This window comes from Solanum dulcamara, chromosome 2, assembly GCF_947179165.1.
Source record: "Solanum dulcamara chromosome 2, daSolDulc1.2, whole genome shotgun sequence".
In the NCBI taxonomy this organism is placed as follows: Eukaryota; Viridiplantae; Streptophyta; class Magnoliopsida; order Solanales; family Solanaceae; genus Solanum; species Solanum dulcamara.
Genome location: NC_077238.1, coordinates 73,403,891 through 73,475,979, shown reverse-complemented (window position 1 = coordinate 73,475,979; position 72,089 = coordinate 73,403,891). Strand labels below are relative to the sequence as shown.

At 36.1% G+C, this 72,089-nt stretch overlaps 1 protein-coding gene and 1 pseudogene across 1 annotated transcript; both read left to right on the top strand.

Annotated features, from left to right (window-relative positions):
- Positions 1-17,526: 17,526 nt before the first annotated feature.
- Positions 17,527-32,774, top strand: LOC129880710 (centromere/kinetochore protein zw10 homolog). Its single transcript, XM_055954880.1, has 14 exons — positions 17,527-18,212; positions 19,069-19,206; positions 19,326-19,496; positions 20,054-20,215; positions 20,977-21,210; positions 21,282-21,431; positions 29,372-29,464; positions 29,726-29,821; positions 31,049-31,177; positions 31,271-31,348; positions 31,440-31,598; positions 31,760-31,910; positions 31,997-32,079; positions 32,405-32,774. The coding sequence occupies exons 1-14, from the start codon at positions 17,664-17,666 to the stop codon at positions 32,504-32,506; spliced, it is 2,295 nt and encodes a 764-aa protein (XP_055810855.1). The 5' UTR covers positions 17,527-17,663; the 3' UTR covers positions 32,507-32,774.
- A 3,049-nt stretch (positions 32,775-35,823) lies between these two features.
- LOC129872900 (DEAD-box ATP-dependent RNA helicase 5-like) lies at positions 35,824-37,739 on the top strand (annotated as a pseudogene).
- Positions 37,740-72,089: the final 34,350 nt, after the last annotated feature.

Here is a 72,089-nt window from a genome sequence, read left to right as displayed (position 1 = left end):
CAAGTCAAGTTCAGCACACACAGAGCAATATGGGGGTAAACACAAATTCACAAATATCAGAAAGGTGCAATGCAGTGCAATGAAATGATGCATGCCTGTCCTATCGGTACACATCCGCTGAATCATAGTCTGAAACCCATGGGGGACATTTTTGTCCATATAACCTACCACGGAGCGTGTGGCCCATCCCCTCAATATATATATCCTGCCACGGAGCGTGTGGCCCGACCCCTTTGTTTTATAATACCTGCCACAAAGCGTGTGGCCCGACCCCTTTTGTTTCATATCATTTTCAGTCTCAACATAATATGTCAGAACCAATGCAATCAATTCATGTTCATATAATTCACGACAATAACATGACAATAACAATAATTTTTCCTATCTCACATCAACATAGTCATTTCACATGTCCAAAATCACAACATATCAATTCCACCAATACATATCACTAGATCACCATTTTATACCCCTCATCTCCATTTTTAAGGTCAATCATACAGTCAATAATCCAGTCCAATTCTCATTACTCCCTAGTATATATGACATGGAAATACAAGCATCTATAAGCTTAAACTGAGGTTTAAAAATTCACTTGCCTTAATTAATCAAGCAATTACTCTGGTACTTGAGCCTTTCATTTTCATTGGGCCTCCAAATAAGTATAATCTAATCAAATAAATAACCACAATAAGATTTTGAGACTAACAACACCCATATTATTATATGTCTAGCCTAAACCCAAAATGTACCCAAATCTATAATCAAATTCCTAATGTTGATGTCAAATAACATGTCAACTCTCATATTTCCAAATTTTAAGCCTAGGGTTAGGTTCTAATGTCCCAAATATCATAAATTTGATAGAATTCAAAAAATATAATATACATAATATTTAATTATCTATCTCAATATATTAAAATTTAGAAACTAACTCATTCTATATCCTTGAAGTCAAATCTGAAATTTTCTTTCCGATTATGTTCGCTCATGATAAAATAAACTCACATATCAAATTTTAGCTAAAATGGATCGTTATTCGACCCCCAAATCAAGATTTTATGTAAAGAACCCTAGGGTCATATTTTCTTATCTTAGCATTATTTCTCCACCAATATACCCTAAAAATATGTTTATAATCGCATAAAAACTTAATGGAAAGGATGAGAATAATTATCTTGATGCTTTAGAATGAAAATCCCTATTTTTCTCTTCTCCTTTATTTTTCTTTTCCCCTTTCTTTTCTTTCTTCCTCCGTTTTTTTTTCCAATTTTTTTTTCTTTTCGTCGGCGTTCTTGTTTTTCTTCTCGTTACATCTGATGGCATTAGGCCATCAGATTATATATATATATATATATAATTCTTTTTTATCTTTTCTTTTCTTTTCTTATTTATTTTATTTTATTTTTTTCCTTTTCCAAACTAATTATGTATTAAAATTTACAAACCCTACTAACCTATTTTAATAAATATAAGAAAAGTGGTATAGGGTATTAAATAAGTTAACACTTTAGCCCATCAATTAAATTAATTATCTAAAATTATCCCTCAACTAATTAACCAAAGTTATCGAATAGTCCAAAATTCTCTATTCAAATATACGAAAAGGGTCTTTTATGGAAAAGGAAGGGATCATTTTTGAAATTACCTAACGGGTCGTTATAGAAAGAGAAGTTTAAAGAAAGGACTAGAGAGACTAACAGGGCAAGGACCAATAGTGGTGACTTTTCACATTTGTTCGGTAATGGTGGTCATTATTTGTTTCTACTAAAATGCTCAGGCCCAACTTCATCTAGTATTCCAACTCAGAAGTTAAACAAAGATAGGGTATCTAACCCTAAGCCTCGAGGAGAAGCTTCTAGTGGTCAGACTGTCCCCTCATGTAGGAAGTGTGGGAAGAACCATTGAGCAGAATGTTTAGCCAGCTTTGATGCATGTTTTGTTTGTGGTAAGATAGGTCATAAGATGAGAGATTGCCCTTCGCTTGCTAGCAAGGATGGAGACAGTCAACATACAATTTAGACTACTTTTATAGATTACCCATTTCAACGGGGTACTTCATTTGATTCTGGTGGTGGTCAGACTTGACAGGATCAAGAGAATTCCCCTGATGTGGTCACTAGTATATTATGAGTCTTTCAATTTGATGTTTATGCTTTGTTAGACCCTGGAGCGAATTTTTCTTTCATGACTCTTTATTTTGCTATGAAATTTGGTGTTAGTACCGAGATCTCATTAGAACCTTTCTTAGTCTATACTCCTATTGGTGATCTATTTTTAGCTAAATGTATTTTCAGAATTTTCCCGATCTCAATTTTTCAGAAGGTCACCTCGGTTGATCTTGTAGCTTTAGATATGACTTACTTTGATGTTATTCTTGGTATAGATTGGCTTTATGCTTGTTATGCCTCTATCGACTATAAAATCCAAGTGGTTAAGTTTCAGTTTCCTGATGAACCAGTCATAAAGTGGAAGGGTAGTAATTCAGCATTTAAGGGCCAGTTAATCTCATTTTTAAAGATCGAAAGATGATTCCAAAAGGTTGTATCTATCATCTAGTATGGATTAGGGATATAAATTTTAAAACCCCTACCTTGAATTAACCCCTATTGTGAATAAATTTCTGGAAGTATTTCCCAATGATCTTCTTGGTATTTCTCTTGAAAAGAAAATCGACTTTGGCATAGAACTTCTTCTGAATACTACCCTATCTTTATTCCTCCTTATATAATGGCTCCAGCGGAACTTAAGAAGTTGAAAAAAATAGTTAAATGTCCTTTTAGGTAAGGGTTTCATTAGATCAAGTATGTCTCCATAAGGTGCTCCAGTTCTCTTTTTTCGAAAGAAAGACGGTTCTGTCCATATGTGCATTGATTATCTTCAGTTGAACAAGGTCACAATTAAAAATAAGTATTCCATTCCAAGGATTGATGACCTGTTTGATCATCTTTAAGGTGCTAGTTACTTTTTAAATATTGATCTTCGATTAGGTTACCATCAACTCAGAGTGAGAGAATGTGACATTCTGAAGAAGGCTTTCAGAACTCGTATGGTCACTATGAAGTTTTGATTATGCCTTTTGGAATAAAGAATGCTCCCATAGCTTTTATGGATTTGATGAATAGGGTATTTAAGCAATATTTAGATATGTTCTTCATTGTGTTTATCGATTATATTTTGATCTACTCTCGGAGTGAGGATGAGCATGCCGATCATTTGAGTATTGTCTTGCAAGTTCTCAAGGATCATCAGTTACTTTCTAAATTTAGCAAGTGTTAGTTTTCGTTGAGGTCGCTTGTGTTTCTTGGCCATATTATTTTCGCTGATGGTATTAAAGTTGATCCTTCGAAGATCGAGGTTAAGAATTGTCCTAGACCTCTTTCTCCCTTAGATATTTAGAGTTTCTTAGGTTTAGCCAGTTACTATAGACGGTTTATGGAAGGATTTTCCTCTATTGCGATGCCATGTCTACTTTGACTCAAGAAGGTAAAATTTCAATAGTTCAAAGCATCTGAGAAGAGTTACAAGAGTTGAAAGATCAACTTACTTTTGCCTTAGTTTTGAGTTTACCGAAAGGGTTTGATGGTTATGTTGTGTATAGTGATGCCTTGAGGATTGGTCTAGTTGTGTATTGATGTAAAATAATAAAGTGATAGCCTATGCTTCTAAGCAACTTAAGATTCATGAAAAGAATTACCCAACTCATGATTTGGAATTAGCGGCAATGGTATTTGTTTTAAAGATATGGAGACACTATCTATATGATATTCATGTGGATGTGTTTACTAATCATAAAAGTTTGCAATATGTGTTTAAGCAAAAGAGTTTGAACCTTCTCCAAAGAAGGTGGCTTGAATTGTTGAAAGATTATGACATGAGTGTTCTTTACCATCTGGAAAAGGCAAGTATGGTTGCCGACGCACATAGTAGATTGTCTATGGATTATGTTACCCATGTTGAGAATAAGAAAAAGAAGTTGGTTTATATTATTTAGACTTTTGAGGATATGTTGAGAGCTTATGTGATTGACTTTAAGGGAAATTGAGATGACAATTTTCCCTTGATTGAGTTTTCCTATAACAATAGGTATAATTCGAGTATTCAAATAGCTTCGTTCGAAGTTCTCTATAGTAGGACGTGTAGTTCTCCTACTAGATGGTTAAGGTCACTTTGATAGTGCCTGAATCTATTCATGAGGTCATGGAGAAAGTTTGAATCATTAGTGAGAGGTCAAAGACTATCCAGAGAAGATAGAAATCTTATGCAGATGTGAGGAGAAAAGAGCTTAAATTTGAAACTAATGATTGGGTTTACTTGAAAATCTCAACTATGAAGGGTGTGATGCGTTTTAGTAAGAAAGGAAAGCTTAGTCTCTATTATGTAGGCCCATATTAGATTTTGAGGCATTTAGATTAGGTATCCTACGAGTTAGATTTGCCTTCAGAATTGACATCTGTGGATCCGGTGTTTCATGTTTCTTTGTTGAAAAATTGTAATGGTAATCCTACTTCGATTGTGCCATTGGAGAGTGTTGGTGTAAAAGAAAGTCTCTCCTATGAAGAAGTTTTGATTGAGATTCTTGATCGCCAAGTTCGAAAGTTGAGGAATAAAGAAGTTGTTTTCGTTAAAGTCCTTTGGAGGAATCAATTAGTTAAGGGTACTAATTGGGAGGCCGAAGCCAATATGATGTCTCGGTATCCTCATCTCTTTCCCTCCGCGCAGTTTCAACTTTAGTTATTAGTTCCTTATGTTTACTCTTTTGAATTTATGCATTTTAGCTATTTTCATGTTTCCATATGCATACATGTTCATGAAATCGGTTTTTAAACTCATGTTTTAGCTTGGGGTTGATTACTCCTTGGTTTTATACATTTTGATGTTTCTTGAATTCATGTTGGGTTGTTAGATCTCTTTTCCTACTCTATTTATACTAGCTTAAGTCTTGTTCGAGGATGAATATTCCCAAGGGGAGAGATATTGTAAAACTTGGAAGTTGGAAAGTTTGGTATTACAAGGAAGTCCAAAAGTTATTGGTGCAACTAGTTCTACGTCCCCTTTGAACGGATCGTATGAGGTTATATGGGCCATAGGAACCAGTCATGGAAATAGGGTTTAAGACTTGGGGAAAATTTAAGCACTGATGTTTTATACAAGCTTACTATCCTACGGTCCGTAGAAGGCCATCATAGAAGGGACCCTGAGTTTGGAAAATTACTAAGTTTCAAAAGTTCATAGACGTGGCTACCTACGAACTGTATAAGGTCATATGGTCTATAGGATTGCCCGTAGAAGGAGATTCAGAGAAGTTGAGTTAGAGAGTTTTGCAGGACGAGAGGGTATATGGTCCATAGATTGTTTTACCTTAAGTTCGTAAAGTTAGTTTCCAAGGGGTGTATCTATGACATAGTCAGAGTTAGATACTTTACTATTAAGACACCACCCCTTCAGTCAGTTCAAGTTGTTAATGAGTTTCCAGATGTCTTTTTCGATAATCTTCCTAGAGTCCCTCCCGATAGAGAGATACTTTGGGATTGATGTCCTTCCCGATACTTAACCCATTTCTATTCCTCCATATAAAATGGCTCTAGCCAAGTTGAAAGAGTTACAAAAGTAGTTGAAAGATCTTCTTGATAAGGGTTTCGTCAGAACGAGCATCTCGCCTTGGGGTGCTCCTGTCCTTTTCATGCGAAAAAAAGATGGTTCCATCAAAATGTGTATCGACTATTGCTAGTTGAATAAAATCACCATAAAGAATAAGTATCCTTTTCTAGAATTGATGACTTGTTAAGACAAACTTGAGTTACTACTTATGTAGCACAATGTGCTAAAGCTTCCCTAATTGCAATGGCTGTGGCATATAAGTTAGTGAGCTCTTGTATCTCTTCCCCTTGTGCGTAGACCAGATCTCCCTTGGGATTTCTCGAACAAAAATCATAAGTACCCCTACATGGGTTGTCCCTTTATGCATCATCTGTGTTACATTTGAGACATCCTTGTGAAGGTTTCCAACATATTGGTAGGTAGTATAATTTTGATCTATACTTCTCTAGAAATGTCATTATATTGGACCAAGTTGTTGGAAAATCTTGCGTCTTTGGGTAAACAAGTCTGCCCAACTCCCACAGGTTTGAGTGTAAAAACTAAACTGCTGAAATATGTTGTCTTGTCATGTTTTAAGGTTGTTTCTTCTCTTTCAAAGGTTCCAAATAATGATTGATGGTGTTGTACTCATGAGTGGCTTTAAAATTGGACAGCATTCCCATGTCTACCATTTGATAACAATTTGTGAAAGTTGTAAGCCTTCTATTTGAATAGTTGTAAACCTTCTATTTGAATACCTGTAAAAATAACAAACAATCTCCACAACTTTGCAGCTGAATAGGAGGTTAGAAAAAGATGAGACAAAGTCTCTGATGTAGGTTGAGTACAGCACCAACATTGGAAAAAGTCATAAATTTCCCTCTAAAATTATACCGAAAAGTCAATTACACACTTAAACTATCATGGCGACCTATTATACACCTAAACTACCTAAAAGTAAAACTATTACACACCTGAACGCATAACACCACTTTCATAGTATGTAGTGTATTACACTCGTTGTCACGTGGCGCCACGTCAGAAATTATAATTTTTTATATTCTTTTCTTTTCTTTTCTTTATTAATTAACTTTTCGTTTATTAACTATATTTTATACTAATTAACTCCTAATTAATTATTAATTATCCATTCGATTTTTTATATTCTTTTCTTTTCTTTTCTTTATTAATTAACTTTTCTTTTATTAATTATATTTTATACTAATTAGCTCCTAATTAATTACTAACCACCCATTCAATTTTTATATTTCTTTTCTTTTCTTTTCTTTATTAATTAACTTTTCTTTTATTAACTATATTTTACACTAATTAAATCCTGATTAATTATTAACTACCCATCAATTATTAACCACCCATCTGATTTTTTATATACCTTTTTTTCCTTTTCTTTATTAATTAACTTTTTTTATTAATTTTATTTTATATTAATTAACTCTTAATTAATTATTAACTATTCATCCGATTTTTTATATTTTTTTCTTTTCTTTTCTCTATTAATTAACTTTTCTTTTATTAACTATATTTTATAATAATTAACTCCTAATTAATTATTAACCACCCATCCGACCCCCCCTCCCAAACCCCAATCGTCTTCGCCACCAAAATAGGGAGAATAATTCTTCTTCTTCTTAATGGATTTTGAAAGGAAAAAATCAAGATTCAAAATGGGGAGTAAATAGGGGTGGATGTAAAGAAAAAGAGGGTAGGTGGGTGTGAAGAAGAAAGGATGTGGGGTGGGGTGATTTTATTTTTAAATTTTTTTTACTTTAATGGGTTTTGAAAGAAAAATATCAATATTCAAAATGGGAGTAAATGGAGGTGGGTGTGAAGAAGAAATGATGTGGAGGTGGGTGATTTTGTTTTTTTATTTTTTTTGTTTACTTTACAGAATCTGACGCGCTCTTTTTTTTGTCACGTCAGTTGTAGGGGGGTAATAGTTTCATTTTTAGGTAGTTTAGGTATGTAATAAATCGCCATGATAGTTTAAGTGTGTAACTGACTTTTCGGTACAACTTCAGGGAGGAATTTATGCCTTTTCCCCACTAACATTTAGAAACAATATTTATCCCCATGTGCTGCAGTGTACCTTATCAGACCCCACTTCACCTAACTACAACTCTACTTAAATAAAAAAAATGGACATAATAGTAGTCATTTCATGAATTTTTTTACAATATTCTAATGATATAATCTTTCAAGTGATTTTAATAGTAAATTTTTTTCTTTTAAATGCATTGTGTAAGATTATCTATTTTAATAGTAATTTATTAAAAATTCATATTCCATGCAAATACTCACATATGTGTCCATAAAAAAGGTAACAAGGTAGAATTAATTTTGATTTCACATTTATTTAATTAATGTACAAAATAACTACTATATTATGTCAAAATAATAAAAAATATACTAATAAATATTGAATAAGTATTCATCTATTCAATACAAATAAACGATTTCAAATTTCAAAATTTCTTATTCTAAAGATAATTTGAAAACAATGATTAAAGTGGTGAATTTTGTTCATATTGTATTAAGAGGTTGTAATTTATATGCTTAATCAATGTAAAATTTTAATTTAAGTAATATAAATTACTAATATAAAAAATAAGGCATATAAAGAGAGTTACAAATAAATTCTTACACAAAAATTATAATCTTAAAAATAAAATACATTACATGTTATAATAAATAATTGTGACTTGATAATGTAAAATTCTTTTACCCTAATAATATATGTTTCAAAAACCCATTTAATATTTATGATTTATATTCTATTATTTTATGAATAATTTTTAATTATCAATGAATTTTCTTAAATTTTGTCTTTGTAATTTTATATTTTTTCATCATGAAATTAAAATATGAGGTATTATACAAATAAAAATAATAGAATGATCAAGGACAAATAGTCATTTCATTAGAATATTTTCAAATTTCAATAATAATCATTCACATGGACCCCACATTCCCTAACTACAACTCTAGTTAAATAAAAAAATAAAAAAATTATGTTATAAAATAAATTAACTTAGCAAAATAAGAAGAAAAGGAGAATAAGAGAAAGAAGGGGGAGTAGAGGAGTGAAAACGTATATGCATCATCTTTCATTTAAGATGTGCTTTTTTATAGACAAAATAAAATACAAGTTGTGGACAACTTGTCTACTACAACTTGTCTAGTGGGTCCAATAAATAGACATCTACTATACCACATTTCATAACACTCCCCCTTGGATGTCCACATGTAAGGTGTCTCATTAAAAAAAACTTTACAAGAAACAATATACATAATTATTCTGAACATCTATAGATGTTGTTCTTCATTTAAACCTTACTAAAAAAAATCACTGGAAAAAAGCCTAGTGAAGAAAAAAGAGTACACACATCTGATAATACGCCTTGAGTGATACCTCATTAAAAACCTTTACTAGAAAAAAATCCAGTGGGACAAAATCTTGATTAAGAGAAAAAGAGTACAGCGCGTATTTTACTCTCCGTGATGAAAACTTCATTTGATATTTTAGAGACGACGCATTCCAATCTTATATCTTAGCTTCTCAAAAGTTGATGCTGGTAATGCCTTTGTGAATAAATCTGCAAGATTATCACTTGAATGAACTTGTTGTACATCAATATCACAATTCTTCTAGAGATCATGTATGAAGAATAATTTTGGTAAAATATATTTCGTTTTGTCTCCTTTTATGAAGCCACCTTTCAATTGAGCTATGCACGCGACATTGTCTTTGAATATAACTGTGGATACTTTAACATCATTTTTTAGGCCGCATCTTTCTTTAATGAACTATATCATCGATTTCAACCGCACACATTCTCTACTTGCTTCATGAATTGCTATTATTTCATCATTTGAAGAAGTAGCAACAATAGACTGCTTTGTAGATCGCCATGATATAGCAGTTCCTTTGTGTGTAAATAGATAGCCTGTCTGAGATCGAGCTTTATGTGGGTCTAATAAATAACCTGCATCTGCATAACCAATAAGTTCTGCACAACCTTTGTTAGTATAAAATAAACTCATATCAATAGTAACTTTTAGGTATCGCAAGATATGTTTGATACTGTTTCAATGCCTTCACATTGGGGATAAACTATACCTTGTCAGTAAATTAACAAAAAATATTATATCAGGTCTGGTTGCATTAGAAAGATACATAAGTTCACCAATTGAACTGAGATATAGTACTTCAGGACCAAGAAGTTCTTCATCCTCTTCTGGAGGCCGAAATTGATCTTTTTCCACTTCAAGTGATCGAACAACCATTGGAGTACTTAATGGATGTGCTTTGTCCATGTAAAATCATTTTAAGATTTTCTTAGTGTAGGCAAATTAATAGACAAAGACCCCGTCTGCTAAATATTCAATTTGCAGACCCAGAAATTTTTCTATCTTTCTAAGATCTGTCATCTCAAATTCTTTCTTTAGATATTCAATCGCCTTTTGGACCTCTTTAGGGATTCCAATGAGATTTATGTCATTAACATAAACGGCGAGTATAACAAACTTTGATTCCATTTTCTTAATAAAAACATATGGACAAATGACATCATTTATATAGCCTTCATTTATTAAGTACTCACTAAGGCGAATATACCACATACGCCCTGATTGTTTCAGAACATATAATAATCTTTGCAATTTTATTGAGTACATTTTCCGAGACTTATTACATGCTTCAGGCAATTTTAATCCTTCTGGATTTTCATATAAATTTCATTATCAAGTGAACCATAAAGGTAAGCTGTAACTACATCCATTAGATGTATTTTAAGATTTCTATGTACAGCTAGACTAATGAGATATCGAAATGTTATTTCATCCATAACAGGCGAATATGTTTCTTCATAGTTGACCCCAGGTCTTTGAGAGAATCCTTGTGCAACAAGGCGTGCCTTGTATCTTACAATTTCATTTCTCTCATTTCGTTTTTACACAAAAATCCATTTATATCCAACTGGTTTTACACCTTCAGAGATTTGAACTATAGGTCCAAAAATCTCACGTTTAGCAAGTGATCTAATTCTGATTGAATTTTCTTTTGATATTCTGGCCAATCACATCTACGTCGACATTCTTCGATGGATTTAGGCTCAAGAATTTATCTTGCATGAGGTTAAGTGCAACATTATATACAAAAATATTATCCATCATAATTTTTGATCGATCTAAATTTATCTCATCACTGCTAGAACTTATTGAAAGTTCTTCATTCACTTGAGTCTCGGGCTCACTAATTTCTTCAGAAATATCAGGATTACTCAAATCTTGACCTTTTTCAGGAGGTTCTTGTATAGTATCATCTTTATTATTTCTCACGCTTCTCTTTCTAGAATTTTTATCCTTTGAACCTAATGGTCTACCACGCTTTAGGCGTGTTTGGGATTCAGAAGCTACGATACTAGTAGATGGTCCTTTGGGGACATCAATTTGGATAGGCACATTCTTTGCAGGGATATGTGATTTAGTTATCCGTTTCATATCAATAAATGAATCTGGCATTTAATTTGTTATTTTCTATAAATGAATGATATTCTGGACCTCCTACTCACATGTGCGGTTATGTGAAACAAAATAAGATAGTGATGAAATTTTCTACGCAATTTCTCTTGCAGGTTCTTTTTCTCTCTTCCTCTAATGGCGGGAAAGTTGTTTCATCAAACCGACAATCTGCAAATCAAGCAATGAATAAGCCTCCAGTCAATGGTTCAAGGTATTGAATTATGGAGGGTGAGTCAAACCCAACATAGATGCCCAACCATCGTTGAGGACCCATTTTTGGACGTTGTGGTGGTGGTATAGGCACACATACTGCACAACCAAAAATTCATAGATGAGCTGTATTTGGCTCATAACCAAATACTAATTATGACAGAGAGTATTTATTATAATGTGTCGGTCTAAGACGTACAAGTGCTGCTGCATATAAGATAGCATAACCCCAAACAATAATTGACAATTTTGTTTTCATTAGTAGAGGTCTTGCTATCAATTGTAGGTGCTTAATAAATGAATCTGCAAGGCCATTTTGAGTATGAACATGAGCAATGGATGTTCAATTTTTATCCCAATTGATAAGCAATAATCATAAAAAGCTTGGGATGTAAATTCTCCAGCATTATTAAGACAAATGACCTTAATTGGATAATCTGGGAATTGCGCCCTTAATCTTATTATTTGTGCTAACAACTTCGCAAACGCCAGGTTGCGAGATGATAAGAGGCACACATGAGACTATCTAGACAATGTATCTATTAGGACTATAAAATATCTAAATAATTCACTAGATGAATGAATAGGTCCACATATATCTCCATTTATACGTTCTAATAAGGCAGGAGATTCGATGCCAACCTTCAGGGTCGATGGTCTGGCAATTAATTTGCCTTGATAACAAGCAGCACAAAAAAATTCATCATTCGTAAGAATCTTCTGGTTCTTTAACGGATGTCCAGTTGAATTTTCAAGGATTTGTCTCATCATTATTGATCCAGAATGACCTATTCGATCATGCTATAACACAAATATATTTAGATCAGTAAATTGTTGGTTTACGATCAAATGTGCTTCACTTACACTAATTTTTGCATAACATAGGTCAGACGACAAAGTTAATAATTTCTTCAAAATATATTTCTGGCCTGAGACACCCTTGGTTATACCAAGATATTCAGTATTCATTTCATTTAATGTCTTAACATGATATCCATTTCTGCGGATATCTTTAAAACTTAACAAGTTTCTTGGGGATTTAGAAGAGAATAGTGCATCTTCTATAACAATTTTTGTCCCCTTAGGCAGAAATATAGTAGCTCTTTCGAAGCCTTCTATCATTTTAGAATTACGAGAAATTGTAGTAACATTTACTTTTCTTCTAAGCAAGATGGAAATATGTTTCTCGTCTTTAAAAATGGCATGAGTTATTCCACTATCAATCATACAAATATCCTCCTGATTGATCATTGATCCAAACAAAATTTGAGGCATATCCATACTTTTCTTTAAAAAGAAATAAAGTAAATATTATAATTAAAACATGGTCCATTATACAAATTTTATTTATTTACATGGATACAAAAAATACAAATATATTATTTAGTACAAGCAAATAAAAAAGAAATTATTTAAATATTATTAGGCTTATCAATATTCATATTGTCTTTTGGAAAATTAAAAAAATCAGCTACATCTAGATGCATCAGCTCAATATTATCTTCAGAGATAAAGTTTATCTCTCAATTATTTTCTTCCCTCTTCAAGGATGCCTGATATAGCTAAACCGGACATTTTAATGACCGGCATGTCCATGACCAGTGCCCATACCTCCACATCTATGACATATACTTTCTGAATTTTTTTTGGTAAAGCTTTTGGCTTTTTACTCTTTTTTTTATACTGCTGATGATTTCTCAGTATCAGCCGAGCATCATGATTATAATTTCTTCTTCGACCATGACCATGATCACGACCACGATTGGAGCCATGACCTCTTTTTCGTTGGTTATAATTTATCTGATTCACTTCAGAGAGTGGCAAAGAACCAACGAGCCGACTATCATGATTTTCCATTAATATTTTATTATGACGTTCAACAATCAGAGGTTGAGAAAATAATTCAATTTTTTTTTAAAACTCTTTTTGTAATATTGTTGCTGCAGGAGCATATTCACGGGTGGAAATATGGAGTATGTTTTTTTAAGTTTATCTTGCTCTGTGATTTCTTCTGTGCATAAATTTAACTGAGCTATAATTCTAAACAAGGCAGAATTATATTTAGTTATATTTTTAAAATCCATTAATCTCAAATTTAGCCAATCATGACGTGTTTGTGGAAGGATAACCAACTTCGGGTGGTCATATCTTTCTTTTAGATTTTTTCACAATTTAAGGGGGTCTTTTAATGTAAGATATTCTAATTTTAGTTCCTCGTCAAGATGGTGGCGGAGAAATATCATGGTTTTGGCACGGTCTTGACTAGATGTCGTATTGTCATCTTTGATAGTGTCTGTCAGACCCATCAATTCTAGATGTATTTTGGCATCTAGTGCCCATGATGAGTAGCCCTTTCCAGAAATATCAAGAGCAACAAATTCAAGTTTGGAGATATTAGACATTCTAAGAAACTAAAATTCTTATCCTTTTTTGTTACCTTCCTAAAAATAGCTCAAAGTGATAGACTCGTGCTAATAACGTGTTATAAAATAAACTCACTTAGCAAAATAAGAAGGAAAAGAGAATAAGAGAAAGCAGGAGGAGTAGAGGAGTGAAAACGTATATGCGTCATCTTTCATTTAAGATGTGCTCTTTTATAGACAAAATAAAATACAAGTTATGGACAACTTGTCTACTACAACTTGTCCAGTGGGTCCAATAAATGGACATCCACTATACCACCTTTCATAACAAATTGGACATATTGATCATTTCGTGAAAATCTATATAATATTTTAATATGATCTTTCATGTGGACCTCATATTTTCCAACAACTCTATTTAATCGTAAAAAAATTTGAGTAAAATGTTAAAACACATTTTAACTATCTCTTATTTTTAATTTCATATCTAAATTATTGAGAAGTGTAAGTGTCAAACTTAAATTATCACTCACTAGTTTATAAAACATAGATGCATTGGTGTGTGAATTACACTCTCTTTTATTTAAAAAATTTTGCCACGTGATATTTTACATAGACAAAAATTCCACCTTTACAAACATTTAGCAAATGATAACTTCAAATTAATCTCATATCATGTGCTTACCATTTAAACTCTCTTCTTTCTTCTTCTTCTTTTTTCTTTTCTTTTTTCGAATTTTTCTGTTTTGAAAATTTTCATTTTTGTTACATTTGGTGTGCAAGTAAAAAATATTTTTTTTTGTATATATCTAACCTAAAATTAAAAAAAAATGTAAAATTCTTTTGAGGGGTGGAATAGAATTATTTTTTAAAAAATAAATTGAATCTTTAACTTTTAACAATTACTAATAATATATTTAATTTTTGTCATTGTAAAATATGTTATCCATTTGGCAAGATTTTTTTAAAATAAAAGAGAATGTAGATCAAGAGAGCGCAGTAAATAAGAGATGTGCGTTTCTCAAACTAATGAGCGATAATTTATGTATGAACTTCATACCTAAGGTGATAGTTTATGTATACAACTCATACTCTCAATAGCTTAGATATGAAACTCAAATAAAGGAGATAATTTAGGTGTGTTTTTGACCTTTTTCTCTTAATTTTTTCTTTTAAATATTGTGTTAGATTATCTGTTTTTATAGTGATTTACAGAGAAACGTCATTATGTGCAAATACTCACATATATGTCCATAAAAAAGATAACAATGTACAATTAATTTTAATTGCACATTTAATCAATGTACAAAATAACTACTATACTATAGTAAAATGACCAAAAAAAAGACTAATAAATATTGAATAAGCATTCATCTATTCAACACAATAAACAATTTCAAATTTAAAAACCTTCATATTCTAAAGATAATTTTAAAACATTGTTTAGTTAATTTAAGTGGTGAGTTTTGTTCATATTGTATTAAGAGATTGTAATTTATATGCTTAATCAATGTAAATTTTTTATTTAAGTAATATATTTTACTAGTAGAAAAAATAAGTCATATAAAGAGAGTTACAGATAAATCCTTACAAAAAATTATAATCTTCATGTTATAATAAATAATTGTGACTTGATAATGTAAAATTCTTTTTCTCTAATAATGTCTATTATACAAACTCATTTAATATGTGTGATTTGTATTCCATTATTCCATTGAATAATTTTTAATTATTAATGAATTTTTTTAAAAAAATTATCTTTGTAATTTTTGTATTATTTAACCATGAAATTAATATATAATGTATTATATAGACAAAATTTTATTTTATCTTCATATACATTAATTTATTTAATAACTTTTGAGAAAAACAACTCCACAATTGGGCAATAAAGTAAAATATGCAAACATTTTTAAGGAAATGAAAAAGATAATTAGGGTAACATAGTCTAATCAATTAAGACTCAAATAACATTACACAAATACGACTTATTACTTTACTATTATATAGAGAGTTCTAACTGAGAATATTTATGTAATTTTCTTATAATTTAAAATATTTAAATTTTAAAGATATATAAAATTCTATTGATTTTCGAAATTTTATCGGTGCAACATAAATTGGAATAAAGAGATAAGTATCAAAAACACATCTGAACTATCACATTTTTTTGAGTTTCATACCTAAATTATTAGGAGTGTAACTTTCATACCTAAATTATCACTCATCATGGTGTGAACTACATTCTCTCTTTTATTTTAAAAAATCATCACACCACACTATATATGGACAAAACATTCCAGACAAAAATAAACAAATTATTAGTATTAGTTAAAGTTAAATATTAAAGTATTACTATCCCAATTTTTTTTATTATAAAATAAAATATAAAATATTTTTCTTACCCACTCTACCACTTCCTCTCACCGTACCCCCACCCACCCCACCCAGCTAAATTTTTAGTTTATCTTTTAATCTTTGTAAAAAAAATAAAGAAATTCTTACTTTGTCCCCCCACCCCCCACCCCCACCCCTCTCCCACACCCATCCACCATATAATGATTTAGATATTGTTTTAATTTTTTAAAAGAAATAATTATATCCCTCCCACTTAATACTCCACTTTTATTTTTTTCTCATTTTGTTATATATATCTTTTATTTGCCGTAAGACTTTTTTTAAAATAAAATTTTTATTTTTATTATATTTGATATGTAAGTAGAAAAAAATAGTTTCCTAAAAATATATGTACATATTTAACACAAAACGAGAAAAATATAAAAAAATAAAAATAAAATAAATTAGGAGCGGAGGATTAGACAGAGAGGGTAGATTGTTTTTTTTAAAATAATAATAATATCATTTTTTTAAGAAGGACTGGGGAGGAGGTGAAGTCAGATTTTTTCAAAAATATTTTATAAAAGAAATTAAAAAAATATAAGGGCGAGGGATTGTCGGAGTGGGGGGACAGGGTGGGTGGGGTAGGAGGAGGTGATAGAGTTGGGTGAGAAAAATATTTTAAATTTTACTTTTAAAAAAGTTATTATTTTGTTAAAAAATAATTTCTTCTTTTAGATAGTAATACTTTGATCTTTAATTTTTAACTAATATTAAAATCTTATTTTATTTTGTCAAGATGAAATATTTTATTCATGTGCAATGCCATGTGACAATGTTTTTTTTAAATAAAAGAGAGAGTGTATTACACACACTGATGTGTGTTTTTCAACCTAATAAGTGATAGTTTATATATGAAACCTATACTTCCAATATATTATTTAGAAATGACATTAAAAACACTATAAATTACAATAATTAACAATTTAAAATATTTGAAAACATATACAAATTTGGTTGATTTTTGAAATTCTATTTGCGCCACGTAAATTGAGACATAAAGAGTAATATATATTATTTGAAAATTATGTGAAAATTACTATATACCATAATAATTAACAACTTTGAATATTTAAAAATTATATATTTTTTGAATAATTCTTTAAATTCCAACTATATCACATAAGTTGAAACAGAAAAAGTAACATATACTCCCTCCGTCCTATATTAGTTGATCATTATACTAAAAATAGTTATTTCATATTAGTTGTCCATCTTACTAAATTAAAAAAAATTAATTATTTTTTTTCTATATTATTCTTGTTAATAGTGTTAAAATTTATTTGTAAAGTTCTCAAAATTTTTATAAAAGTGAATTGATAAAATTATTTTTTATTTATAATTTTTTAAATATCATGTAAAATACAACGTAATCAATTAATATAGAATGGAGGACGGTAGAGAAAGTCACGTAACGAATGTAGATGGGCTCCGTCAACTGCACTTTGGAAAGGTGCCCCGTAATGCAAAGAGGACAAATCAGTCTTTTTACACAGACACTGGAAAACACGTATATCCAAAAACCAGAGCGAGCAGCGAGGGAGAGAAAGGGAGGTTTACCGGCGAGACAATATGGATGTACTGTTCAATTCAATTGACGTTCGAGATCTACTCTCATCGCCGAACATCGACGATGTAAACTCGCCGTTATCCGCCCCAGATCTCCGTCTTCTCATCCACCGTCTACAAATTCGTTCCGTCGATATAAAATCCAAAGTCCGCCAATACATTCTCTCACATCACTCCGACTTCTCCACACTCTTTTCTCAGTGCTCCGACGTCGTTTCAAGATCTGAAAATCTATCTTCTCAAGTATCCAACTTGATTCAACTCATATGGGATCATCCAGTTGAAGCTCAAACCAAAGCCGTAATTGATGAAATTCTGATAAAAAATAGAGAGTTGAAGGAAAAGAGGGAATTGTTAGGGTTACTTGATGTGATTTTGGAATTGAGTGATAGACTCAGTTTTGTGAAGGAGGAGATTAAGGTTGGGAGAGTTGAACAAGCGGCCGAAGCGTTAAGGGAGTTAAAGGCAGTGTTGGTAACGAGTAATGATGAGGAGAAGCAGCCTTTGGTTTACGCATTATTGAAGGATGAGTGGACTGAGTGTTTTGAGGAGGTAACATTTTGATACTGTTTTCGTGTATGATTGTTTAATTGCTAAGATGATTATAGGAAATGAATTCGCTTTGAACATCTACTGTAGAAATTGAGGCTTATTTGTGAGTTGTTATTGTTTTTGTTGTAGCCTTTTTGGTGAATATGTGGGCTTTTGTTGAAAATTGTTGAGATAGATAATTATTATGTAAGTCTGTTTAGTAATTAAAGTAAGCCTTTTTTGGTGAGTTGTTATTATTTTTTTAAAATAATAATCCACTTATAGGATTTCACTGAGTGTGTTATTGTTGTATTGTCGTAGTAGAGCCTCAAAATCAAGTGTGGTGCAGTTTTATTCTCTGTTGTTTTTAACTTCTAGCTGTGGCAGGCCGGCAGCAAGGGAACCTCTTTAAATGTTCCGGTTTCCCAATCAGTCTTGCCACTACCTTTTTTCTTCCCTTTTGCAATGAATTTGCTAATGAGTTGCTGAAGAATTTTTTTGTTGTGGATCACCAATCAAAAGAAAAAAAAATATTGTGATGTCTATGTCTTGGAGCAATGGTAGAAGTTGCCTCCATGTGACCGGACGGTTACGGGTTTAAGCCATAGAAATAACCTCTTGTAAAAATGCAAGGTAAGCTGCGTATGTAAAACCCAATGTGGTCTGGCCCTTCTCCGGAATTTGCGCTATAGCTTTATGAATCGGGCTGCTCCTTTATTGTAATGTCTGTGTCTATGTATTTTTCTGTGCTTATTTGCAAGGTTAAGTGCTCTGGGAGTGGGGTTGGGTTGGTGGGGTGTTAACAGAGATGATATAATGGTGATCTTTATTTAGTTTCTGTGATTCTTGTTTAGAGGAATTGGATTTGGCTGTGTAGATGCAAGAGATGCTTTTGCAATGTATGGACAAGGCAGTGTGGTTTGAGCAAGAAAACAATACAGTTCACCTGAAGTATCAGTTGGGCATCAGAGGTGTTGATGGGATTGAGCTCCACACAATTTTGAAAGCGATGAATGTGAGTTTGAATGCCTCTCCATTTTCACTTTATCTGAGGGTCTCTGATATATATTGATATTTCTGGTAAACTTAGAGCAAAGTGATTTAACTTTTATTCATGTTATTTTTCGTTTTTAGGCAGTTGGTATTATGGATTATGGGCTGGCAAAAGTAGCAGATTTGATGATTAAACATGTAATCACGCCAGTGGTGAGTTTTAGGTCAATTATTGTGGTGGAATGGATTAATCAGGAGTCCGGAAATGGTGTCGAGGCAAATCTGAAGATACTTCCATCTGCTGATCCAAATGTAAATGTTTATTGCTGACATTGCAGTTTTTATTGTTGGCTATTTATACAAATTCATTTATTAATAAGCATCACTTTAATTTGAATCCAAACATGTTCTATATTGAGAGCTATGTTGCATGGACTCTCCAAAAATTTTGCCGCACCTGTGATGGATCCTACAAAAATGCACTACGTTAGAAGAATCTGACCTGCAGCCGACAACATTTTTGAGGAGTCTGAGCAACATAAATTGGAGGCTTGACTTCCTTGACATTCTGCATAGTTTACTAGAGAAGATGATAATTTTTCCAAAAATTAAATGATTTTTGTTTGGATAACATAATCCACTCACCTGGACATGGTTGGAGTGGTTTCTTTGAACTTTTTTCTAACCTGCTTTGTGTTTTTTACCTTATATTTGATTCTGGAAGCTGCATGATCCAACCATTTTGTTTTACCTATATAATGAGAAAAGAAAAATCAAATCTATCCCTTTATGCTTTGAAAGAAAAGAGGACTCTAATTGCTACTAAGGTTTTAATATCCATAAAAACGAAATTGTGCTTCAACATGCAGGTTGACAGTATTGATGGTGGAAGTATGTACTCTGTTCTTGTTGATGTTGTCAAGTTTATTAGCAAGTCTTTGTGCTTTGAGAATAGTACGTGGATGCTGTGCTTTGGAAAATTAACATGGCCAAGGATGTCAGATTTGATAGTAGCCAACTTCCTGTCCAAGGTCCAATTCAATACCCTTACACCTTAATAAGGGGTTTCTCTTTGTAGTCTGAATTATTACAAGTCATCTTTCCTCTGTGCCAACTATGAATGCTTTGATAGTGTTGAGATCCTTCACAGTGGATTATTTACGACGGACTGTTAGCTTTTTACTGTATCCCTGCAAGAGTTCTTTTTTCTAAATTTTAAAAATATCAGTTGATGTGTATTTTTGGAAAACTCACACTTCCATGTACAACCAAGATAGCTCTATGTATTGGATGAAGGATAGGTAATTGTTAGCAATTTTTGGGTGTCATTTGATTGCCTGACTTTTCAAAAGTGTTTCTGAGACAAAATTTCAAACATATATATTGTTAAATGCTATCTTTTATTAGATGATTTAGATAAATTAGCAGGGAGTTACTCTGAAGAAAGCTCGGAAATATGAGTCAATGTATCTGGTTCAACTTCGGTTAATTTGCTGAAGTGGGCCTTGTTTTGTCTGAAGTGATGTAAATTCTGTTTTTCATTGAAGAATCAAGTGTTTTAGTGGCATGCTTGCGTGGGTGATTCTCTTTTCCATAGGATATCATATATCTTAGGAGTTAGGAATTTTGCTAAGACCTGCATTATCAAACTACTGAAGCATCAAATATTTACTGATTTTTATTCTTTTGGGTAGCACTTGATAAAGAAAACAACTGATTAGCATGCATAATTCTCATTGTTCGCTAGGTTTTATTATATGTTAAATTCACTATTTTGATTTTGTTGTTTCAGAATGTGCCTGATGATGCTTCCAAACTGACAGACTTTCAGAAAATTGTGAAGTGCACATCTAACTTTGAGGCATGTTTGAAGGAGTTAATGTTCATTGCTTCCTCTGATGGCAAGGATGAAAGATTGAGCAAATTTGCAGATAATGTGGAGGTTCATTTTGCATCGAGGAAAAAGGTTGAGATTTTGGCCAAGGCAAGAAATCAACTTTTACAGTCTGACTTCTGCCTTCCTGAGGTAAGTACTAACTGTTGTACTTTTGCATTTTAAAACTGTCAATGTCTTAGGTTTTGAATGTGCTGTTGCAGGATGGCACTAGGAGAAACTCTAAAGTTAAGGATGATGATGATGCTGAAAGTTCATCTGACCTTGTTGTCAATTTGCTTTTTACATCTGAGAGATGTGAGGTGTCTGAAGCAGCGTCACGACTAATGAAGTTAGTTCATGGAATACTCAAGGTCAGTTTACTGAAGCTTAAAGAATCACACAGATTTTTGTTTACTTGTGGGCAACCAAATTGTTCTACTTTCACCTCTCTCCCTCTGCCTCCTTTGCTTTCCCTTTTAATCTAAATCAAAGGACCATTGCTTACTTTGTTTAGCTCTATTTGCTTGTCTTTACTATTAATGCCCGTCCTTTAGTATCAAGAAGTGTCTTTGATATTGAAGAGCTCTGAATTGACTTTTCAAGTCAAGGCGTTTTATTTAGCTTCTTTTCCAGCATTGCTGAATGAGATGTAGGAGGGGTGAAATTTTAAAGCAAGAGGTTAAATTGGAATAGCATCGATAACTAAGGTTTTTGTATCCAACCCCTAGAGCTTTCGTCTAGTGGTAAGAGCACAACACCTAATGTGTGTGTTATAGGCACATGTCACGGGTTTGAACCCTGCTGCATACAATAGCCTGTTATTCAAGTGGAGAAGCATAAGGGTCGGTCAGGCCTATTCTCCACCTAGTTTCGAACATGAGCCGCTATCACTTGGGGTTTCTCGGTTATCCAAAAAAGGAGATTACATTGTCTAGTATTTAGTCAGGGCAGCCCGGTGCACTAAAGCTCCCGCTATGCGCGGGGTCCGGGGAAGTCAAATTGTTAATCTCTATTCAAGTGGAGAAGCATAAGGGTCAGGCCTATTCTCCACCTAGTTTCGAACATGAGCCGCTATCACTTGGGGTTTCTCAGTTATCCAAAAAAGGAGATTACATTGTCTAGTATTTAGTCAATGAAGTCCAATTGTTAATCTCTATTTGATCCCACTTGTTTTGTGACTCGCTTACTTGCATGAGCTCGCAGTGTTCATTGTTTTGTTTTCTTTCCACCTTGTCTGTATGAGCTGAACAAGAGAAAAGAAACCTCGAAAAATTCCCTCTTCTTTTACTAGATAGCTTGTCACAGTTGTGCACCATCCGCTATCTTGTGGAGATAAAAACATTTCCATTGCCAAGGCAGATTGATCATTCTTGCTGTCTTTTTAAGTTAATATAAGCTTTCAGTGGTTGCTAAAGCAATGTCATTAACTAGAGGCTTTCTATTACTGTTTTTCTGAATTTGCTCTAGGGAGTATGTATTATTCCAGAAATCTGTTTGGCTGAAGTCATGATCACTTTTTAGGGAGTGCAGAGGAAATGGTGACAAATTGGGGCAATTAACCTCAATTACAGCGATGGTTAAAAATTGAAGGAAAACAAAACCAAAAGTATACTGACTTAGTTATTTTGGTGGGAAGAGTTACCCGGTACCTGTACTAGGGGAGGCATCCGATACCCGGTGGAATTAGTTGAGATTTATGCAAGCTAGCCTGGATACCACCGTCATAATAAAAAAGAGTATGCTAACTCAGTTTATAATGTTTTCATATTTCAATTGTTTGTGATGTGCAATTCCTTTGTTTAATGTGTGGAGGCACTGTGTCACGACCCGAATCCGGGTGTGATGGCACCTGTCCTTTCCCACCGGACAAGTCAGCCTAAAGCCCAACATGTACGGAAAATTTAAGCGAAAACAATTTAAGTAGGTACATAATAAACAAAAGCGAAAGTCTATCAAACTTAAATACCCCCAAGATTGGTTGTCATATGTACAAGCCACTAAAACAGAACTGAAATATAAATACAAGTCTCGAGTATGTCTTTGGCTCTCAAATAGAGCAAAGCATAAAATACAAGAATAAGAGAGTCCACCGGATATCAATAACTACCTCTCTCAATCTCCTGGAACAGATAGTTAGAAAAGTGAATACTCACAATCCTAGCTCAGAACCTACACAAGTGTAGAAGCAAGGAGTGAGTACCAAGCAACATGGTACTCACCAAGCAAACAGAGAAAACTAGATAAATCAAGCGGATACTAGAACCTTCTTCCATCCTAATCGAACCTCCTCAAACTACAATCTACACAAAAAATCAGCCCAACCCATGCTACACAATTCATATCACAATATAGCTCATCAATACTCATCATCCTTATTGAATAAGTCATATCAGCCTCAAATAAATCAATCTCAGGAAACAGGGGTATATACACAATTTCATGATGACAGATAAGATGCGATGCAATGTGATGTCATGAATAATGAATGATGCATAACTGTTCTAATGATACGCATCTGTTGTATAACAGACCGGACCCATGGGGGCCTCACAAGGATCATGTTTCTAATTCCATCTTTCTCACAATAATTCCCTCCATAGACGTGTGGCTCGTTCCCTATTTCCTCTCAATATATATGATTCCGCCACGGACATTCCCTATTTCCTCTCAATATATATGATTTCGATCAACACCACATCACTCATAATTCTTTTATTACCCCGATCTTTTATTAGGCACAATTCACATGATTATAATTTCAACCTTATTCCCAGTTCACCCTAACACATATATGAAAGTAAGTTCAAGTAATCTACAAGATTTACGGGGTTTTAGAAATTCACTTGTCTCGATATCGCACCCCACTACTCCGAAACTTGAATCTTTTCCTTCTTTCGACTCTCCGATTCGTAAGAATCTAATCAATATGAAGTCTCAATCAAATTACGGAGCTAACGACACCAAAATCGCATTTTTCGGAGGCAGACCCAAAATTGGGTCAAAAACAGGATTGTGGGGCCTGCGATGGAAATCCCCAAATCAACTCTCTCAAAAGGTTCTAAACGCATTATTGAGCTTGTATTCCAAAATGGGGCACAAATTGATGCTCAAAACGAGAGAAATCAGCCCAAGAAATTAAATCACCATTAAAGCTTGAAACTAAGCTAGGGCAACAACTATTTTATGAATTTTACCTCAAACAAAGGTTTCCCAGCACTTTTCGATTACACCATTGTGTTCCCATGGAAAAACCACATAATTTAGAGCTTTGAATCATTCAAAACGGACCTAAAATGATCAAGAACCAATTTTCCAAAATTCACCACAATTCCATTCCGAAAATGGCAAGAGACAGCAGATAAAGTCGCGAATTTACCTCACACAAAGCTTTTAATCAAGATTCCAAGTTCACCAATGGACTCCCCATGAAATTCTCTTGAAGATAGCCTCCTGTATCGCCAAATTTGGACTTGAAAAGCTCAAGAAATCATCTCCCAAAGTTTAACAAAAATTGAATTCGAAAATGGTTGAGGCATCAGCTAAAACATCAATCTTACCTCCAATGAAGCTTCCAAATCAGTTTTTAAACTCACCAACGCATCCTCCTTGAAAAACCACATAAAATAGCCTATTGAATCACCCAATTTGGAGCTCTATAGCTCAAGATATGGGGTTTTGAAGTTGGAGAAAAGACTCAAAAAGGGGATTTTAAGTTTTGCACCAGATTTCAGCTTTTGCTATATTTTAAAGTCTCCGAACAGACCCTCGAAATTCGTTCATAACCCGATAAAAATAAACCTGTTATAGTATCCCACTAAATTCGACGTTTCGAACTCAACGACGCATTCAAAATTTCCATACGAGGTTATTTTAGTGAAAAGTGAGTTCTACACCCAAGTGCCATTTTAAGCCACATTCCACAACGGGCTTCGAAATTAGATTGGAATCCTCAAAAAGCGAACAAAGAATTGTTCTAGACCAAACTCAACATTCCAGAACTAATCCCGCTGTCAAAATTTTCATCCGAGCGCGTTTTTTAAATATATTGACCAAAGTCAACCGTAGGCTAACTTTCAAAGTCAAAAGCGCCAAATGGCCCTAAACTCGTATCGATTGCCTCAATACTCGTGCCGACAATGCTAATAGCCTAATTTTACCATTCTAAAGCTGATGGAATCATCAGAATTTGAATTCGAGGTCTCCTTGATCCGGAATCCAACCAAACACTGCAGAGTCAAGAACTCAGTATCACATTATTTAAAATCAATCAGGAAATATGTTAAGAAAATCTTTCAGAACAACACATTTTGCTATTATGCAACAATAGCCCTTTCTCACAGGGTTCCCAATAATCCTGACTGTCCTGAAATCAGAGTTTCCCTATAGTCATAAATTATTCTTTTCCCTTACCATCTTTACCAACGGTAAGTCCATGCACCATTAAGAGTTATATTCCCTCACTTGTATATATCGTTTAACATGTTAGAAATTCTTTCATTAATCACCTTGCGGTTTATCATTAGACCATTGCACCTAATCAAATTATGACTCTCTTTCTGACCACAAGTTTACAGAAACCCAAGCAATCATATCTTACATAATTTCAAGCATTCAGGCAAGTACACTTCACCCACTGGCAGATATTTCAGGCAACACTAATCACATAATCACATCATATCATTCAGGGAAATACACTTCACACCTTGGCAGTTATTCAGGCAACACTCTGCATATAATCACAATTCAAGGCTACATTACACAAGCAAGTCACTTTATTTAATTAGTTCGCTTCATGGATGACCTTCAATTGGTCATCTATGCACTTATACAACCTGTAAGGCCAGATACCAATTGGAACCTTCTCTGTTCCAATTTCTCTTGCTTGTGTCCCTTCAGCCGTAACAACGGCATCAAGTTTACTTTGTTGAGATACCAATTGGAATTCGCAGATACCAATTAGATTCAACCTATACCACAAGCGACAAATTGCACAAAAGGAGAGAAGAAATGAAACGACTTCATAGAATGCTTCATAACTTCCTGAAGATTAGATGTGGACATCAACACACCAATCCGCAAGAGTCTATTCCATATTTGCTCTTGTACTCGGAGACCGGTAACCTGGACTCTGATACCAACTTGTCACGACCCAACCCACCGAGCCGTGCGGACACCTACTCTAACACCTAGATAGGAGAACCCTTACATAAATAACATGTGGAAGTTTAACAATTGCCAAATACCAACCTAAAAAGCCAGGAATAAGTTTTATTACTAGAAACATACTAACACCCCAAATGATACTAGTCTAAACAGGCACAAGAGTTTCTAAAGATACAGAGTATAAATAAAGTAATGATACAACTCCCACCATAAGGAAGGAAGAGTAGAAGCTGTTGGAGAATCATCTTCGTCTTCACCTAAGAAACATCATTGACCCTGCAACCAGACTATGCCAAGTGGCATAGCAAGAGTAGTATCAATACAAACAACACGTACTAGTAGGCATCATCGGTCAATCCGATACTCACCGTATAATATAAAGAAAACAACGAGAAGAAACCATGCTCTTAAGAAATACACCGCCAAACCTTTATGCGCAACTCTTACTATTCTCGATAACTTCATTAAATTCGTTCAAACCTAACTCTCATCCCTTCTAGTTGGTCCGCTGCCAACTCTAATACGAATCAAGGCCTAACCCTTCTATCACATAGAGGAGTTTCCAAACTACGGGCCACTACTAACTCTATCTAACAAGTCTATTACCTTTAGCTTTCACACAAACACCTAGCCGTAGAATGATTAACATCTCACTTGGAAAAGGTAAACATTTAAGTGAACTAAAACTTATCTCATAACCATACTGGCCCACTGTGGCGAGACCTATTCCGCTCTAGTGGCCTCACCACAGCGGGATTCCTTTCGCCAAAGCGGCCCGGCCGGAGACAATAACTATGACTTTTCCTCCAATCCCCGTTTTTCACATATACCAATATCTGACTCTAAGTCACTAATCTTATTAAACCACTCATCAACTGCTCTCCGCTCGTTTACCACGGCCTCACACCTACGATACAGATGCATCTAGCAACCATAACATAATCTGAACATTCATATATATAGAAGCACATTACTAATTTACCATTTTAAGAGCAATATATAGTTTCACCGTGTAAATCTCAATTACAACTGTTAACATGGTAACACTTGGACCTTCGGTCCTTTTATATCAATTATTACACAAAATAGGCATACTCAATTATCATCAAGTCAGTTTCTCTATCATCACACATATAGTCAAGATCAATTTACAGATAATAACCACACAATGGTTCTCTCATGGAACCCATACCAAAACTATTAGTGTGTCGACGTGACACCCGGTCCAGTATTTAGTATGTGTCAGAATGTGACACCCGATCTAACAAACGTGTCGGAAAGAGACACCTCATCCAATATATGTGTCGGAACGTGACACCCAATCCAATATATGTGTCGGAACGTGACACCCGATCCAATATATGTGTCGGAACGCGACACCCGATCCAATATCACAATCAAAATGCATAATCGCAGTCCACAATGAATAGTTCACATACTTGCACAATCAAGTAATTAGGCTCATTGCATGTAATTGTTCACAAATAGTCATTTCATTAGTTTTATTTCATCTTATTGCATGAATGCGCATTACTCAACCATTTCACATGGAACTGTCACTACGAACACACACACACATATATGGATCAATAGCCCCATACTGGACCTCCCCCTTGATTATCACAAGTCTCGGAATCTCCGTAACCTAGCAATTTCTTTACACATTAACTTTACAAGGACCATCAACCATATCATCAAGAAGTATTAAGGTTAACAATCAAGAACTAGACTATCATCACTAGTCACAGCATAATCATAACCCACATAGTGCATTCCTACCATAAGCAGCAATAACAACACATTCAGCCATCTAGACTCCGTGCCCAAAGGCTTAAACATGAAATCTCCCCGTCAATCTAAGATACATTATGCAATGGGAACAAATTTATAACTACTCAATTGAGAAACCTAGCCTTCCTGGGTGCCAAACAACTTGCTATAGAAGTTTGATTGCAAACCTTGACTCCTTTAGTGAAACTTAACTTGTTTTTGGTCTAAGATAATAGCATAATACAAAATCAATCACAAATGGCCTATATACTTCCAAATTGTATGCAAATCTCAAATCCCAGGCTAGTCCCATGATTTTTCCACCCAGACTAGGGTTTTCCTACCATTAGTTTCAAGCCAAAACCCTCCATCAATGATCACCCACTAACAATTGTGGGTTCTAGGAATCGAATTACAAGTTTAGGGAGTAAATTACTTATTTTTAGCACAAATTGGTGTGGAAACTAGTAGAAAATCGCCCTCGCTTCTGGTCTTTTAAGAACAAAGTGAATGAAATAAACCATTCTGTTTTTTTTCCGACTTTAAATTCTGTCTGTCCCACCACATCGGGACCATCCCGCTCTGGCGGTCTTGCCACAACGGCCTAAATCCCGCCTTAGCGGCTTCAACACATACAGTGCTTAGTAAAAATGGCATAACTTTTTACTCCGAACTCCAAATGAGGTAAATTCAGTGGCATTGGAAAGAAGACTCATACACCTTTAATTTGATAGGTCATGATCCACCTAATTCATTATAGGCTGAGAGATATGGTCGTTTGAAGTTGATCCTAGTTTGAATTCAAGTCCAAAACTAAATCGGAAAGACACTTTCAACTCAACTTTGAGATAGGAGCATAGTACGACCTTAATTCACAACTAATGTACTCGCATATCAAGGAATTGATCCTAGTCTTATGACGGAAGAGATTTGTATACCTTTACCGCAAATATTTTTAGTAACGACGGGCTAGATCTTTACAATTCTTATGCGACCACCTACCTTGTTTCAGACAGGGTTTGGAGTATGATTCTCTGTATATGTTCATGGCGTTTTTTCACTTTCGTAAATGTTGGGTTTTCGGCTGACTTGTCCGGTGGGAAAGGATAAATGCCATCACAACCGGATTCGGGTCATGACACACAGTGAGTTTTTAAGCTGCAGATTCTGTTGTAACCAGTGGAATATGCTAAGATTTTTTGCATATTTATGACTTTGATTGCCAGTTTCCTTTTTTCTTGTCAGGACTGATGTTGAAGAATTTTACTGGTCTTGTTTTTCTGTCTCTTCTGCCAATTTTGCTTGTTTACTTTACCTTGTACTTTTTCCTACATCCTTTCCTCTAATGACCCCTGCAGAAAATGGTTCCAATATGCAGGATGTTTGCTTGTCATCTTCTAGAGTGGGGTTGGAATTCTATCACGCTGCTAGGGATTCTCTACTTCTTTATGAAGCTATCATACCTGTCAAGGTTAGTGTAAAAGAGAGCTGCATCATAAACCCATGCAGAACATGCTTGTTTTGTTCTATCCATCTTTTCTCCATCTCATACACATGCGAATTCATTTATCAAAAAGTTTCTTATTCTTTCTTCGTCATAACCCTCTGAGTTTTCACGGCAAGGGCAGTTTGGTGTCAGTTTTTGGTAGCATTTCATGATCATAATTCCTATGTCATTAATGCCTATTCTTTTCTTCTTTTTCTGGTTTTCCTCCATGTTTGACTTGGAAAGTTCGAAAGGCAGCTTGATTCCATTAACCATTCTGCCGTTCTTATTCACAATGATTGCCACTATCTATCTCAGGAGATTCTTGGACTTGCCTTTGAGGTAAGCATGGATGGAATTTTTTCTTCATTTCTGTTTTGGTTGCTTTGATTTGCTCTGCCTTCGCATGTCGTACTGCAACAAAAACTGCTCCGATAATCCCAAATAGGTCAAAAGTTTGATTTAATGTGATTATTAGGAGAATTAAATGGGGGAACTGGGGGCAACCACTCATCTTTTAAATTTTCAAAAAGAATTTTAAAAGCTGGATTTTGTTAAGAGTGCCTTGTCCTACTTTTCGTGTAATATAATACGGTAGAACTTTCATTTTAAGAAATAGAAGTAGTTTTTGGGGAAGACCAAATACAAGAAGACTAAATTTAAATTTAGGATAGGAGCAATAAAGCAACAAAGTATATTTACATGATTTGCCAAGGTTATGGTGTTCCTTCCAGCACGAACTTCTATTTTAACCCAGCATTTTGGCTTTTTCATGAGTTCATGAGAGCACCAGAGGTCCCTTTTTTTTAGTAGATAAAGAGAATCCCAGGGGAATATTTGGTCTTTCAAATACTAGGGTCAGAACTAGAAGGCTTACGTACGGGTTTGACCGAACCCAAACCCAAAAATGTGCCCTAGTGGTCGATGAAGTGGATTGAGAACCATGAGGTTTGAGAAAACATTAGGTGATTTCTTCCTATTTGTCCTAGCCTTGGTGAACTGAGTTACCTGGTACCTGTTGCTAGTGGGAGGTGGCAAGTATTCTGTGGAATTAGTCGAGGTGTGCGCAAGGAGGTGGCCCGAACACTAAGGTTATAAAAAATAAATAATAACCCATAAAGTTCAAATCTTGGCTTCAACTCTGCTGCTACTATATGATACAAGTGTGCTGTGTGATCTAATAGTTGTTGCATAGATCTATGCCAAACGTTCGTTGTATTCATTACTCTGGATGTATAATCGAATACTATGACATAATTAAGAAGTGAACCTTGCCCAAGTTTACCATATTTAGCTTGGCTGAGTTATAGTACCTAAGCCTTTTCTTTTGAATAATAATTGAATATATATGCACACCAACCATGGGGTTTTAAATGCTAATTAACTTTTGCACCATGTATGATCTGTATACGACACGAGCAACAACGGAGTTACTGAAGAAAATTGCAAGGCATTAGGTCTCAAGCTTCCATGTCTTTCTTGATTGTACTACTTGTGTTTTTTTGCACTTGTGATTCCATCTGCACTTCCTTTACATTATTGGTTAAAGCTGACAGTTAATTGTTTCAGTACCGCTCAGACCTTCCAGCTTCAATGAAGGAACTTGTTGTATTTGCGGATTTGGCTCCAAGATTCCAGATGCTTGCGGAAGAAGTTTTACAAAGACAAATCAAACTTGTCATTTATAACCTAAAACAGGTAACTTTCTTCCGAGAGCTTACACAAGCCCATATTAGTTGTTACAGGTTTACATCTCAATGATTATATTTGCTGGCAATCATGTGATCCTAGGCTATTGATGGAGCTGATGGATTTCAAAATACTCACCAAATGAAGCAATATGAATCTGCTAAGTTGAGCATTGATCAGGTACAATTTAGGGATTTGTGCTTCCCTGCTGGGAATGTTTTTTCCTTCAAATATTCAATCATAACAATAGGTCCTAGTCATTTCTCTGCAGGTGATTTTCATACTTGAGAAAGTATATATTATATGGCACCGCTTACTCCTCCCTTCTGCCTACAAGAGAAGTATGAGCATGGTGCTGGAGGAGGTCTTTTCAAGAATAGCAAATGATATCCTCCTCCTAGATGATATTGCTGCAGAAGAAACATTGCAGGTGAGGACCAAAACCTTTTTCTGTTACTTGACCAGACAGAGAGCTTCAGACTCTGCATGTATTAAGCCACCGTATTGTGAGCAAGAATGATTTACCAGATTGAAGTTGCAAATACTTTCTTACAGTTCCTTGACCTTATAGGCTGATTTTTTTGTTTACAGCTCCAAAGGCTGATTCATCTGCTATTCGAGAACCTGTCTTCTTTGTTGGACTCTGTATTGGCTATTAACCAGACAGGAAAGTTGCAGGAATCGCCTGCACAAACTCTTGATGATCTTATGCCATCCCTCCGGAAATTACGCAAGCTAGCAGGTATTCTTATCTTAGGAAGTGCTTATTCCAGAATGAAATGATTCTCAACCTTCTTTTTTTTCCTTCCTCCTGGTCATTATCAATAGATCTCCTGGATATGCCATTGAAATCTATTACTGCAGCTTGGGAGACTGATGAACTTGTCAACCATGGTTTTAAGCAATCAGAGGTATGTATAAAGAAAAATCAAACATAAATTAAGCTAGTTCCAGGATCTCATAATTGGTTGGGTTGGAATGTGCCGTGTTTCACGTATAGAATGAGGATCTATAACAGAACATCCTAAAAAAGAAGAATTTTTTAGTAATGCAGCCTGTAATTTATTAGCAAACTGACTTAAAAAAGTTTCTCGTTTGAAGCATCATCGGTTTCTGGTCGCTGGCAACCAGTGCGGACAACCATTTATTTTCCATTGGAATGCTTTACCTTGATGAAATCTCCTTCTCTTGGGCTTGAATTATCATGCCATATTTATCAGCTATCTGGTTTTTCAGGTTGAAGACTTCATCAGAGCCATATTTGCAGATTCACCTCTGAGGAAAGAGTGCTTACAAAGAATAGAAAGTAGATATTACCAAGCTTTCAGTTACAGTTAGCTCATTGGTTGCTACAGTTTGAAGTTTTACTTGTGTTGGATCTCTCTCAACCTCGATAATTTGCTTGCGATCATTTTTTTTTTTTGCTTCAGGAGCCTTGTATAGGCCATTTATTGTAAGTTTTAAAATCAATGAATTGCTATCTATATGTATTTAGTGGAGTTTGGCAGTTCGAACCGTAGAATCTACTTGATAGGCTTCTTCATGTGAAATGTAAAACGGTTCATTCTACTACATTTATGAGAATAACATAAACTGACAGACATGACACATTTTAGATTCTTTGAGTTGATGGGTATTAAAGTTGATCTGCATTTTCTCAATTTAGCAATTGTAAGGTGAAAAGATGTTCGCATTGACCGCTGTTTCTTTTGGGCTGTTATATTTAAGTCAGTTGTCCAGTTACTTGTAAATTCTTTCATTTTTGAAAGCATAATATTTGTTTAGCGTTCTGAATAGGGCTGGCAAAATGGGTAGCAAATGTGGTTATCCATTTTAAATGGGTTGGATAGATGATATTTTTAAAATGGATCAAATATGATTGAACTTATATTATCCATTTAAAATATGGGTACTTTAATGGGTAAAAGAGGCCTATTCACTGAAAGAAAGAAAAGAGGCCAGTGAAGGCTCCTGAAACCTTACATGCAGACTGCAGGCTCTGTCTCTGTCTCTCTTTTTTTCTTTCTGTTTTCGTAATTGTTGCAGCGGTCCGGTTAATCTGCCCTGCTGCATTGGGGTTTTCTACTTTACTGCGGTGGGGGTACTCAGAATGATAAGTTACACTGGCTGCTGAAACCTTACATGCAGACTGCAGGCTCTGTCTCTGTCTCTATCTATTTTTTCTTTCTGTTTTCGTTGTTGTTGCAGCGGCCGAGTTAATCTGCCCTGTTGCAGTGGGGTTTTCTACTTTACTGCGGTGGGGGTACTCAGAATGATAAGTTTTCTTTTAAAAGTAAATTCTTGGTGACCCCAAATCAACAAGAGAAAACAGAGTGCAGTGATATGGAAATTCCTGCATATGTTTTGACAGTGGCATTACTAGTCATGACAATATCCTTGGTCATGAGAAGGAATAAGAGAAAGACACTGAATTATCCTCCTGGAAGTTGCGGATGGCCAATTCTGGATAAAATGTAAGTCTAAAGTCTTCAAGACTTCGTTAATGAGGGAGACTATGGTGGTATTGGGTGGTGCCGGGAATAAGTTCTTGTTTAGCAATGAAAACAAACAAGTCACTATTTGGTGGCCTGTAACTATTTTGTTAAGATCCCTTACTATAATATGGGTATCCTTATTTACCCATATTATCCATTGGGTAACTCATTTTTATCCGTTTAAAATATAGATCGAGTCTAATATTTTATCCTTTTTTGTTTATTCTATTTTCAATCGGCTCATATTCGGCTCGATCCGCTCATTTGCCACTCTTACTTATACTATTCATACTTATCTCCCTAGTTTCTACTCCGTTTTGATTCAAATCTTTTAATAGGGAGTAAAACTTCGGCGGGGCGAAATATTTGTCTACTTTGGAATTTGTTTCCACACCCAATTTCAAGAACAATTTCTTCTGGCTTTGTCTCGCGGAAACAGCACTTTGATTGTATGGATATGGATACGCATATTGATGTTCACCATTTTCGTGTTCCGGATATTTACCACTATTTCCATTTTCTGTAGCTGCAGGATTTTTTATGGCCCCATTAATTGGATTGATGAGGTTGCTCTCAATTTCCTACTTCTTCAAGCTTCTCTCATGGGTAATGCTCCATTTCGTCTTTTTCTATGTACTAAAAACAGCATCCTTGTTGAATGTACTGCTCCATAGTGAATCTTGAATGTACTGCTCCATAGAGAATCTTGATTTACAACTTTTGGAGAACTGCTCTCGTGTTACAGAGCCCCTAGATGTTTTTTTTGTTAAGGTACTATTTCTCTCCACCTTGACAAGGTACAGGTACTTCTGCTTACATTCTACCCTCTCAGCCCCAACTTATGGGATTTTATTAGATATGGTAGTGGTGTTCTTAAGGTACAATTTCTTAGTATTAGAAAGAAATAATAGAGAGGAACTAGTATAGTGAATTCATAAAGCGAATTCCAACTTGTTTTGAATTGAGACATGACAAGTATTTCTTCATCCTTAATCAGAATGGGGTCGCCTTTGTTACGGAGTGCTTTGTCACTGAATGTGGAACTTGCTGGCACGAATTTAGATTTACTCGAAACCCAATGTGGGCCGAAACCGAAAAAAGGACATATTTGAGTGATTTGACCCACAATGAATAGATTGAGTTCATGGCTAGGGCTTGAGGAAACTTGGTTCTAAATTCTGGTGGGAGTAGCTTGCATGGAATAGTTAAAAGGATGGTTGATAAAGATAAGTATTATTGGGGTATTATTTGATAGAAGGAAAGGTAAGTTCTATAGAACAATTATAAGACCAACAACGTGATATGAGAGTGAATGTTGGGCTACTAAAATGTCCAACACATCCATAAAATGACTACAGAAATATGAGTTTGGTGAGACAAAAAAATGACCACATTATCCCAAAGGGTGAAGTAGAACATATTGACGAGAAAATAAGAGAAGGTCGTTTGAGATGGTTTGAATATGTCTTGTGTTGACCTCAAGACCTTTAGATGCACGAGTTTGTGGGTGTGAAAACATGGTACGTGGAGATGTTAAAATCACATGAAATGAAGCTGTCTCGAAAGACCTACAAATTCTTGGAATTGATGCAAATTTAGGAAAATATGAGGTCCAATGGAAGAAAAAGATTTATATAAATAATACCAATTAGTTGAGAAAACTAATTTAGTCATTTTAGTACATTTACATCAGGTCCGGTGCTTTCTATGATTCGTTTATCCCTATCAGAGATTTTTATGCTAGTAGGAAATATAGGAAACTTATTGTCCTTTTCATTTTTACTATATAATTTGGCCTGAAATGAATATAAATGAAGAAATATGGTTTCAAGCATCAACGATTGATAGGTTCTCGATATCAGCTGAATGAGATGAGACCTTTAAAAGATATCAAACAATCTATTACGTCAAAATGCGTTCCGTTTAAACCAGTGATGCTAGAATGGGTAAAAACCACTTCTTACTTCAAATTCAAGAACATGTGTATCAAGTTGAAGGTTACATGGAGAAATTAAAGTAGTGGTGGGAGAACTATGATGTCACGGGCAGTCCTTATCAGGTACTATGGAGATGGTAAAAAGCTTAAGAGGAGAAATAAAGTATGGAATTAGGAGGATTTTGGAAGGTTAGATAAGAGAGAAAAGGAGATGTTAGCAAAACTCGAGACCTGAATCAGAATGCTGATTGCAGGCAGCTTAGCCAAGGATATTAGGACCAACACAATACATCTAGCAGACCAGCAGCTTTACAATGACTTGCAGTGCCTCCTTTATTGCTGTAGTTCCTAAGAGTAAGGGTGCCAACGATCTAAAAGATTTTAGGCCCATTAATCTGATAGAAAGTGTGTATAAAATTATCTCTAAGTTGCTGGAAGAAAGTTTGAGAAAGGTTTAGGACAATTTGGTTTCTGGCAATCAACCTCATAGATTGAACAGCCATGGTAGCAAAGCAGTTAGATGGCGAACCACAAACCCTCACCAATTCAACAAACTATGAATCCAAATCCCATAAGAAACTGAAGAGAAAGTTCGAAGACCCTGAGCCTGAAGAAGTTGTAGAGTCCAAAAAAGAGAAAAAGAAGAAGAAGCAGAAAAAAAACAAAAACACGAAGGGTCTAACGTGAACACATAAACTCTTAGTGGGTCTATAGGAAACACTGAAATATTTGATGGGTCAGGTGACTTATCTGTCAAGAAGAAGTCGAAGAAGGAGAAAAAGAGTGAGGTAATGAATGATGGACTGTTGAAGATGATACAAAGAAGATTGATGGAAGTATTGTTAATGGGGAAGTTAAAAAAAGTAGTACAAATGTGGTGGTTACTGGTAAGGGTGCTAATGAGTCAAAGTACAAAGCTTTAGAAAAGTTTGTGGATTCAGGTTGCAAGTATTTTGAGAAACCATCACCAATTCAATCTCATTCCTGGCCTTTTCTTTTAGATGGCTGTGATTTCATTGGGATTGCTAGAACTGGATCAGGTAAGACATTGGCTTTAGGTATTCCGGCTATTATGCACATCATGAGTAAGCGGAAGAGTAAAAAGTCTAAGAATCCTGTTTGCCTTGTACTTTCGCCTACAAGAGAGCTAGCTCAACAAATGTCAGATGTTCTCTTCAAGGATGGGAAGCCTACTGGGGGTGCAGTCGGTTTGTCCGTATGGCGGAGTTGATAAGCACCTCAAAAGGTTTCTCTTAGATCTGGTCTGGATATTGTTATTGGAACCCTGGGTCGTTTGCAAGATATGATGGCAATAAGAGCTTGCAACTTAAAAGAAGTTTCTTTTGTGGTGCTAGATGAAGCTAATTGCATGCTCGATTTAGGTTTTGAATCAGCAGTCCTTGCCATATTGAGCCAAACATGCTCTATTTGGAAGATGGTAATGTTCAGTGCTACATGGCCTACGGCTGTTCATCAATTAGCTCAAGAATTCATGGATCCCAATCCAATCAAGGTAGTTGCAGGTTCAGAAGATTTGGCTGCCAATCATGATGTCATGCAAATTGTTTAGGTCTTGGAAGATCGAGCACGTGATGAGCGTTTACAACGATTGCTGGAAAAATACCACAAGTCTAGAAGGAATAGAGCATCGCCTTTTGTTTTATACAAGAAGGAAGCATCTCGTGTTGAAATGATGCTACCGAAAATGAGTGGAGAAGTTGTGTACATTAGTGGTGACAAGCAACAACATGCTCGTGTTAAGACGCTGTCACTCTTCAAGGACAGTAGTTGGTCTCTAATGATATCTACTGATGTAGCTGCTTGAGGACTGGATATACCTGATGTTGAAGTTGTGATAAATTTATAGTTTCCCTTTGACAACATAGGATTATGTTCATAGAATTGGAAGAACTGGAAGGGCCGGTAAAAAAGGTGTAGCTCATACATTCTTCACTAAGGATAACAAGGGACTTTCTGGGGAGTTCATAAATGTCCTCAGAGAAGCTGGACAGACTGTTCCCGCCTCCCTTCTTAATTTTGGAACCCACATAAAGAAAAAGGAGTCCAAGTCTATGGTGCTCATTCTAGGGAAATTGATGCAAACGTAACTTCTAAAAGTGTAATGCAGACTGATTGTTAATTTTCTCTTTGTGATATTTGATTGTACCTTGCAAATGCTGGAAAAAGAAATGCTTTCTTAAGAGGAAGGAAAATTTTTAGATGCTTCTTATATTGCAAATGAGGTACTGAACTGGAGAATGAATTAAACTTGATGTGAAGAAGGGATTATGATTGTTGGTGATTTCTATTCAACATCTTGCAGCAAATGGGTTTTGAAGAAAAATGGCTAAAATGGGTTAAGCTTTGTGTCGTATTCCATTCTGGTGAATGTTGAAGCTGTGGGATCCTTTCCACCTCAAAGAGGGTTGACACAAGGTGACCCTGTGCATCTTTTCTTTTCATTTCTGTAATGGAAGCTTTTCGTAGCATGATACGAAAAACAGTCCAGAACCAATGGATAAAGGGTTCACAGTAGGGTTGAAAACAGGAGAAGAAATTTCAGTTTCTCATCTCTTATTTGCTGATGATACACAGTTTTTTGTGAAGCTCAAATTGTCCAACTAAGACATCTGAAGTTGTTGCTTATTGTGTTTGAAGTAGCCTCGAGCCTACTCATTAAAAATCAGTCAATTATACAGTTAATACAGTCGATGTCATACAGGAGTTGGCAGAGATATTTGGATGCAACATAGGCACTCTTCCCACTAAATATAAAAGCACTCAAGTATGGCGATGAGTGATTGAGAAGTTTGAAAAAATATTGGTCACATGACAGACAATACCTTTTATTGGGAGAGAAGGTAACTCTGATTTTAGTGTGTTGGATAGCATTCCAACCTATTTCACATCCTTATTTCCGATCCCACGTAAAGTTCTCAAGCAATTAGGCAAAATCAGAAGGTTTTAAGAGAATATCACACAAGTTTCATTTGGTGAAATGGGCTCGAACGCCCAAGGAGAAAGGCCGAGGCTCCCTCAAGAAGGTGGTTAGAATTAAGCATGGAGGGAAGATAAACTAGCATAACAAGGTCGACAGATCATCACATGGTGTTGGTCCATAGAATCATATAGTAGCAACTTATGGCAAGAATTCAGTGGTAAGGTATTTATTCAAGTTGGCTACAGGGAAAACACACTCTTCTGGCTTAGACAAGGAGTAGTAGCAATTCTCTGAAAGAATACACTATATCAAAAATGATTTTTAGTGGTAATTAATTAATGATAATAGCTTAATTACTACTAAATATGTTTTTTAGAGGCAATTAACACTTCTTGTAAATGTTCCTAAAGCCTATAGTAACAGTAGATCCAATGACAATTAACTAATGCCGGTAAAAGCTTTAACACTCTTTGTTAATGTGCAAATTTATTGTTGCTAAAAGTTGTTTTTGTTATATTGAGATTCTTTATGCTTTGTGCAGTTTTGCTGTTGAATGTTGATACAAAATCCACAGTGAAGCAACTTAGACAAAACAATACCTAGAACATTACTTTCAGAAGGCAACGACATCATGATGAATTGTTTTGCAAAGATTCAGGATATACAATAACATATTCAGTGTAATCTCACAAAGTGGAGTCTGAAGAGGATAGAATGTACGCATACCTTACCCCTACTGAGTTAATTTAAGATAGTCAATTGTTCAGTTACTTGTAAATTCTTTCATTTTTGGAAGCATAATATTTGTTTATCGTACTGACTTGTTTTTGTGTTCGGTAGAGAAATAAAAAATGTTATCCTAAAGGCATATGTACATAATTTAGATCAATACTATGGGACGTGGAGGTGTTGAGGTATCAGTGTGGGATGGTGAGGTTAAAGATGAGGTGAGTTAGAGGATAGGGAGGACACAATCCATGTGGAATACTACTAATAGAGCTTGTTTTTCCTACTTTCATTAGGGATGTCATTTTTCTCATTTTAAAGTAACTTATTTTTCTTTTAAAAAAATATTCTCCAAAATGTTTGACCAACCAAAATATGAAAAAAATGAAAAAACATTATCCAAACACACCTAGGTTTCTAATCTCAATAGGAGCCCAAAAATATTAGAGTCCAGAGTACAAATGCCCCTATCTTGAAGTGGTATTTACTTTTTGTAATGCCCAAAAGTTTCTGATTTAGATCGGTCTAGAAAAAACTTCAGTTCTTGCACCAGATAAGCTTTTATGAACACTATCTACGGTCTGTAGAAGGAATCATTAGCTGTATATGTGTCCCGTAGACAAAACTTCAGAGAATAAAAAATCAGGCTTGGACTTTACAACCTAGATTTACGGCTCGTAGAAGCTTTTACGGGTCGTAGAAATCAATTGTAAATGGAACTTCAGAAAGTTGAAAAAGTTGGACTTCTATAGGACGAATGAGTTTTATGGGTTGTAGAAGTTTTTATTGCTCGTAAACTGGTCTCGTAATTCTTTCTTTAGAAAGTTGAAATCAGTACTTTGACTTCTACGAGTGGACAATACGGTCCGTAGAAGTTATTATGAATTGTAAAAGGTGGTTCATACTTCAATGTTCGGAACTCAGGATTTCTAGTGACCTTTATATGAACAGACTTTACGGTCCGTAACATGATGTACGTTTCACACCCCAAATTAGGAGAGGCGCGATAGGCATCCGATGCCTCGATTGATCGAGCGAACCAACTGAAACATAAAGAAAATGAAACAACAAAGGTCAACTAGTTGGTCACAATAACCTGCTAAAACAAGTTAGTTGGACCGGTGAGGTCACAACAACATTAAAGACATAATGAATGGCCGACAAGGCCGACTTAACTAATAAAGAACTAGCAAGCCAACAAGGATGCAATTGAAGCCATAAATACGATAAGCCAACAAAGCTATAAATAGAAGCTAAAAAGACCCAATAAAGTATGTCCAAAAATCTCTACGAATAATACAACTCCACTAGTTGGGAAAAGTCCCCAACGATAACAATTATACACAAAACTCAAAAATGCAAAGCCTACATATAACCAACAACTCCAGGAAGAATGGAGCTTTCCAATCCTTAGCTGAGACAACACCCCTATTGCAAGGCTGATCAGGACCTTTCTCTGAACCTACAACATGAATGCAGCGTCCCCAGGAAATGGGACATCAATACGAATAAAAATGTACTGGTATGTAAGGCGGAAGGTGAAATCATAAATAGCTTCAATAAAATGGGTAATAAAGATACCACCTGAAACAGAAACTCTGATAGCCTCCCTAGTATTCAAATATGCATGATATGCTCGGATAACTGTATGTCATGAATGAATATATATATATATATATATATATATGCAAATGCATGACATACCCAACCAAATGCTAGCAATGGCGATCTCTTTCGATAGCGAACTGACATCATATTTGCTAATCTGTGGCCATCTGTATAATATATATAGTCTTCTAGACAAATAGGCCCCCTTCTGTAAGACCCCATAAGTCAGAAAGTTGGAACCAAGGAGAAAAAGTCTAAAAATTTCGAACCCATTCGTATGAACGAGTCCCTCTACGGCTCGTAAGGTTGGGTCGTAGAGTGACCGTTCGAGCAAAAGTTGAAGTTTCCCTCAGGAGAGATTCTTTGACCTTCTAGGACGAGTCGTCCTCTAGAAGGAGGGTCGTTATAATCTCTCGTCATCTAGAATTCATATGCTTTGTTCAAAGTTTCCCTAAGGCCAAGATGATGACTTGACAAGATGGCTCGTATAGGCAATGACGGGTCGTAAGAATCACTCATCCAAAAACTTCAGAGACTAGTATATTTACAGGTTTTCAAACTTGAAGGACGGGCCTTGAGAACGGACCGTTCCTGAGATGACGGGTCGTACAATGGTCATTTATAAACTAGATACTATGTTTTTAGGCTCTTTTCTCAGGTCTGCAGGATGGGTCTCTTGGACGACTCATCATTACTTTGACGACTCGTAGAAGGGTGTCCGCAGGGCCAATTTTCCAGATTTAATGAAGGGCAATTGTGTCTTTTCCAAAGTTCGGTTCAATAAACCTAGACACTTTTATGGCCAAGTTCAAAGTTTACAAATACTATTTTCTTCAAAAACCACTCCCATTCAATTCATTCTCTCAATTCTTTCAAGGCAAGAACTCACAAGGTCTCTTAAGGTTTCTCTCCAAATGCAAGCTAGTTTTCCAGATTTCTTCATGGTTCTTCTTCAATTCTTAGTGAATTCAAGCAAGGTATGTGGGAATTGATTCATGGGTTCCTTTCACCCATGAAGTCCCAAGGATTTTCTCAAAGTTTCTTTCAATTTCAATTGATTATGAACCGTAATTTTGATGAATTTCATTGGGCTAATTTAATTCTGTTTCTAAATGTTATCACTAATCATTATATGCATGTTTTCATATGAATTATATATTTTTACTTGAATTATGAATGCCATGCATGGAGCTAATTTCAAGTTAAGATTATGAAGTTAAAGATGATTTTCATGAATAGATTATGAGTTCAATGATCTTCAAGTAAAGTTTTTGTGGTTTAAAGTAGAGATTATGATCTTCTGATAAAAGTTAGGATGATGATTAAAGTTAAAGATGATTTTATGAGTTAATTATGAGTTAAATAATTTAGAAAGATAGTTTTCAATGAGTTACAACTGAGGTTATGATTTTTGAAGTTATAGTTGAGATAATGATCAGAGTTAAAATCATTAGATGTTTAAAGATGCTGATAAGAACAATTTTCACAAAAGTTATAGATTCTTATGAATCACCAAGTTAGAGGTGCTATTCCTAAATGTTTTAAAGATGGATTGATAGGCAGTTACTATCTTTCCCTACTATGTTATGAGTATGTTTTATAAGTTTCCGTTGGGATACTGACTAAGCACCTAGAAGACTTCTAAGTGGGATTCAGTCGGATAACGCAATTGGTTATCCAAAGGAATCCTCGTAGCAACCAAAAGTCCCAAACCACGATGCCCACGTAGGTTGCCTTCATGGCTTAGCTAGTGGATCCGCATAGCCTAGTTGAGTTGAGTTATCTTTAGAGTATGCCCTAGCAAGTTGGCCTCCTTTGTTTTGATGCAAGAGGCATCAGTCTGTCTTAATGCAGGAGTCATTGGATTTTATGTAGTAGCTTGCATGGTTTAGTTGTTGGTTAAAGGTCTTATCCCACACAAGTTCAAGTTAAGCTTTATAATATCAAGTTATGAGTTGAAATTTGAAGATCTATGATATGCATTGACCAAGAATTTTTTATGTTTAGAAATTGCTTTCAAGCTATACTCATTCTCATTATGATTGGTCATACATTTTATGGCATATTGATTATGTTCTATTACTTGTCATGCATACCTGACATATTTATTACATTTAAACATACTAACGTATATTTTGCCTACATTGTCTTATAATATAGGGATGGACGACACTCACGACTACCCCACTTGTGGCTAGAGTTTTCTTTAGATCTCTAAGGAGTTGGTAGTCCTCATTCTACCGAGGACAAGATTTTATTTCATGTTTCTATTGCTAAGACATTTCTTCCATTGCTAGGGTGAGCTAGGAGCTTGTCCTAAGCCCCCGTTGAAGGTTAAACAAGAGGCATGTTTAGATGATGTATTGGTGTAGTCCGGTTTGGAAGTTTATAGAGTTGGATTTCCCTAAGTCCCTTACCCCACTTATGATTACTTTTGCTTACTTTTTTATTGATTATTTACCTTATGTATGCAATGAATGCTAAGATGGCTTATGCTTGGGGTCCTTCACATCCCAATTGTCGTGTTACGACTAGGCCCTAGGTTGGGTCGTGACAAACTTGGTGTTAGAGCACAAGATTTAGATATTCCTAGGGAGTCTAACATGCCGCGTTAAGTAGAGTCTTATTCATTGGTGTGAAGCGCGCCACATCCATGGATAGGAGGCTATAAAATATTTTAGGAAAGATCTCACTTCTTTCATGAACTATGTCATGCGGTAGAGTGGTTGAATATTTTCCCTCTAACACTTGTTCTTTGTAATTTTCAAAATATTTCTCCATAAAGATAGCCCGTTAGAGAAAACATGGTTGAAGAGGAGAAATAATCTCCGAATGACCCTATGAATGATCAAGTTTCCAATGCCGAGTTTTGAATGGCCTTTCAAGTACTTGCTCAATCTGTTACGGCTCAAGTGAATCGTGAGGTGGTTGCTTCCATAAATTTGAATGCTAGCATGGATGCAACAAGAGTTCATGACTTCATAAGGATGAATCCTCTGGAGTTTTAGGATTCTAAGGTTGATAAGGATCCCCAAGAGTTTGTTGATAGTATCCATAAGATTGTTGAGATCATGGGGATTATTCGGTTGAAAGGGCGGTGTTGGCTACATACCAATTGAGGGGTGTTGCACAAATTTGGTTTGATCAATGGAAAAGTGAGAGGCCTAGAGAGGCGGAGCTCGTAACTTGGGATGAGTTCAAAGGGGTTTTGTTTTATCGCTTTTTCCCACTAGAGTTGAGTGAGTCTAAGGTGCAAGAGTTTATTAACCTCAAGAAAGGTGGTATGAGAGTGAGAGACTATGCCTTCAAGTTTGCTCAATTGTCAAAATACACTTCATTCATGGTCGCCGACTCAAGAGCTCGTATGAGTAAGTTTGTATCGGGCGTGTCGGACATGGTTGCAACGGAGTGCAAAATAACTATGTTAATTCGAGAGATGGATATATATAGACTCATGACCTATACGGAGCAAGTAGAAAGTGAGAAGTTAAATTTGAAGCATAGGAAGTCTAAGAGGCCAAGGACCGATGATAATGAATTCTCTCGTGCTAAGTCCGGAAGTGGTGGACGTTCTCCTTTTTGCCAAAGGTACTCCGGCCAAGAGTCTTCTAATGCTACTTCTCCAAGGTTTGACAAAGATTGGGTGCCCAACCCTAAACTTCAAGGAGGTTCTCCCATTGGCCAAGCTACTCCCGCATGCAAGAAGTGTGGTAGGAACCACAAGGGTGAATGCGTAGCTGGGTTAAATGTGTGCTACCGGTGTGGTAAGTTAGATCATCATGCTAAGAAATGTAAGGGTAAAGATGTTTTTCCTCAAGGCCAAGTTTCTCAAGGTAGCCAAGTGCAACCAAAGGATGGAAAACAGAATAATAGGTTCTATGCTCTCCATGGCAGGCAAGAGGTAAGGGAGACGCCCGATGTTGTTACTGGTATGTTACAGGTCTTTCACTATGATGTTTATGCTTTGCTAGATCTGGGTTCAAATTTATCTTTTGTTTCCCCTTATGTGTCCATGAGATTTGATGTTAGTCCCAAGACATTGTTAGAGACTTTCCCATTTATACTCTCGTAGGTGAGTCGATTGTGGCTAAAAGAGTCTATAGAGGTTGTTTGATTATAGTTTTCCATAAAGTTACCTTATGTGATCTAGTTGAGCTTGAGATGACCGATTTTGATATCATCCTTAGGATGAATTAGCTATATGCATGTTATTCTTCTATTGATTGTAGAACCCGAGTGGTTAAGTTCCAATTCCCTAATGAGCTAGTCCTAGAATGGAAAGGTAGCAACTCCGTGTTTAAGGATAAATTCATTTCGTGCCTTAAAGCTCAAAAGATTATTTCCAAGAGTTGTATTTATCATCTTGTGAGTGTTAGGGACGAGAATTCTGAAGCCCCTATCTTAGAATCATTTACTATTATAAATGAGTTTCCGGATGTGTTTCTCGATGAATTACCTGGTGTCCCTCCTAAAAGGAAAATTGATTTTGGTATAAACCTTCTTTTGGATACTCAATCTATTTTTACTCTTCCTTACTGGATGGATCCACTAGAATTAAAGGAGTTGAAGGATCGTCTCACTACTTATCCTTTCTTGACCTTGTTGGAAGGGTCCGATGGTTTCATGATATATTGTGATTCTTCAAGGGTTGGTCTTGATTGTGTATTGATGCAACAAGGTAAGGTAATAACCTATTCTTCTAGGTAACTTAAAGTACATGAACGAAACTATCCAACACACGATCTTAAACTAGTGGCAGTTGTGTTTTCCTTGAATATTTGGAGACACTATCTTTATGGTGTCCATGTGGATGTGTTCATAGACCACAAGAGTCTATCATATGTGTTTAAGCAAAAAGATTTGAACCGTCATCAAAAGAGATGACTTGAGTTGTTGAAGGATTATGATATGAGTGTGTTGTATCATTCGGAAAAAGCTAATGTGGTTGCCGATATACTAAATAGATTGTCCATGATTAGTGTGGCACATGTTGAAGAAGATAAGAAAGAATTGATTAAAGATGTTCATAGATTGGCACGCTTAGGTGTGCATTTGATTGATTCCAATGACGGAGGTGTTCTTGTTCATAATAGTTCGAAATTATCTCTTCTAGCGAATGTTAAGGCCAAGCAAAACCAAGATCCAATGTTGGTCCAGTTAAAGAAGTCGGTTTTCGAAAAATCCATTGAGGCTTTCTCTCAAGGGGGAGATGGTGCACTACATTACCAAGGTCGTTTGTGTGTACCTAATGTTGATGGATTAAGAGAGTTAATATTGAATGAGGCCCATAGTTCCCAATACTCGATTCATCCGGGTTCCACCAAGATGTATCAGGACTTGAGAGAAGTGTATTGGTGGAATGGCATGAAGAAGGATATGGCGGAGTTTGTTGCTATGTGCCCAAATTGCCAACAAGTTAAAGTTGAGCATCAAAGACCGGGAGGTCTAGCCTAAGACATAGAGATTTTTACTTAGAAATAGAAAGATATGAATATAGATTTTGTAACAGGTTTGTCTCGCACTAAGAAGCAACATGATTCTATTTGGGTCGTTGTACATCGGAAGACCAAGTCGGCTCATTTTCTACTGGTTAAGACATTCTATGGTGCTGAAGATTATGCAAAATTATATGTTCGAGAGTTGGTAAGATTTCATGGTGTGCCCTTTCCATCATATTGGATCGAGGTACACAATTTACTTCACATTTTTGGAAGTCATTTCAAAAGGGTCTCCGTACAATGGTTAAGTTAAGTAACGCTTTTCATCCTCAAACCAATGGTCAAGCCAAAAGAACAATCCAAACTTTAGAGGATATGTTAAGGGCATGTGTTATTGATTTTAAAGAAAGTTGGGATGAACATTTGCCATTAATTGAGTTTGCCTATAATAATACTTATCACTCTAGCATCCAAATGGCTCATTTCGAAGCATTGTATGGGAGGAGCCCGTGGGATGGTTTGAAGTAGGTGAGATGGACTTAATTGGTCCAGATTTGGTTATCGATGCTATGGAAAAGGTAAGACTCATAAGAGAGAGGTTGGAGACGGCTCAAAGTCATCAAAAGTCTTATCCCGATGTGAGGAAAAGAGAGCTTGAATTTGAGCTGGATGATTGGTTCTATTTGAAAGTTTCACCCATAAAGGGTGTAATGCATTTCGGCAATAATGGGAAGTTGAGTCCTAGATACGTAGGACCTTACAAGATAATGAGACATGTTGGCAAGGTGGCTTATGAGTTAGATTTTTCACTTGAGTTAGCTATGGTTCACTCGGTGTTTCATGTGTCAATGTTGAGGAAGTTCATGGGTGATCCAAACTCTATTATGCCATTGAAAGATTTAAGTGTTAAGGAGGATTTGACTTATGAAGAAGTTCCGGTGGAAATTTTAGATTGGCAAATCAAGAAGTTAAGGAACAAAGAGGCTGTGTCCGTCAAAGTGTTATGGAGGAATCAACAAGTAAAAAGTGCTACTTGGGAGGCGGAAGCAGATATGATGAAACAATACCCATACTTTCCTCTACTAAATCCTAAAGTAATAAGTTGTTATATCCAAGCTAGTTAAATTCCAAAGTATTCAGTTCCTCCTATATCATTCATATGCATGTATGTTCATGAAAGGGTTGATTTCAAAGTTATGATTATATGTTAAGTTGAAGTTTTCATGTTCCATACATTTTAAGATGTCATCATGTTCATGTTGGGTTGCTAGTCCTCTTTCTGTATCTTTCCTGTGATAAGTTATCAAGGATGAATGTTTCCAAGGGGGAGATATTGTAAGACCCCGTAAGTCGGAAAGTTGGAACCAAGGAGAAAAGTCTCAAAATTTTGAACCCATCTGTATGAACGAGTCCCTTTACGGCTCGTAGAGCTTTCTATGACTTGTAAGGTTGGGTCGTAGAGTGACCTTTTGAGAAAAAATTGACGATTCCCTCAAGAGAGGTTCTACGACTTTCCAGGATGAGTTGTCCTCTAGAAGACGGGTCATACAAATCCCTCATCAACCAGAATTCATATGCTTTGTTCAAACTTTCCCTAAGGCCAAAGTGATGACTTGACAAGACGACTCGTAGAAGCAATGACGGGTCCTAAGAATCACCAGTCCAAAAACTTCAGAGACTAGTATATTTGCACATTTTCAGACCTGCAGGATGAGCCTTGAGAACAGACCGTCCCTGAGACGAAGGGTCGTAAACAATGGTCGTTTATAAACTTCAGAGGCTATGTTTTAGGCTCTTTTCTCAGGCCTGTAGGACGGGTTATTTGGATGACTCATCGTTACTTCGACGACCCGTAGAATGGTGTCCACAGGGCTAATTTTCCAGAGTTAATGAAGGGAAATTGTGTCTTTTCCAAAGTTCAGTTCAATGAACCTAGACACTTTTATGTCCAAGTTAATACTCTTTTCTTCAAAAAACCCTCCTATTCAATTCATTCTCTCAAAATTTCTAAGGCAAGAACTCACAAGGTCTCTCAAGGTTTCTCTCCAAATGCAAGCTAATTCTCCAGATTTCTAAATGGTTCTTCTTCAATTCTTAGTGAATTCAAGCAAGATATGTGGGGATTGATTCATGGGTTCCTTTCACCCATGAAGTCCCAAGGATTTTTTCAAAGTTTCTTTCAATTTCAATTGATTATGAACCGTAATTTTGATGAATTTCATTGGGCTAATTTAATTCTGTTTCTAAATGTTATCACTGATCATTATATGCATGTTTTCATATGAATTATATATTTTTACTTGAATTATGAATGCCATGCATGGAGCTAATTTCAAGTTAAGATTATGAAGTTAAAGATGATTTTCATGAATAGATTATGAGTTCAATGATCTTCAAGTAAAGTTTTTGTGGTTTAAAGTAGAGATTATGATCTTATGATGAAAGTTATGATGATGATCTAAGTTAAAGATGATTTTATGAGTTAATCATGAGTTAAATGATTTATAAAGATAGTTTTCAATGAGTTACAACTGAGGTTATGATTTTTGAAGTTAACGTTAAGATAATGATCAGAGTTAAAATCATTAGATGTTTAAAGATGGTGATAAGGATAATTCTCACCGAAGTTATAGATTCTTATGAATCACCAAGTTATATGAGTTGTTCCTAAATGTTTTAAAGATGGATTGATAGGCAGTTACTATCTTTCTCTACTATGTTATGAGTGTGTTTTATAAGTTTTCGTTGTGATATTGACTAAGCACCGAGAAGACTTCTAGGTGGGGTTCGGTCGGATAACGCAGTTGGTTATCCAAGGGAATCCTAGTAGCAACCTAAAGTCCCAAACTTTGATGCCCATGTAGGTTGACTTAATGGACTAGATAGTGGATCCACAAAGCCCAGTTGAGTTGAGCTGAGTTATCTTTGGAGCATGCCCTGACAAGGTAGCCTCCCCTATTTCGATGGAGGAGTCATCAACCTGTCTCAATGTAGGAGTCATTGGATTCCATGTAGTAGCTCATATGGTCTTAGTTGTCGGTTAAAGGTCTTAGCTGACACAAGTTCAAGTTAAGCTTTAAGATATCAATTTGTGAGATGCAAGTTGAAGATCTATGATATGCATTAACCAAGAATTTCTTATGTTTAGAAATTGCTTTCAAGATATACTCATGCTCATTATGATTTGTCATACATCTTATGGCATATTTATTATGTTCTATTACTTATCATGCATACCTCACATACTTAGTACATTCAAAGGTACTAACACATATTTTGCCTACATTGTCTTATAATGTAGGGATGGACAACACTCACAATTACCCGTTCATGGCTAGAGTTTTCTTTAGATCTCCAAGGATTTGGTGATTCCTCATTCTACCGAGGACAAGATTTTATTTCATGTTTCTATTGCGTAGACATTTATTCTATTGCTAGGGTGAGCTAGGAGCTTATCCTAAGCCCCCGTCGAAGGTTAAACAAGAGGCATGTTTATACAATGTATTGGTGTAATTCGGTTTGGATGTTTATAGAGTTGGATTTCCCTAAGTCCATTACCCTAGTTATTATTGCTTACCTTTATATTGATTCTTTACCTTATGTATGCAATCAATGCTAAGATGGATTATGGTTCGGTTCCTCTCATTCTAATCGCCGTATTACGACTAGGCCCTAGGTTGGGTCGTGATACCTTTCCTCCGATTATAGTTCAGAGTCTATGCATAATATGCCATGTGTGATATGAAGAATGTACATAGTAGGCCATAACAAGAACTTAGCTAATCTTGGCTCATTGGTACTCCTATTCTCATAATCTCGACGCCACTTTCGTATAACATGCAAATATCTTGTAGAACCTCATATGATTTTAGAATAATCTTGAACACTCGAATCAACTCTAGAAGTATACTTAACCCTGGGAATGTTCATAAAAGGCTTTAAGAGACTAAAAGAATCTCATCGTAACTTCATTTAAACTTTACACGACCATTAAGCCTACAAAACTCATGAAAGACTCGAAGCTCTTGAATCGACTTCAACTTAGCGAATTAATCATTTAAAAACTCAAAAGGGGAGATATGCTTGACTTTTTTTTATTATAAATGACCCCAAGTTTGTACAGTATGAGCTTGTCTAGAAAGAAGGTTGTTTGCCCAGTATATAACAAAAGGATAAGGTACAAGATTTGATATGAATTTAATTTTCAAATAACCTTTTCGTCAGAGCTTCTATCTAGAAAGAATGGCTAAATAACCCCTCTTAGATGCAACAAAACAATCCTCCAGCCTTAAACCCTCACTATTAGGCCAAAAGCTCACTAATAGAGCTAAGTAATAAGAAATTCAAATGTAACACAACTTTAACCGTCAATCGTACTTCACAACTCTATAAGCACGATAATAATAGGATGAAATTAAGAAATAAAAATAGATGACATCCCAATACTTTTCACAGAGGGTTATCCTAACAATAGAATAGTAAAAATGACTCATTTGATAGATTTATAATTTTCAGAATTCGATATGAAAAAGAGGATTTTTCCCTTAACATAACTTATACTCTCTCTCGCATCTGTTCAAATCCTCCCGCACAGCCACACTAAATCTACAACAAGGATTCACTTCCAAATCAATACGAGAAAAGCACTACAAATACCCGACGGCGATTACATCGCCACGAAGCTAAGAACTCCAAACCGACTTTAATAACAAAAATTAAAAGGAAAAAATCCTTACCTTGCAGCAAAGACAACCTAGAAATCGCTACGAATCTCTAAACAACGCACCATACGGACAAAACTAAGAGAAGCTTTATCAAGTAGCCTCAAAATATATTTTTTGCAACTATCTTCGTAAATATGTATAAGAGCATAACTGCAGAACCTTATTGAGTTATTCCTTTTTTAAAAGAAGAAATGTTGGAGTTGATATATGTAAATAAACATACACAATTACGTAGAGCAACAAATGAATTAAAAGTGACTCACTTTATATTACTTTTTTTGAAATTCTTAACATGCTAGTTAGTGACTATAGCCACCACTTAATATATGGTGTTGTACACTGCCTTCACTTCCACGTGGAAGTGGATCGGACACATCAAAAAAATAAATTTTATTCCATAACTAGGTAAATTATTCACGCTTCGCGCGATGGTGAACTATCTCATTAAGATGCTATATGATTATTAGATAGTATCTGTATTTTCAATGCCTACATTGTCAAGAATATTTAATCGAAAGGCAAAACGTTTTCTAAGATCTTATAGTCTATAATTTTTTTCTCTTTTCCTTTTATTGTACAAAAGATATGAGTCATTGTAGGAATAGATTAAAAAAAACTATAGAGGTTTTTCATAATTTTTCTCGTCTCTCATTACTCTGTAATTACAAATACTTATACAATCTATTATGGACTACTACTACAAAATTCTAAGGACTGAATTTAATTACCAAGAATACATCAAATAAAACCTAACTAACTTTGTTTTTCCTGAAGCCCAAGACTTGTGAATATTACCACATATCCGTTATGCTATTAATCAACCCAAATAGTTTGTTGAGGCACATCAGTTTATTTCCGAAAACTTAGAATCATTCAAAGCTTCAAACAATATTTTTTTCTGCTTCATCTTCTTGTTCGATAAGCTGGATGATGAGTATTCTTGTCCATTAATGGTGGAGGACCTCTGTCCAACATCCCCCCTCAAGTTGGGGGTGAGTGAGTGAACCCCCAATTTGTTCAGTATGCGGCGATGGGAGACTCCAGAGAGGGGCTTGGTAAAGAGATCAGATCAGCAAGCTAAAGTTTCGATAGAAAAAATAATAAAGAGATAAAGCCGAATAAGAATTGTTGTCTCACAAAATGACAGTCAAGATCCATATGTTTTCTCCTTTCATGAAAGGCGGGGTTGTGAGCGATGTGGATAGCTGCTTTGCTATCAGAGTGAACTAGAATGGGAAGATTCAATGAGACAGAGAGATCCTCAAGGAGACAAACTAACCAGGTAATTTCTGCTGTAAACTTTCGCATAGATCTGTATTCTGCTTCAGCGGATGATAGAGAAATTGAAACCTACTTCTTAGAGTTCCATGAAATGGGAGAGCCTCCCAAAGTGATGAAATACCCACTTACTGATCGGTGTGTGTCTCTGTAGGAGGCCCAATCTGCATCGCAAAAGGTAAGAAGGTCAAGAGATGGTGAGGAAAATTCCCTGTCTGGGATCAGACTTAAGGTATCGTAGGACTCAAAAAGCTGCCGAGAAATGCTAATGTAACACCCCTCAAAATTTTTTCCTAAGATTCGGACCCTTCTTGTATTCGGGTAGGGTCGAACTCGAGTATTGTAGAGCATTTACAGGAGTTAAGACGAGTCCTTCAGAAATTGAGAAATACTAGAGGTGATGTGGGGTCACGAAGGACCCCTAGGACCAAGCTAAGTCCAAAAGATTCATCGTGGCTAAGTTTTAGGATGAGTTCATATGAGGGGTCGACTTCTAACGATCCTATCTTTTGAAAGACGACACTCTGGGTGGCCCATGACCCATCAAATTAAAGGTCGTCGAGTCTTCTTTCCAATGCCACCAAGAATGTAATTTTTAGAGTTCAGAGTCAAAAGATATGACGATCCTAAGATGAACTAGCACAATAGAGATTTTCAGGCCTGGGTTGCAATTGCTGGAAAATTGGGCTTGGCGCCGCAGTGGCGCAACGCGCCACTATCGCGCCAGAAACATGCCTCAGTAGTTTGGGCTCTGGCACGGCGCGCCACTAAAAGGTGTGCAGGGTTTTTCAAACCAATTTCTAGAACCCAAAAAATATTGGCCTTGGCGCTGTAAGGGCACGACGCGCCACTATCGCGCCATAAATATGCCTCAGTAGTTTGGTCTCTGGCGCGGTGCGCCACTGCGAGGTGTGCAGGTTTTAGGCGTAATCGGCCTGGCGCTGCAATGGCGTGATGCGCCACTACCGCGCTAGGTGCATTTTTACCTATTTTTCAGAAATTTTGAGAATGGGCAATTTGGGAACTTACCCAAATTATATATGTATCACCCTAGACTATTTTGAGATCATATTTTCAGCCCCCACTCTCTCTCTAAAAAGCCCTAGGAGTTCTTCTCTCTTTCTCTCTTCTTCTTCCTCTCCAAATTCTCCTCCAACAAGAAGAGTTCCAAGAGCTTCAAGGTTTGAGTTCTCCATTGAAGACCCAACCACAAGGTTTTATTCAAGTCTTCACTAAGGTATGTAAGGCTATCCAAAATATGGGTTGAGTCCACCCATGTGCCCTACCCTTGCTTTGAGGTTAGATGTCCATGAAAATGGAGTTCCTTGATATGGTTTAGGTTTGAATGAGTTTTGTCCCCTATTTATTTGATGCTATATGTGTTGATGTTGTTGAGCTAAGAAGTTCCTAAAACCTTCATGTTAGTATGAGTTCATGCAGATGACCTGTTATTATGTTTTGTTGATCTCTTTAGCCATGTGATTATGTTGTTTAAGTCAATTTCCTTAAATGTGTTATTCTACTTTTGTTGTTGAGATAAAGTCATAGAGTTGTGATGAGTCTTGAGGAGATATCATAAATGCTTACCTAAATGAGGCTTGATTGAGTTAATTGGAGGATAGAATTGATGAGTGGATGAGGTCCTAAATGGAACTTGCCATTATGACTTAATTGAGTTGAAATGAGAATAGAGTTGATCAATTGGCAATGTTCCACATGAAACTAGCTGTGAGGGCTTATTTGAGATGATTAGAGGGAGTCTTATGAGCATAGAGTCATGGGAGAAGTATCGAGCATCGAGGCGGGCGAGAGTATAGTCCATACTTGAACCCCAGAAACTACGCCGCCAACGTAGGTAGGGATGCAAACCGTTAAAGTTGGATGCTTCCCATGGGATCGAACCATTAAAGTTGGATGTTTCCCATTTATTTGTCCTGAAATGATAGGACTTGACTAATCGATGGTATCCATGATTAGGGAGGCGTACATGCCCTGAAAAGGTATGGACGGACGTGGCAACAACGTCTGATTGTTGTACTATCACTGGCTTATAGGTGATGGTTGTCGGATAAGAGAAACTCCCATTTAGGTCTGGATAGTGCTCCGAGTCAGTTGAGTTGAGTGGCTTATGAGTTAGTCTTGTCTAAACTATTCTTTTTAGACTTAGGACACTTGAGTGAGTTGTCATGTATGTATGAGTTGAGACCCTGAGTTGATGTTGATGTTTCCTTGATGTTTGTTTCATCCGGCCATTTTACATACTCGTACATTCTATGTACTGACGCCATTTGGCCTACATCATTTCATGATGCAGAGACAGGTACTAGAGATCATCAACCGACGCTCCGTTGAAGATCTACATACACTCCCAGCTAGTTGGTGAGTCCTCCTAGTTTCCGGAGGATGTTGAACTTTATTGTATAGTTTTGTTGTAGTTTCCTTTACTTTGATTTCTTGGTAGCCATGGACTTGTCATTGGCACCTCCTAGACTTTGATAGAGGATTCATAGACTAGAGTGTGGGGAGGTTGAACTGTTATTTTGAGGAGTCCTATTATACTTATTTTGTTGAGTTAAATATGTTTGGCCTTCGGCCCCCATATTATAAATAGCATGTTATAATTGAGCCTTCCTTTGAGCATATATGACTGAATGACAGAATGATTGAGTTAGGTGGTTCGCTTGACGATCAAAAATAGCTTTTAAATGCCGATCACATCTAGGGTACCCATTCGGGGCGTGACAAATATGGTATCAGAGCACAAGGTTCAAGTATCCTAGGGAGTCTATGTAGCCATGTCTAATAGAGTCTTGTTTATGGGTGTGTTGTGCACCATACTTATAAGCAGGAGGCTATGGGACATTAGGAATTGTTTCCCCTCTTTCATATTCTGAATTCGTGCGATGGAGTTAAACTCTATGAAACTTCCCTTCTAATTCGTGCATTTATATGTTATAGATAATGCCTTCAAAATGTACTGCCAGCCAGAGAAATGTTGACAATGCCAAAATGCCCCAATCAGAGGTACGCCCAGAAAGGTCTAGAGGCCGACCTACGAGGTATGCGGAGGCGCCTCAAGTGCCTGCTACCCCACCTGCACCCACATCAGAGGTAGAATTTTGAGGAGCAATTGCAATGCTCACTCAATTAATAGCTGCCCAAAATGGTAACCAGAGTTCACTAGCTCTTAGCTCTAATTCTCAAGATTCGTCTGCTGCCACTAGAATTAGAGACTTTCTGAGGATGAATCCGGCTGCATTCACGGGTTCTAAGATTGATGAAGACCCTAAAAATTTTATCGATGAGATGTGGAAAATTTTGAAAGCTATGCATGTTACGGAAATTGAGGGGGTTGAGTTGGTGTCTTATCAACTCAAGGATGTGGCAAACATCTGGTATAACCAATGGGAGCAAGATAGGGGTGAGGATGCTAAACCTGCTAGGTGGGATGAATTTGAGGGAGCCTTTCTTGACCACTTCTTTCCCCGAGAATTGAGGGAAGCGAAAGTGGAGGAATTTATGAATCTAAGACAGGAGGATATGACTGTTAAGGAGTATGGCCTGAAGTTCATCTAGCTATCCAGGTATGCTTTAAAAATGATCCCAGATATGAGGTCAAAGATGAGGAAGTTCGTGTCTGGATTAGGGAGGAATGTGAAGAAGGAGTGTAAAGCAGCATTGTTGATCTCGGATATGGATATTTCCAGATTAATGGTGTATGCTCAACAGGTAGAGGATGAGAAAAGAAGAGATAGAGAAGAGCACCTGAGCAAAAAGGTAAAATTAGCGGGCCATGAGAGTGAACAGAGGAAAAACAAGGGCAACAGGTCCTTCTTCCAGAAGAGGCCTTCCAACTATGCCTCATCTACTGCCAGTGCTTCTATGTCGCAGAACAGGTATGATCGATAGGGACAGAGTCGCCAGAACCTCAGACCCCAGGGTTATCAATCCCAGGCTAGGGTAAGTCAAGGCTCGAGAGGGAAGCCACCATGCAGCAAGTGTGGTAGGCTCCACTTGGGAGAATGCAGAGCAAGAAGGGTTGGTTGTTATAAATGCGGCCAAATGGACCATTTTTAGAGGGAGTTCCCGACAGGGGGAAACAGAGTCCAGTATTCTGCCACCACACCACCGGTTAGGGGTAACTACCGGTTAGGGGTAACTAGAGGGGCACTACTTCAGGTACGAGTGGAGGTACAAACCGCCTGTATGCCATGGGTAGTCGCCAAGATCAAGAGAACTCTCCAAACGTCGTGACGGGTATGATTTGAGTTTCTTCTCTTGATTGTTATGTGTTGATGGATCCGGGTGCCACCCTATCTTTTGTGAATCCTTATGTGGCTAGTAAATTCGATAAAGTTCCTGAATATCTTCTTGAGCCTTTCAGTGTAACCACTCCTGTGGGTGATTCTGTCTTAGCTAAGAGAGTCTATAAAGATTGCACTGTGTCAATTTATCACAGGGATACCTTGGCTGACTTGGTTGAGTTGGACATGGTTTATTTCGATGTGATACTTGGCATGGACTGGCTTTATGTCTGTTATGCCTCCATTGATTGTAGGACTCGAATTGTTATGTTCACATTCCCAAATGAAGCTGCCATAGAGTGGAAGGGTAGTCCGGTTATGCCTAAGGGTAAGTTTATTCCTTACCTTAGGGCTAGGAAGCTAATCTCAAAAGGGTGTATCTATCACCTTGTCCGAGTGAAAGATGGCAATGTTGAGTCTCCATCTCTCGAGTCGGTCCCAATTGTCAATGAGTTTCTCGACGTCTTTCTCGAGGATCTACCTGGAGTCCCTCCTGATAGAGAGATCGACTTCGGGATTGATGTTCTTCCTCACACCCAGCCTATCTCAATCCCTCCATATAGAATGGCTCCATCCAAGTTGAAGGAGTTGAAAGAACAGTTGAAGGACTTGTTAGATAAGGGATTCATTAGGCCGAGCGTCTCACCATGGGGTGCTCCGGTCCTGTTTGTGCGAAAGAAGAATGAGTCCCTTAGAATGTGTATTGACTACAGGCAGCTGAATAAGGTCACCGTAAAGAACAAATACCCTCTCACCAGAATAGACAACTTATTCGATTAACTTCAGGGTGCCACTTGCTTCTCAAAGATAGACCTGAGATCTGGCTACCATCAGTTGAAGATGAGGGAATGTGATATTCCAAAGACAGAGTTTCGGACCCGTTATGGCCATTTTGAATTTTTGGTCATGTCCTTCAGGTTGACGAATGCCCCCACAGCTTTCATAGATCTCATGAACCAAGTGTTTAAACCATATCTTGATATATTTGTGATTGTATTCATAGATGATATTCTGGTCTACTCCAAGAATGAAGAGGAGCACGCCTACCATCTTAGAATCGTTTTACAAACCTTGAGAGACCAAGTATTGTATGCAAAGTTCTCTAAATGTGAATTTTGGCTTGCATCAGTGGCCTTCTTAGGCCACATTGTATCCGGAGACGGTATTCAAGTTGACGCCCAGAAGATTGAAGCTGTGAAGAATTGGCCCAGACCCACATTCCCGATAGAGATAAGAAGCTTCTTGGGTCTGGCTGGCTATTATCGAAGGTTTATAGAGGGATTATCATCCATATCATCACCATTGACTAAGCTAACTCAAAAGAAGGCTAAGTTCCAATGGTCCGATGCTTGTGAGGAGAGTTTCCAAAAATTAAAGACCAAGCTAAACACTACTCCTGTCCTGACCTTGCCCGATAGAACAGAGGGCTTTGTGGTCTACTGTGATGCATCCAGAATTGGTTTGGGTTGTGTGTTGATACAAAGGGGAAAGGTGATAGCCTATGCTTCGAGACAGCTTAAGGTTCATAAGAGGAATTATCCAACTCATGACCTTGAGCTGGCAGCTGTAGTATTCGCGTTTAAAATCTGGTGCCACTACCTGTATAGAGTGATGTTGACGTATTCATCGATCACAAGAGCTTAAAATATGTCTTCAGCCAGAAGGAACTCAACATGAGGCAAAGAAGATGGCTTGAGCTACTCAAGGACTACGACATGAGCATCCTCTACCATCCAGGTAAAGCTAATGTTGTTGCTGATGCTCTTAGCAGGTTGTCTATGGGTAGAACTTCCCATATGGAGGAGGGAAGGAGGGAATTGGCAAAGGAGCTACATCAATTAGCCCGATTAGGAGTTCGACTCGAAGAGAACAATGAAGGTGGAGTAAACGTTCGAGATGGGGCTACGTCCTCACTTGTAGCAGAGGTAAAGGAGAAACAAGATCAGGATCCCATACTTCTTCGGTTGAAAGAAGTTGTTCACAAACAAAGGGTGATGGTTTTCACCAAAGGGGGAGATGGTGTGTTGAGGTACCAAAGTAGATTGTGTGTACCTGATGTCGATGATGTTCGAGAGAGGATTATGGATGAAGCGCATAGTTCTAGATACTCTATTCATCCAGGCTCCACAAAGATATATCATGACTTGAGGGAAATTTATTGGTGGAGTGGGATAAAGAGGGATATTGCGGAATTTGTTTCCAAGTGGCCGAATTGCCAACAGGTAAAGGTTGAGCATAAAAGGCCATGTGGTTTAGCCCAAAACATAGAAATTCCAGAATGGAAGTGGGAGATGATCAACATGGACTTTACTACAAGCTTGCCGAGGTCCTGAAAGCAACACGATTCCATTTGGCTGATTATGGATAGAATGACGAAATCAGCTCACTTCTTGGCAGTTAAGACTACTGACACCGCAGAAGATTATGCAAAGTTGTACATATAGAATATCGTCAGATTGCATGGGGTTCCTTTGTCTATCATATCCAACAGAGGAGCCCAATTTACTTCCCAATTTTGGAAATCCTTTCAAAAGGGATTAGGTTCGAAGGTGAACTTGAGTACAGCCTTCCATCCCCAAACAGATGGCCAAGCAGAGCGCACCATCCAGACATTGGAAGATATGTTGAGGGCATGTGTGCTTGACTTCAAGGGAAATTGGGATGATCACTTACCTCTCATAGAGTTTGCATATAACAATAGCTATCATGCAAGCATTCAAATGGCTCCTTATGAAGGTTTGTATGGGAAGAGGTGTAGATCGCCCATAGGGTGGTTTGAAGTTGGTGAGATTGAGTTGATTGGGCTTGAATTTGTTCAGCAAGCCATGGAGAAGGTGAGAGTTATCCAACATAGGCTAAAGACAGCCCAAAGCCGCCAAAAATCTTACACCGATGTGAGGAGGAGAGACTTGGAGTTTGAGGTGGATGATTGGGTGTATTGGAAAGTATCACCCATGAAGGGTGTCATGAGGTTTGGAAGGAAAGGAAAGCTCAGTCCTCGATATATTGGTCCTTACCAGATTTCGAGGCGGATTGGAAGTGTTGCCTATGAGTTCGAGTTACCTTCAGAGCTAGCCTCTATTCATTCGGTGTTCCACGTTTCAATATTGAAGAAGTGCTTGGACGATCCCTTGTTGGTAGTCACCATTGATAGAGTTGGAATTAAGGATAGCTTGTCTTATGAAGAGGTTCCAATCTAAATTCTTGATCGCCAAATTCACAAGTTGAGGAACAAAGAAGTCACCTCAGTCAAAGTCCTATGGAGGAACCAATTTGTTGAGGAAGCCACATGGGAAGCAGAGGAAGCCATGAAATCTAAATATCCACATCTATTCGTGCCTACCGACGAGAATGTTGAAGGTAATGCCCATTTCCTTGACTTGAATTCATTTGTGCATTTTGAGTCTTGATTGACAATTGTTTAAGAATTTGATTGATTGAATGACTAAATTCTTGATTGTGATTTGCGCCCCTAGTCCATTCTTGGTTACTCGTCATTCGAGGACGAATGATCCTAAGGGGGAGATAATGTAACACCCCTCAAATATTTTCCCTAAGATTCAGACCCTTCTTGTATTCGGGTAGGGTCGAACTCGAGTATTGTGGAGCATTTGCAGGAGTTAAGATGAGTCCTTGAGAAATTGAGAAGTGCTAGAGGTGATGTGGGGTCACGAAGGACCCTAGGACCAAGCTAAGTCCAAAAGATTCGTCGTGGCTAAGTTTTAGGATGAGTTCATATGAGGGGTCAACTTCTAACGATCCTATATTTTGAAAGATGATAATCTGGGTGGCCCATGACCCATCAAATTAAAGGTCGTCGAGTCTTTTTTCCAACATCACCAAAAATGTAATTTTTGGAGTTCGGAGTCAAAAGATATGACGATCCTAAGATGAACTAGCACAGTAGAGATTTTCAGGCCTGGGTTGCAATTGATGGAAAACTAGGATTGGCACCGCAGTGGCGCTACGCGCCACTATCGCGCCAGAAACATGCCTCAGTAGTTTAGGCTCTAGCGCGGCGCGCCACTGCGAGGTATGCAGGTTTTAGGCATAATCAGCCCGGCCCTGTAGTGGCGCAATGCGCCACTATCGCGCTAGGTGCATTTTTGCCTATTTTTTAGAACTTTTGAGAAGGGGCAATTTGGGAACTTACCCAAATTATATATGTATCACCCTAGACTATTTTGAGATCATATTTTCAGCCCCCACTCTTTCTCTAAAAAGCCCTAGGAGTTCTTCTCTCTTTCTCTCTTCTTCTTCCTCTCCAAATCCTCCTCCAACAAGAAGAGTTCCAAGAGCTTCAAGGTTTGAGTTCTCCATTGAAGACCCAACCACAAGGTTTTCTTCAAGTCTTCACTAAGGTATGTAAGGCTATCCAAAATATGGGTTGAGTCCACCCATGTGCCCTACCCTTGCTTTGAGGTTAGATGTCCATGAAAATGGAGTTTCTTGGTATGGTTTAGGTTTGAATGAGTTTTGTCCCCTATTTATTTGATGTTATATGTGTTGATGTTGTTGAGCTAAGAAGTTCCTAAAACCTTCATGTTAGTATGAGTTCATGGAGATGACATGTTATTATGTTTTGTTGATCTCTTTAGCCATGTGATTATGTTGCTTAAGTCAATTTCCTTAAATGTGTTATTCTACTTGTGTTATTGAGCTAAAGTCATAGAGTTGTGATGAGTCTTGAGGAGATATCATAAATGCTTACCTAAATGAGGCTTGATTGAGTTAATTGGAGGATAGAATTGACGAGTGGACGAGGTCCTAAATGGAACTTGCCATTATGACTTAATTGAGTTGAAATGAGAATAGAGTTGATGAGGTTGCAATGTCCCATATGAAACTAGCCGTGAGGGCTTGTTTGAGATGATTTGAGGGAGTCTTATGAGCATAGAGTCATGGGAGAAGTATCGAGCATCGAGGCGGGCGAGAGTATAGTCCATACTTGAACCCCAGAAACTACGCCGCCAACGTAGGTAGGGATGCAAACCATTAAAGTTGGATGCTTCCCATGGGATCGAACCATTAAAGTTGGATGTTTCCCATTTATTTGTTCTGAAATGATAGGACTTGACTAATCGATGGTATCCATGATTAGGGAGGCATACATGCCCTGAAAAGGTATGGACGGACGTGGCAACAACGTCTGATTGTTGTACTATCACTGGCTTATAGGTGATGGTTGTCGGATAAGAGAAACTCCCATTTATGTCTTGATAGTGCTCCGAGTCAGTTGAGTTGAGTGGATTATGAGTTAGTTTCGTCTAAACTATTCTTGTTAGACTTAGGACACTTGAGTGAGTTGTCATGTATGTATGAGTTGAGACCCTGAGTTGATGTTGATGTTTCCTTGATGTTTGTTTCATCCGGCCATTTTACATACTCGTACATTCTATGTACTGACGCCATTTGGCCTGCATCGTTTCATGATGCAGAGACAGGTACTAGAGATTATCAACCGGCGCTCCGTTGAAGATCCACATACACTCCCAGCTAGTTGGTGAGTCCTCCTAGTTTCCGAAGGATGTTGAACTTTATTGTATAGTTTTGTTGTAGTTTCCTTTACTTTGGTTTCTTGGTAGCCATAGGCTTGTCATTGGCACCTCCTAGACTTTGATAGAGGATTCATAAACTAGAGTGTGGGGAGGTTGAACTGTTATTTTGAGGAGTCCTATTATACTTATTTTGTTGAGTTAAACATGTTTGGCCTTCAGCCCCCATATTATAAATAGCATGTTATAATTGAGCCTTCCTTTGAGCGTATATGACTGAATGACGGAATGATTGAGTTAGATGGTTTGCTTGATGGTCAGAAATGGCTTTCAAGTGTCGGTCACGTCTAGGGTACCCTCCCGGGGCATGACAGCTAAAGACTGGATTTTTGCATATGCTGACTAAGACTGAGAATGCAAAAGATAAGTTTGGTTAGATAGTTGAGCTTCCCTACGAGATGTCTTTAAACTGTAGGATTAGATAATAATGGGTTATCGTCTTCGTGCAGCTTTGAGTACGGATCAAGAGGAGAGGAAACAGTAGGCCCGTAGCAATCAAATTATTGCAAGAGATCTTGGGTGAACTTTCTTTGATTAATGATGAATCCTTGTTGTTCCCTAATAATTTCCATGCCTAGAAAGTAATTGATATCTCCCAAGTTCTTTACTTTGAACTCGGTGTTGAGAAAAGATGTGCTATCATTGATTTCTATTAGATCATCTCCTCTAAGTAAAATATCATCGATATATACAACAAGTATAGAGTTGTGACTACCAGTAACCTTAAAAAATAAGGAATGGTCATTCAAAGAACTAGTGTATCCCTTGTAGCTCAATGTACTAGAAAGTCGGGCATACCATTGTCTAGAGGCTTGGTTGAGCCCATAAAGGGATTTTCTGAGAAGAAAAACATGATTAGGATTAGGAGGAGAAACACCTACTGGAAATTTCATAAAAACTTCCTCTTGCAATTCTCCATGCAAGAATGCATTGTTAACATCGAGTTTGGACACCTTCCATCCTTTTTTAATTACAACAGTGAGTAGACATTTGATAGTGGTCATTTTGACCACTGGAGAAAATGTCTCTTTGTAGTCTATCCCTTCTCTCTGAATATCCCCCCTCACTACTAATCTAGCTTTCAACCTTTCAACTGTTCCATTAGACCTGTGTTTAACCTTGTAAACCTACTTACAAGGAAAAATCTTCTTGCTAGGGGGTAACTCCACCACATCCCAAATATGATTCAACTCTAGATCTCAATTTCTACTTCCATGGCTTTTCTCCACCCATGATGACTGAATGCTTTAGAGAAACTGTTAGGTTCAGTGACAGTTGACAAATACTGAATCATATGTTGATTAGGAATCGATAATCATCCAAATGAAAATATGGTGGGTTTTATGGAATGAACAAAACAAAAATTAGTAACATTAGTAAGTAAACACTATTACATATAAAATCCTTCAAATAATCAGGCCTTTGACTGATTCTTTCAATCTCCCAGGGGTAAAAGAGGTGCTATGGGGCTAGGAGGATCAGGAATAGAGGGGCTGGAAGTGGTGAATAGAGCAGGGTCTAAAGGAGAGGAAGGGGAAAACTCTTGGAGAAAATAAGGATCACAAATTATTTCTGACGATGGGAATAGTGTAGATGTGGTAGAAGGGGAGGAGGGTGATGTATTAAGAGGGAAAATATCTTCGTGAAATTTGACATCTCTAGAGACAAAAACAGTCTTGGTTGCAATCTTTAAAAGCTTGAATCCTTTCTGATTGGGAGGATATTCGAGAAAAACACATTCCTTAGCTCTAGGTTGGAACTTGTCTCTAGTGTAAGTGAGGGTAGATTCCTAGCATAAGCATCCAAAGGATCTTAGATTATCATAGGTGGGTTTTTGACCAAAAAGTACTTCATAGGGTGTTTTTCCTCGAATGACCCTAGAAGGTAATTGATTTATTAGATGTGTTGCAGTTAAAATGCACTCACCCCATAACGAATAGGAAAATGAGATTGAAAAAGAAGTCCTCTTGCTACTTCTAAAAGATGCCTATGTTTTCTCTCAACAACACCATTCTGTTGAGGAGTGGAAACACAAGACCTTTCATGAACAATTCCTTTATACCTAAGAAAGGATGCTTCCTGGGAATCTCTACCTAGTTCTAAAAGGCAAATTGTCTTTCGACCATAGTGAGGAAGTCCTTCAGAATAGGAAAAACATTGCTCTTTATTTTCAAAAGAAAGGTCCAAGTACCCTGCTAAAATCATCTACTATGGTCAAGAAATAATTATAACCATTGTAAGTATATGTCTGCAAAAATTCTTTGAGAATTAATGCTACTAATAGAAAAAGGCAGCCTACTTTGCCTTGTTTGAGGACATATTGAATAAACACATTCTGAATTGGATGAGAACTGGATGAAAGGAAAACTTTTCATTATTGCAAAAGGCAAATGTCCTAATCTGACATGCCATATGTTTACATTAGGAATAACATTTGTAGAAACATGAACTAAAACATATGGAAAAGTAGAACTAGGAATAGAAATAAAAGTTGAAACATCGTTGGAATAATTTTCATCTTGAATAGAAATCACTTGAGTAGAAGCAACATTAGAATTTCTTCTTGTTGGAAAAGAAATGACACTCTTATCAGACTTTGACTCTATTGTTGTAGGCTTGAGAAGATACAGACCATCTCCCACTTCACCAAAAATTTGTGCCTTCTTCATTAAAAGGTCTTGTAAGATACAATCAGTAGGAGTAAATAGGGCATTACATTGCAATTGAATGGATGACTTATGTACAGATAATAAGTTGTACTTAAAATCTGGTACATGAAGAACATTATGCGGAGTAAGATTAGGAAGGATAGAGGTAATTTCTATGTGAGTCACATTGATCCTAAAGGAATTTGGTAAGCTAATGCTCAAAGTCATAGGAAGAGGAGTCAAAGATGTAAAAGATGTAGAATTAAAACACATATATTTTGAAGCTCTTGAATCAATAATCTAGGTACTGGAGTTATAAACTGAGAAGCAACTGCCTAAATATTTTAGAATTGTACCTGTAACAGCATTAGCATTTACTGTTGTTCCTGAGTTTCCTGCATTATTCATCTTTAGGTCTTTCTTTACTTGATACACCAGATCAACATAATGTTCCTTTCTTAGATATTGGTTGTATATTTGTTTTCCTGTTTCTCCATGTGTGTCCTCATATTCTTCTTCTATCGTCACTGTATTACCTTTAATTGAATCTTGAAACCCCTTTGTTTTTGTAAACTCGAAATCATCTGAAAACCCTATGAGCCCGTAGCAATCATCATGGACATGTTCTGTCTTTCCACCATATGTGCAACTTACATTTGGGTTGAACTTTGTCTTCCTTGGCTTGAATTTTTGAGGTGGTTTTTCAAGCTTTTGATTCTCAGATGCTCCAACCTTTTATGGTACAGAGCCTCCTCTATTCATCTGATTTCCAGGTTTATAGGTTCCTCTTCCCTGTCCTATCACCATGAAGGATGTAGAGTCAGTTGGAATGAATGCATTCGCATATGCTTCCCTTTGATTCTTATCCTGTAATAACAAAGAGTAGGCAATATCAATAGTTGGTAGGGGATTTATCATCAAGATGTTTCCCCTAGCCTGTGCATAAACATCATTGAGGCCCATAAGGAATTGAATTAGTCTTTGGTACTCCAAACTTTCCCTCACATACACAAACACATGTGCAACATATGGTTAAATTAAGTGAATTCAACTCATCCCATAATTATTTGAGTTTTTTGAAATATCCTGCAATATCATTGTTAACCTGAACTAACCCTGATAATTTATTTTGCAAGTGATATAGCTTAACACCATTAAATCTGCCAAACCTGTGTTCTAGGCTGTCCTATAGTTCTTTGGCTTTTTTTAGAGTAGATCACACTCTCTCCAATGTCCTCCAACAGTGAATTCAGTATCCAGGATATCACCATGTCATTGTAACAACTCCACTGCTCATAGTCTGTTGCAGTGATATCTGGGGCTTTGCAAGTGTCATTGATGAAACAAGTTTCTTTTTGGCAGAAAGTGCTATGAGAATAGACCTTCTCCATCCTTGAAAGCCTTTTTCATCAAAAGAGGAGTTAACCAGATTCATACCCGGTGAATCTGATGCATTATGATAATATGGATGATTGACGTTAACATTGTTGTTGATTCTAGTGGTTCCAATAGTGGTTGTGTTGATTTCGTCTCTCATTCTACGTTTGCTGAAGATGATTTGAGAGAGGGTGATTTAAGATCGAGCTTTTGCTCCTGATACCATGTAGGAATAGGTTAAAAAAAACTATAGAGGGTTTTCAAAATTTTTCTCGTCTCTCATTATTCTGTAATTACAAATACTTATACAACCTATTATGGACTATTACTGTAAAATTCTAAGGACTAAATTTAATTACAAAGAATACGTCAAATAAAACCTAACTAACTTTGGTTTGCTTGAAGCCCAAGACTTGTGCATATTACCACATATCCATCATGCTATTAATCAGACCAAATAATTTGTTGAGGTCCATCAGTTTATTTCCGACAACTTAGAATCATTCAAAGCTTCAAACGACATTTCTCTTCTGCTTCATCTTCTTGTTCGATAAGCTGGATGATGAAAATTCTTGTCCATTAATGGTGGAGGACCTCTGTCCAACAGTCATAGTGCGATTTTAAGTATAAGAAAGATGCCTAACAATGCGTACACTACATTGTCAAGAATATTTAGTCCAAAGGCAAAACATTTTTTTGAAAATCTTATCGTCTATATTTTTTTCTTTTTTTTTGCACTAAAGATATGAGTCATAGTGCGTATAAGAAAGATGTCTAAGAAAATCTCCAAGAAAATATTGGGACAGAAGTAAGAATTTTTTTAAAATTTCAGGACGGTATAAAGAATGTTTAAACATGTAAAGAAGCATATTACATAAAAATAAATTGGCTAATATATCTTTAATAGGAATACTTACTACTTAGTTTTCAGAATATTCAATATGAGCAATGCAATCAAGTGAGAGATTAATATGAAACATTTCATTCACGTTACATTGTAAAAGTTGTAAATGCATACAAATGCAACATTTTGTAATTTATGTTTCTTATAGGTTAAATCTCCTCAACTGCACCTCCTCTCATGATATATTCCAACATCATATACTATTAATAGAGGCCCTAAAAATCTTATGTAGTGTTCAATAATTTATCAAGTACAATCCCGATTCAAGTTAAATATAATTTAAGAAACAACTTCACTGTATCAAATATGTAGTTCAAATCCTCGGTATGGAATTACATTTGAAGTCGAGAATCCTCCGCGTCGTAGTTTATAAAACTCCACCAATACACAGTCCCTTCATACATTGTAGATCATTGTCCTAAAGGTAATCCCATTGGGGTTGAGAAGTGCTTCTTCAAAATGCCAGCTTAATCACCCAATGTAACTATGTGCAGCCAAAACTGATAAGCAAAAATCATTAAATTTGAAGAAATCCTTTAAATTGATAGGTAGGTACGATATAAAACTCATGACCTAATCACTTGCAAATAGTAGACATCCCATTTACTATGGGGATCGGAGTGAACGCGTCACCAAATTGCGGATTGATACACATAAAAATTTATAAATCTACCAAAAGAAAGTAATAAGGTAAAAAAAGATAATAAAAGAAGAATAAGAACATAACATGTGTTAGTTACCCTCGAACCTCCCTCTAAAAATATTTACATGATAAAAATTCAAAAATAAAATAAAATCCCAAAAGAATAACAACCTCAAAAGCTCAAAATAAAGAAATTTAAGAGGAATGATGAAAACTATGAACCAATTGACAAAACAAAATAGAAAACATGAACACATGCTTTAACACATGCTATTAACGCAATCATATTCTTACTAATGACTTTAAAGTTTGTCAAAGTGAAAACTTTCATAATGCTTAAACATACAAAGACATGCATTGGATAGAACGTCAAGGATAATGCATGATACTGAAAAGGAAAAACAAAGGGAACTAAAAATATACTAGATATTAGTTATTCATTATGCTCTCCAAGAGCATGCACCTGAAACAAAAATGATGAAAATAAAGTATTATAAAAGCTCAAAAGTTTGAACTTAAGGCATAAAGTTTTTTCGAGGAAATAGAAGAAGAAGATAAGAACAATAAAGGATATTATATCAGCAACACATTGAAGAGGACAACAATATCAGAAGTTAAAGAAGAGACCATAGAGCCGCGAACAAATACACTCCCAAGTACAGTGGAACATCAGGTCCACACCAAAACAAAAATAACTCAATTCAAATGGAGGACCTTTAGTTCCTTTCTTATGAATCTCCATCAATCTCTCTTTTATAGTATGTTGGAAAGGACCCCTAAAATTGTTAATATAATAAAGGTTTCTCCTCACTGTTTTAGAATAGTCATTACTATTGCTTAAGATTCATGTCACCAATCCAAACTCATTTGGATTGAATAGTAGTTATTGTAGTATGCACTTGCAAAGAATTAATGCAACAATCAACCAAGCAATATGTGACATCTGAATGGAACTTTTCTCAACTGAATATTCTAAAGCATAATTTTGATGCATAACATATTAAAATCAAGCAGCATAATTTTGTGAGCTCTTGTTTTCACAAATATCCTCAATAAATAAAGATGATCTTACTTTCCTACCAATCAACCAGAAAAAGTCATGTTGCTTAACATATCTTTTAAGGAATAGTCTTCTGGTCTATATCCAAGTTTACAATTAACAAACTTAATTGAAAGAAAGTGAAAAAAAAAATCTAAAAGAAAGAGAAATTCTAGGCCAATGTTCTATGCCCCACCTGTTAGTTTCAAGAAAACTTGATCTCTAATTATGCCAAAAGAAAGAGAGGAAGAAATATGGCAAATTAGTTAACTTGTGATAATAAAATTGGACTACTTGTTTTTATACTAATATTCTAGGAAGGGTGCAATGGCATACAAATTGTTTGTACCTAAGATAAAACAATCAGAATAATATATTAAGATTTATTAATTGGTTCCTTATTAATTATAGCATATTTGCTATATTTGTTGTTGTGTGCTATTAGATATATCATAGCCCACAAGGAATTTGCCCAGAAAGTATATAAAGAAGCCTGTAGAAAGGACAAAAAAGAAAAGTTCAAGTTTCAATCATACTTGTTGGGATTTTTAACAGAGTTCAAAAGAATTCACCATAAATAGAAAAAAAATTGCAACAGTCACATGAATCACTATGACTTGCAGTAAACGATGAAGCTTCAGAAACGAAACTTAGTAAGAAGTTAAATGTATTTGAATTCAACTCCCTTATCAGGGGAAAAAACCCTACAGATAATAATGGCAGAACTAAAAAAATTGATTTCTAAGGAACCAATGTTATGATGTCAACAATTGTTTCTACAATATGGTGTACATAAGAATTCCAAACATTAGTATTATTGGCATGACAATTATATAACCAATATTAAAGGAAGTCAACTTTTGTATCACCATCAGTAGATACCAAGAAGACAGAATTCTAAGTGCCCCAAACAAAGAAAGGTACAAACAACAACAGAACTGAAGAATTAGTAACTGAACATTCCACAAATATAATTAGATTTGAAGTAAATGACGATATCAACACCTAGCGATAAACTGTATTTTGATCTTTAGTTTTAAAATATCATTATATTGTTGTGGAATTGCGGTGAGTTGCTAGAGATATTTTAAATTGAAAACAAAAAATGAGATAGAGAAAAGTTACTTTGTAGGTAGGTCAGACATAAAAACCTTAAACCTGTTAATTGCAACATTATGATCTATTTAGAGTTTCATCTCTCAATTTCGCTAGATATCGCACCGGAGAGTGATTCTGCCCCAAAGCTGCAAAATTGATGAAGGGTTGAGATGACTGATACACCCAATAATTGTGGTAAAGATAGTCAGTCAAATATGGTAGTATCTACAGAATATAAGAGCAAGTTCTAGTTTGCTAATTTCAAAAAGAACAACTATGAAAAAGTAGCAAACTTTAATCGATTCGAAGGGATTAAGCGAAAGAGTAGATGTACATAGAGTTAAGAGTTGTTGACAGTCAGTCAAATATGGTAGAATCTACTGCATATAAGAGCAAGTTCTAGTTTGCTAATTCCAAAGAGAGCAACTGTGAAAAAGTAGTAAACTTTAATCGATTCGAAGGGATCAAGCATAAGAGTAGATGTACATAGCGTTATGAGTTGTTGGCTGGGAGGTGTAGAAATAGTGAAGCCGCATCGCAAATGAAATCCATGTCCTTTGTTTATTCTTTCTTCTTTTGGTGCCTTGGAATTTAAGTGTATTTCTTTTGGTTTGAAACAATTAATGATAAAAGTTGTGCCTTTTAGTTGAGAAGAAAATATACACCATTAGATGCGTTCAGATTTGCCGTGTTACAATATCGCGGCTATTAAATGAAGAAGCATTTCAGTTTTACGGCAGTTCAAAAAAGTGTGTGACTTTTTATTGTCTTTCCATTTGATGAATAAGCGCATAAATGGGAAAAAGGAAAAAAAAAATGAGAAACAAATTAATAAAATCCTAATATGTGAGGGTGCCACATAGGCGGGCCTAATAACTTTTTGAATATATCATAAGTAATTAAAAAAAAAATATTTTGAATAAAGCCTACATTATATAATAATAATTCTTTCAACTTGACACGACTTACTATCTCCATTAAAATATTATTAAGTGATAAAACTCTTATAAAAATAAATATATATACAAAAATATTGTAATGAATAATTTTTCTATAAATATTTAAAATATTTTAGAAAGGCAATAAATATATATTTTTAGATTTTGATTAAAATACGACGTTATCAAATCACGTGTGGTGCTACAATAAAAATCTCAAATTTAGGATCGTAAGCCTTTTATACGTGAAAAATGACAACCGTATACACTTGAGGTGTTACATATGGTACATAGATGGCTTCGTAGTATCTGTTCGACAACTATTTTTTAGGATTAATTAGGTCTTTTCCTACTCTTTTAAATCCTATACTATGTCGTTTTTGTCTTATTTGAAAAAGTATAACTGATTTCTAAGACCCCTAACCTCCCTATTCTCTCATAATTTCCCAACTCAAGTTTCTGCTCCTCAAGTCTTCTCTCTTAAGCAATCTAGGGCTTCAAGATTTCAAGCCTCCATTGAAGATCAAAGCTAGAGTTTCATCCAAGGTATGTGGGAATTTCATCAATGGGTTCTTCTTCACCCATTGAGTTCCAAAGAAACCTCAATTTCTCAATTATGATTCTTACCCAATTCTAGGGTTTCATGATTTCCTTATGGGTTCTATTGAATTTCAACTTACTCTTCATGATTGATCTTATTATGCATGATTTGATCATAATTCAACATTTTCAATGATACTTTTATGAACCCATGCTATGTAAGTATTTTTATGATCACGATTTAAGCTATGTTACTATGCATGCATTATGTTATGAAGAATTTTATATTGAACTTCATCTTATTCTTCATGATTTATCTTATTATACATGGTTTGATCATAATTCAATGTTTTTAATGACATTTTTATGAACTCATGCTATGTAAGTATTTTATGATCACGATTTAAGCTATGTTACTATGCATGTATTATGCTGTGAAGAATTATATAAATCAAGGATGATTTCGAATAAAGTATCAACAAGTTTATATGAAAATATGATGTTTTCGATTGAAGTATCTCTCATTATGAAAGACTATCATGATTTAGATGCTTTTGATTAAAGTGTCTTTCAAGACTATGTTATGTATCATTATTTCAATGAGATAATCTTATGATTATTAGGGCTGAGCATTCGGTATTCGGTTCGGTATTTTCAAAGTTCGGATTCGGTAATTCGGTAATCGGTAAATTAAACTTCGGTTCGGTACGGTATTCGGTAATATCATAT

Coding starts and splice junctions, on each gene's coding strand:
- LOC129880710 (XM_055954880.1), top strand. CDS start 17,664: ATGGATGTACTGTTCAATTCAATTGACGTTCGAGATCTACTCTCATCG. Junction 31,178..31,270: donor TCATTTATAACCTAAAACAG/GTAACTTTCTTC, acceptor ATGTGATCCTAG/GCTATTGATGGAGCTGATGG. Junction 32,080..32,404: donor ATGGTTTTAAGCAATCAGAG/GTATGTATAAAG, acceptor CTGGTTTTTCAG/GTTGAAGACTTCATCAGAGC.